The following is a 72,089-nucleotide window of genomic DNA, read 5'->3' as shown; positions in this document are numbered from 1 at the left end:
ACAGTTGATAAGCAAGCTATCATGCATACTGCTGTCACATAATGAACCAGGTATGTATGCAAGTGCAGTGATATAGGACAACAGGTACTAACAAGAGCAAAGCAGCGGGCAGCATATTTGTGATATCCTGTCGTTCTTGTCAAACCGTAATTCTTCTTCGAGCATATTTCCTGCAAAAAAGATCCGTAAGGCACATGCGGAAAAGTAGAAGTTCAAATTGTCATGTGATTTCATAGACAGTACCTCATCCTGGGAACAAGACCAGTGCATAACAAGGGTTTTCCATTCAATGTCTTCTAAATTTAGCACAGGAGACTTCACCAGGAATTCGTTTATAGACTTGCCATCAAAGTGTGATTTCCTCAGGTAACACCGATACTGCTGCAATGCTTCCTTAAAAAGCACAAGCAAGCTTTGCTCGTCATGACTATCCAGATTGACCCTCGCCTAGTTACAACAATGTAATGTAAATCATTGATGTGTTCAATTAGCAGAAAACAGGAAAATAATAACCATGAATAATAGCACTTACACGTAAGTTGGACAGGAAGATGTAATGGTGTTTGTCTTCACAATAATCTTCCCATGATGGGAATATATGCACGTAGTCCCTAACAACATTGAAAGCATTGTCTTTTAAACTGGGAATAAATGGAATGGGGTTCCAATTTGCAGGAATTGGTCGTCTTTGCAGTTGGGATAGGTCTTCGGCCGGTGGACTTGTTGTACTTTTTGCTGGAGTTGGATTTTTCTGTGGTACAGCTGGTGCTATGGCAAATGAAATCGGTATACCTTTTGCTGGAGTTCAGGTCCTGTGTGGTGGGGCTAGTGGTGTGGCTAGTGAAGTATGGGTACAGTCTGCTGGAGTCGGTCCTACGTTTTGTGTCACTGGTTGTACAACCAATATAAGTGGGATGATGTCTGATTTCTTCGGCACCACCGCATTTTCCAAGGACTTTGCTGGTGCTCCTTCAGGTTCGGCAATCACCCTCTTCCTTTTTGATGTCTGATGCACAAGAACAACATTTGAGTGGAAAAACATGGTATGATGACAGATGGAATATGTATTGATAATGGATGGGCATGGCATCTCGACATATATGATGAGTAAACTAAGCATATGGCGCTGCAACAAAGTAGAAGAAATGCGAGACAACATATAAAAGATACCCGCAATCAATAAAATATTGCCAAATTAGAACAGGCACCTTGATGGGTGAACAGGACATGCCATCTGCCTTTGACTCCTCGAGGTTAGAATAGTCATTAGGATCATATTCTGAACAAGAATCAACAGGTGGGGACCGTATGAGTTTCATTGCATCCAGAATGGCACTCAATGCCTTGGTGCCAATTTTGTAAGTCATTGCAGTGTTTAGCTTCAAGAGTGGACTACTGCTAGTGCGACACAAAGCAGCTACATAGATCATAGTGTAGATATAACGAGAAAACCTTAAGCATTAGAGTAAAATCAGCAAAGTGGAACTTGCTGGAATATATGTGCTAGTATTGCCGGTACGACTAGAAAGGCTTCGGATACCATCTCTCTTCAAGTGAAGGTGCGGTACTGTTAATATCAGTGTAACTCTCAAAGGCGACACAGCTCCCCGCATTTCCTTGCTATTCTTATAGGATTCAAGTGGACAGGCCACTACAAATCCTATTCCTATGTTTACAAGATCCTACGAATCAAAGAGGCTCAAAGTGTCCATCAGAACTGACCATATAGACCTCTACACTGCAAATGTCCCTGCTCATCTTCAGTACAAGGAACATACTGTACTACTATCATACTCCCTCCGTTCCAAAATATAAGTCTTGGTAGAGATTTCCACTATGGATCACATACAGATGTATCCAGATACATTTTAGAGTGTAGATTCACTCATTTTGCTCCATATGTAGTCCATGGAGGAATCTATACAAAGACTTGTATTTAGGAATGGAGAGAGTATATATTAAAGAAGAATGGAAGAGGAACATGGTAAAGAAGAGCAAGAAGATTCTGGATAATAAAATGTTGGTTGCGCAGTGCCCACACATGATGAACCAGAGCGCATTAAGAATGCAACTCCCAGCTGTCTCTCGACCATTTCAGGCGGTTGGATGAAGATCCTATGTCTCCTAACCCTTCTTCTTCCTCGTCTCTAATTCTTCCCATACAGAACACCGCACGGGCCGCCGGCCGGACCACCGGCCCCCACCGCCCGTGTTCCTCCGCCACCCCCACCCCAACCCCGCCCCAACCCCCACCCGCGTCGAGTTTTCTTCGTTCAGCGAGGCCCCACAACCACCCGAGCCCCTTCGGTCGCACCGGCGAACTCTGGCAAGCTCTGAAAAATTGATTGACCCAATTTTGAAATTTAGTCTACTGTGATTTAACTAGTGTGGAATATAAAAGGGGATAACCATAAGCATTGGGAGTATAGTATTGAGCGTGCCATGGCGGATCTGAAGGTGCAAACCGGACAAAGGCAACTTCGCAACCAAGACAAGAAATCAGAGTAAAGCAGTGGCGATCTATTTTCTTGCTGTGATAAATAAGTTGAGCAGATACGAAAGAGTACCGCCTCTGGTGCGGCGCCGTGCACGCATCTGCTGAGAATTTGACGGTGCTGCGGCAGCGATGGCTGTCGGCGGCGTGGAAGCAGATCTAGGAGGGTAGACGGTGGCGGCGGGGCGCGGTGGACGAGACGGTCGTAGGAGTGGCACCGGCAAGGTGGACGACGACGGGGATGAAGCGAGAGGACGGGATGCAAGGATCCCGGTCTGAAGCCGTGGATGAGAGAGGTCGATCTCTTGTAATGGACGGCGGCGTCGGGGTATCAGCTCCGGCATGGTGGAGGAGGACGGCGGTGGATGGGGCGGCGGACGGCGGCAGACGGAGGAGGGTGGGGTGGAGAGGGTGTTTTGGCGCCCACGAAGTACGAATGGGGAAAGGGAGGTAGAGAGGAAGGGTGGAACCATGTATTCGGGGCGCGCTTGTCTCAAATTCAAGGAAATTTACAAACTTAGCCCCCGTTTCAAATTTCTACTACATCACAGCAACATTAGTCGGTTGGGATAGGACGGTAATCTCGCATACACTGAATATTTGCCGACGAGAGTTTGTTTTTGGCGCCCACCGTGTATGAATATGAATCGGGGAGGGAGTCGATTTCGGCCAAGGACACACTATGTTTTGGCGTCCACCATGTATGAATCCGGGTGAGAGGCGGTTACGTCATTTTTGGGTGAAATTACAAACCTACCCCTATCGAAACCTATAGAAATCCAGCAGATAGGCTTTGCGTGGCAGGGATAGGCAGTAGTGATTTCCATCTCGCAGATTTTTGTTTCAGGCGGTTACTGCGACTTTCCCCGCTTCGTTCAAAGTTTGCAGAGTGCACGTTTACCGTTCCAACTCAATTCGAATCCCGTTTGTATTCTTTTTTTTCCGGGTGGAATCCATTTTCAATTGGAATTACATTCTATATACATCATTTCTTATATATACTTTCAAAAGCACAACAAAGAATTCTGCTCCTTTATATGTATAATATGATTTACAAATACAACGATCTCGAAATCTTAAGGTTGAATTCGAATTTTTTTAACCAAATTATGTTCTACTAAAATGTATGGATCAATAATATCTACATAGTAAATAACATAGATGTGCGTGAATTCATATGAGTATGCATGTTTGATAGATCAATTTTGGTTCGAGTATGGATTACATGTATCATCATCTCGAATTCAAATATTTGAATCCCTTTTTTTGTTCACTCCTTTCATGCCCATCTCTCTCGCATGCATGCTTCTACAGGTAGCTATCACTCTCTTTTCTCCAGCTCACCCGCACGCTCACTTCATGTTTCTCCTATCCTCGCAAACATGGTCTCTTGATGTCTCCCTTGAGAAGTGTCACACTCTCCCTATCATTATACATTACACGGTTTTCATTATATCTCACGTCTCTACTGTTCTCTGGTATCACTCGGTACCTAAGCTTTCTTTTTCACCGCCACACACACAGTCTCCACTCGTCTTTCACTCTGTCTTTCTCTCTATGGGATTCTCTCACACACCCTATATGTCTCTACATATGACTCATACCACTAAAATTACTCTCTCTCTCTCTCTCTCCTGTAGACACAACATTTGTTGCGTTCTCCTTTTCGTCTCCATCCCAGACTGACATTATTCATTTGTTTACCGATCAGACAACCCCGACTACCGTCTCCTCTCTCTCTCTCTCTCATAGACACACACACAACTCCTGCTTCCACTCCCCTTCCCAACTACCATCTCTCTCACACACACACAAAACTCTCGCTTTCGCACCCCGACTCGTATTTCTCTCACAAACATTTATCGACTAGCTAGCCTCTAGATAAGTTTATACACCCGCACATTCGTGCTTCCACCATCGCATACATGTCTCTCTCCCGCTCCTTGTATCTATGTAGATTTTTCTTCCCTTCTTGAGACACACCCTCTCGATCGTGCACACACACACTATCGCCTCATTTTAAGCTGATACTTATCGCACACACACTCCTTGTGTCTTTGTCACACATGCACTCCGTCCTCCTCCACTCTCCCTCTCTCTCACACACACATGGGCTTTTTGCAACAACTAGCAAGATGCACATGCGTTGCATGGAACATCAAGATGCATTTGTATGAGTAGTTTATCTTGTGGGGGAAAAGGATGAACGAGGGAAGGCCTTATTTGCAAATGTGGAGAGGGGTGTGGGTATCTTTTTGCAAAATTGTCATAGTTTCCTTCCTATCCGTCAGATATAGATCGGACGACCTATATTGCAGGATGGCAGGCACACGATCATCACCGACAATGCTTTTTATAAGAGTAGGGATAAAAAATAGAGTTGGTGATGATGGTGGGCCTGCCATCCTACAATGTAGGTCGTTCGATTTATATCTGGTGGATAGGAAGGAAAATATGGCAATTTACCCGCGCTCTTCACCACATTTGCAGATAAGGCCTTCCCTCGTTCATCCTTTTCTCCCACAAGATCTTGATGTTCTGTGCAACGCATGGGCATCTTGCTAGTAAGAGTAGAAATTAGACATATACCACTTCTCGAATCTTGAAACCAACAACATTCCTCCCTTATCTCATCAAAACCGCCAAAGGAATATATTTTGAGTGAAACATAACATATTTTTAGTGATATACGTATTTCAAAACTAGACTTTTTTTCTATCAAATCGGTGAATATGTATTAATCTACTTTGATCGTGTGGCAACGCATTGGCACATTGCTAGTAGTTATTATAATTTTTTGGACACCAGACAAATGGTGGAGTACATATACGAAGAGAAGAGGTGCACGCACGCAGTCGGCCTCTCGCTGTCTCGCACACATGAGTGTTATGTAAAGGCGACGTTAACAAATAAACCCTAACACCCTAGGTGCACGATTGCTGCATTCGCGGGTACCGGGTACGTGGTGGAGCACCTTTGTAGGAATAGTCATCTCGCGTGATAATTTGATCCATAGGAGTTGATGGTCGGAACCACAGGTGAACGACTTGGAGAGCGGTGGCTTGCCAGTCGCCACAGATCGAGTAGCCACGTTTAAAATATCGTTTTTTTAGCGGGGTTAAGAGTTCCAATTTTCAATGGCGCGTTATAAGTAGTAAGTAGTTTTTAGAATGATTGGTATGGAGCGAAAATGGAATTCATAGTACTATGTACCTCCTTGGCGTATGGTTGTATGGTTTTTTTTGCGATGGAGGTTGTATGGGTTTATGTTGCGAGATGTTGAACCTGGTAGTTCTAGGGCAAATACTATGGTTTAGATTTAGATGCTGGTTTTTAGTAATGAAAATCGAAAGGGGAAACCCTTCTTTGATTAAAAAAAACTACTACCTCCATTCTGGTTTACTAGTCCCCATCATACTTTGGGTCAAAGTTTGTCCATGAATTTTACTTGTAAAATGTGAATGGAAAACGAGATGCGTGCATGAACACTAGTTACTCTAACCCCCTCTCTTCTTTAATTCTTTGCCACATCAGCATGTTTGCTATTCCCGTGTGCATGATACTGATACGTCTCCAATGTATCTATAATTTTTGATTGCTTCATGCTATATTATCTACTGTTTTGGATGTTTATGGGCTTTATTATACACTTTTATATCATTTTTGGGACTAACCTATTAACCCAGAGCCCAGTGTCAGTGCCAGTTTCTGTTTTTTACCTTGTTTTAGGGTTTCGAAGAAAAGGAAAATCAAACGGAGTCCAATTGACCTGAAACTTCACGGAACCCATTTTTGGAAGGAAAGAAGCCCAGAAGACTTGAAGTGCACATAAGGGAAGCTTCGAAGAGGCCACGAGGTAGGGGGCGCGCCCTCCACCCTCGTGGGCCCCTCGTGGCCCCCCTGACGTACTTCTTCCGCCTATATATCTCCATATACCCTAAAAACATCAAAGAGCATAATAGATCGGGAGTTCCGCCGCCAGAAGCCTCCGTAGCCACCGAAAGCCAATCTAGACCCGTTCCGGCACCCTGTCGGAGGGGGAATCCCTCTCCGGTGGCCATCTTCATCATCCCGGTGCTCTCCATGACGAGGAGGGAGTAGTTCTCCCTCGGGGCTGAGGGTATGTACCAGTAGCTATGTGTTTAATCTCTCTCTCTCGTGTTCTTGAGGTGATACGATCTTGATGTATCGCGAGCTTTGCTATTATATTTGGATCCTATGATGTTTATCCTCCCCCTCTACTCTCTTGTAATGGATTGAGGTTTCCCCTTGAAGTAATCTTACCGAATTGACACTACAAGAAATATGTCAACTAGTGACCTTCTGTCAGTGATCTTGGAAGAATTGGTCATAGATCTATGACCATTTGAGACCAATTGGTCAAAAGTTGTTCAGGGGGCTCCAAACCCTAAACTATAACGACCATTTTGGTCAGAAAGGTCGTAATTTCCTTACATGAAATTGTCATAAAGCATATAGCACTGGTCTGCTGCCTTATTTCTAGCTGATCATGACCAATATAGATGGTCATAACCTTGTAAATTGTGGTGGGTTGCTATGACTAGTCGCCACCTCATCAATTTTGCCTATGTGTCATGTCCATGTGTCAGTTTTTGCCCTAGGTTGTGAAGCAAGCTATATTTCTGTCATTCCAAAAATTCCCAAAAAAATCTCATAAATTCTTTGGGTCATATCTTTGTCAAATATGTACAAAACCTTCCTTGCCTAGTTCAAAAATAATTCTATAATATTCATTTTCCTATTCTGTTCAGAAAAGCACTTTGTGAAGGAAGTGCTATTTATATATTCTTGATTGCCCTCAAAAATTTTGGGCACTCTTTCCTATCGAAATCATTGCCACATGATAAAATTCAGGTCCATTTGCCCAGTAAATCTTCCTCAGCAAATTTCCAAAGTTTTTGTCCACCTAGAAGCATTGTGAAGGAAGTACAAGATAGGAATATCATTATGAGTTTAATTTTTGCCACATATTCTATATGCCAAAGTCATAACTCTACACAAAAGTTTAGCTCTATCTAACAATACATGTGAGCTCATCATCGAATCTTTGTTCCTGGTAATATTTTTAGTTTGTGAAGCAACTACATTTTATATTGCTTTATAATTGCTGGAAATTTTCCAGGACATTACCCTGACTATAGAAACCCCCTACACCAAATTTCAGCATAATCCAATCATCTATGTAAGCCCAGCTTCAATTTCTATTTTCTGTCCAAATTGGCACATTGCAAAGGAAGTGCTATCTAGACACCTCCTATTGTCCTCAAACTTTTTGTGCCATCTTACATATAAAAATCATTGCCACATTCCAATATTCAGCTCCATTTTCCTATTAAATCTTCCTCAGCAAATTTATGAAGTTTCTATCCAAAGAGAAGCTTTGTGAAGGAAGTACAAGCTAGGATTATCCAAATGGTATAAAACTTTTACAGTGCTTTAATATGCCCAAATTACCATACTCCACAAAATTTCAGCTCAATCCACTTATCCATTTGAGTCCAGATTCAACATCCATATTTCTGCCCGATGTGGTACTTTGCAAAGCAAGTACCATCCAAACTCCTCCATTTGAGATGACAATTTGCCAAGACAGTATCCCTAGTAGATGATCATCCTCAGCCAAAACTCAGGCCCATTAGCCCTGTGAATTTCCCGTACCGTTTATCAAACGCTTGGCTGCTAATTCATGTTTGAGCACAGTTCGGTCTCCTCGTGAGATTCTTCTATTGTTATTTTCTTCCTAGCATCTACCCGAGGAGTGCCCAACCTACTAGACATGCCTAGGCTACCCAGAACGCATGGCAATGCCACGGTCAAGCGGTGACCACGCGGCGGGCATGCGAGTCTACGCGCTTTAGAGTTGGGGCCCTGGGCCACCGTCCAAACCACGACGTATCACCACCAAACCATTTATTTATGATTAAATAGATACTTATGTAACTAGAAACGATTTTTGGAAAAAATAAAGAGCAAACTATAAGGCAGTTGCAGTTCAAATTTGACACGTTTCCTACTAAATGGGCGAAAATTTGTCTTTTTTACGAGAGGTGGATAAAAACTTTTGACACCCAACCATTTTTTCAATTGTGAATTAAATATGGCCTAGTATTTTAGAAAATTGATTTGGTCCAATTTTGCAACAAATATATGGTAGGTCCTACAAAAAAACTCATTTCGGGCACTCAGAAAATGGAAAATGAATTTTTCGTGCCAAGAAAATGAAAACTTCCTTAGGAAACATTGTTTGGAATTCCAATATGCACCCTTGTGCACAATATGAGATCATTTTAACAAACTATACCATGAATGTGGCCATAAGATTGATCATTTGGCTTGAAAGCCATGAATCTTCATGCATGATAGCTCATTTTTAGAACACCTTTTTTTAAATAATTGTCGTATTACAACTTTATTATTTTTCCTCGTAACTTGGTCACATATAATGACACAATGCGAAGGTTTTCCAATTTTTTTTTGAATTTTTTATGCCCGTTTCAAAATGCGGTCAAAACGGCGGGCTTGATCGTTCCTAGCTAGTGGTTGAATCTTGGAAATTTTTTGATGTTTCTATGATTAAATAGATACGTATGTACCTATAAATGATTTTTGGAAAAAATAATGAGCAAACTATGAGGCAGCTGCAGTTCAAATTTGACCCGGTTCCTACTTAATCGGCAGAAACTTGTCTTTTTCACCAGAGGTGGATCGAAACTCTTGACACCCAACCATTTTGTCAATTGTGCATTCAATATGGCCTAGTATTTTAGAAAATTGATTTGGTCCAAATTTGCAACAAATATATGGTAGGTCCTTCAAATAAAAACTCATTTCAGGCACTTGGAAAATGGAAAATAAATTTTCCGTGCAAAGAAAATGAAAACTTCCTTAGGAACATTGTTTGAAATTCCAAGATGCACCCTTGTGCACAATATGAGATTATTTGAACAAACTATGCCATGAATGTGGCCACAAGATTGATCATTTGGCTTGAAAGCCAAGATCTTCACGCATGATAGCTCATTTCTGAGAACACTTTTTTAAATTAATTTCCGTATTACAACTTTATTATTTTTCCTGGAAACTTGGACACACATAATGACACAATGCGAAGTTTTTCCAATTTTTTGATTCTTTTTCAATTTTTTATGCCCGTTTCAAAATGCGATCAAAAGGGCGGGCTTAATCGTTCCTAGCTAGTTGTTGAATCTTGGAAAACTTTTGATGTTTCTCTGATTAAATAGATACTTATGTAGAAATGATTTTTGGAAAAAGAAAGAGCAAACTATGAGGCAGCTGTAGTTCAAATTTGACCCGGTTCCTATTAAATTGGCGAAAATTTGTCTTTTTCACCAGAGGTGGATCAAAACTTTTGACACCCAACCATTTTGTAAATTGTGCATTAAATATGGCCTAGTATTTTAGAAAATTGATTTGGTCCAATTTTGCAACAAATATATGGTAGGTCCTTCACAGAAAAACTCATTTCGGGCACTCAAAAAATGGAAAACGAATTTTCCGTGCAACGAAAATGAAAACTCCCTTAGGCAACATTGTTTGGATTCCAAGATGCACCCTTGTGCACAATATGAGATCATTTGAACAAACTATGCCATGAATGTGGCCATAAGATTGATCATTTGGCTTGAAAGCCATGAATCTTCAAGCAAGATAGCTCATTTCTGAGAACACTTTTTTAAATTTATTGTCGTATTACAACTTCATTATTTTCCCTGGAAACTTGGTCACATATAATGACACAATGCGAAGGTTTTCCAGTTTTTATTTTTTTTGAATTTTTTTATTCCCGTTTCAAAATGAGATCAAAACGGCGGGCTTAACCGTTCCTAACTAGTGGTTGAATCTTGGAAAACTTTTGATGTTTCTCTGATTAAATAGATACTTATGTACCTACAAATGATTTTTGGAAAAAATAAAGAGCAAATTATGAGGCAACTGCAGTTGAAATTTGACCCGGTTCCTATTAAATCGGCGGGAATTTGTCTTTTTCACCAGAGGTGGATCAAAACTTTTGACACCCAACCATTTTGACAATTGTGCATTAAATATGGCCTAGTATTTTAGAAAATTAATTTGGTCCAATTTTGCAACAAATATATGGAAGGTCATTCTCACAAAAAACTCATTTCGGGCACTCGGAAATGAAAAATGAATTTTCCGTGCAAAGAAAATGAAAACTCCCTTTGGCAACATTGTTTGGAATTCCAAGATGCACCCTTGTGCACAATATGAGATCATTTGAACAAACTATGCCATGAAAGTGGCCATAAGATTGATCATTTGGCATGAAAGACACGAATCTTCAAGCATGATAGCTCATTTCTGAGTACACTTTTTGAAATTAATTGTCGTATTACAACTTTATTATGTTTCCTGGAAACTTGGTCACATATAATGACACAATGCGAAGGTTTTCCAATTTTTTTGAATTTTTCATTCCTGTTTCAAAATGTGATCAAAACGGCGGGCTTGACTGTTCCTAGCTAGTGGTTGAATCTTGGAAAACTTTTGATGTTTCTCTGATTAAATATATACTTATGTACCTAGAAATCATTTTTGGAAAAAAATAAAGAGCAAATTATGAGGCAGCTGCAGTTCAAATTTGACCGGGTTCCTATTAAATCGGCGGGAATTTGTCTTTTTCACCAAAGGTGGATCGAAACTTTTGACACCCAACCATTTTGTCAATTGTGCATTAAATATGGCCTAGTATTTTAGAAAATTGATTTGGTCCAATTTGGCAACAAATATATGGTAGGTCCTTCACAAAAAAACTCATTTCGGGCACTCGAAAAATGGAAAATGAATTTTCCGTGCAAAGAAAATGAAAACTCCCTTAGGCAACATTGTTTGGAACTCCAAGATGCACCCTTGTGCACAATACGAGATCATTTGAACAAACTATGCCATGAATGTGGCCATATGATTGATCATTTGGCTTGAAAGCCATGAATTTTCAAGCATGATAGCTCGTTTCTGAGAACATTTTTTTAAATTAATTGTCGTATTACAACTTTATTATTTTCCCTAGAAACTTGGTCACATATAATGACACAATGCAAAGGTTTTCCAATTATTTATTTATTTTGAATTTTTATTCCCGTTTCAAAATGTGATCAAAACGGCGGGCTTGACCGTTCCTAGCTAGTGGTTGAATCTTGGAAAACTTTTGATGTTTCTCTGATTAAATAGATACTTATGTACCTAGAAATGATTTTTGGAAAAAATAAAGAGCAAATTATGAGGCAGCTGCAGTTCAAATTTGACCGGGTTCCTATTAAATCAGCGGGAATTTGTCTTTTTCACCAGAGGTGGATCAAAACTTTTGACACCCAACCATTTTGTCAATTGTGCATTAAATTTGGCCTAGTATTTTAGAAAATTGATTTGGTCCAATTTTGCAACAAATATATGGTAGGTCATGCAAAAAAAAACTCATTTCGGGCACTCGGAAAATGGAAAATGAATTTTTCGTGCAAAGAAAATGAAAACTTCCTTAGGAAACATTGTTTGGAATTCCAATATGCACCCTTGTGCACAATATGAGATCATTTGAACAAACTATACCATGAATGTGGCCATAAGATTGATCATTTGGCTTGAAAGCCATGAATCTTCACGCATGGTAGCTCATTTTTTAGAACACTTTTTTTAAATAATTAATGTATTACAACTTTATGATTTTTCCTTGTAACTTGGTCACATATAATGAAACAAGGCGAAGGTTTTCCAATTTTTTGATTTTTTTGAATCTTTTATGCTCGTTTCAAAATGCGGCCAAAACGGCGGGCTTGACCGTTCCTAGCTAGTGGTTGAATCTTGGAAAACTTTTGATGTTTCTATGGTTAAATAGATACTTATGTACCTAGAAATGATTTTTGGAAAAAATAATGAGCAAACTATGAGGCAGCTGCAGTTCAAATTTGACCCGGTTCCTACTTAATCGGCAGAAACTTGTCTTTTTCACCAGAGGTGGATCGAAACTTTTGACACCCAACCATTTTGTCAATTGTGCATTCAATATGTCCTAGTATTTTAGAAAATTGATTTGGTCCAAATTTGCAACAAATATATGGTAGGTCCTTCAAATAAAAACTCATTTCGGGCACTCAGAAAATGGAAAATAAATTTTCCGTGCAAAGAAAATGAAAACTTCCTTAGGAACATTGTTTGGAATTCCAAGATGCACCCTTGTGCACAATATGAGATCATTTGAACAAACTATGCCATGAATGTGGCCACAAGATTGATCATTTGGCTTGAAAGTCATGATCTTCACGCATGATAGCTCATTTCTGAGAACATTTTTTAAATTAATTGCCGTATTACAACTTTATTATTTTTCCTGGAAACTTGGTCACATATAATGACACAATGCGAAGGTTTTCCAATTTTTTGATTTTTTTTTCAATTTTTTATGCCTGTTTCAAAATGCGATCAAAACGGCGGGCTTGACCGTTCCTAGCTAGTGGTTGAATCTTGGAAAACTTTTGATGTTTCTCTGATTAAATAGATACTTTTGTACCTAGAAATATTTTTTTGGAAAAAACAAAGAGCAAATTATGAGGCAGCTATAGTTCAAATTTGACCCGGTTCCTATTAAATCGGCGGGAATTTTTCTTTTTCACCAGAGGTGGATCAAAACTTTTGACACCCAACCATTTTGTCAATTGTGCATTAAATTTGGCCTAGTATTTTAGAAAATTGATTTGGTCCAATTTTGCAACAAATATATGGTAGGTCCTTCACAAAAAACACTCATTTCGGGCACTTAGAAAATGGAAAATGAATTTTCCGTCTAAAGAAAATGAAAACTCCCCTAGGCTACATTGTTTGGAATTCCAAGATGCACCCTTGTGCACAATACGAGATCATTTGAACAAACTATGCCATGAATGTGGCCATAAGATTGATCATTTGGCTTAAAAGCCATGAATCTTCAACCATGATAGCTCATTCTGAGAACACTGTTTTAAATTAATTGTCGTATTACAACTTTGTTATTTTTCCTTAAAACTTGGTCACATATAATGACACAATGCAAAGGTTTTCCGATTATTTATTTATTTTTGAATTTTTTATTCCCGTTTCAAAATGCGATCAAAACGACGGGCGTGACCGTTCCTAGCTAGTGGTTGAATCTTGGAAAACTTTTGATGTTTCTCTAATTAAATAGATACTTATGTACCTAGAACTGATTTTTGGAAAAAATAAAGAGCAAATTATGAGGCAGCTGCAGTTCAAATTTGACCGGGTTCCTATTAAATCGGCGGGAATTTGTCTTTTTCACCAGAAGTGGATCAAAACTTTTGACACCCAACCATTTTATCAATTGTGCATTAAATATGGCCTAGTATTTTAGAAAACTGATTTGGTCCAATTTTGCAACAAATATATGGTAGGTCATTCACAAAAAAAACTCATTTTGGGCACTTAGAAAATGGAAAATGAATTTTTCGTGCCAAGAAAATGAAAACTTCCTTAGGAAACATTGTTTGGAATTCCAATATGCACCCTTGTGCACAATATGAGATCATTTGAAAAAAACTATACCATGAATGTGGCCATAAGATTGATCATTTGGCTTGAAAGCCATGAATCTTCACGCATGGTAGCTCATTTTTTGGAACACTTTTTTTAAAATAATTGCCGTATTACAACTTTATTATTTTTCCTTGTAACTTGGTCACATATAATGACACAATGCGAAGGTTTTCCTATTTTTTGATTTTTTTTGAATTTTTTATGCCCGTTTCAAAATGCGGTCAAAACGGCGGGCTTGACCATTCCTAGCTAGTGGTTGAATCTTGGAAAACTTTTGATATTTCTATGATTAAATAGATACTTATGTACCTAGAAATAATTTTTGGAAAAAATAATGAGCAAACTATGAGGCAGCTGTAGTTCAAATTTGACCCGGTTCCTACTCAATTGGCAGAAACTTGTCTTTTTCACCAGAGGTGGATCGAAACTTTTGACACCCAACCATTTTGTCAATTGTGCATTCAATATGTCCTAGTATTTTATAAAATTAATTTGGTCCAAATTTGCAACAAATATATGGTAGGTCCTTCAAATAAAAACTCATTTCGGGCACTCGGGAAATGGAAAATGAATCTTCTGTGCAAAGAAAATGAAAACTTCCTTAGGAACATTGTTTGGAATTCCAAGATGCACCCTTGTGCACAATATGAGATCATTTAAACAAACTATGCCATGAATGTGGCCACAAGATTGATCATTTGGCTTGAAAGCCATGATCTTCACGCATGAATCATGATAGCTCATTTCTGATAACACTTTTTTAAATTAATTGCCTTATTACAACTTTATTATTTTTCCTGGAAACTTGGTCACATATAATGACACAACGCGAAGGTTTTCCAAAAAAAATTCACTTTTTTATGCCCGTTTCAAAATGCGATCAAAACGGCGGGCTTGACCGTTCCTAGCTAGTGATTGAATCTTGGAAAACTTTTGATGTTTCTCTGACTGAATAGATACTTATGTACCTAGAAATGATTTTTGGAAAAAATAAAGAGCAAATTATGAGGCAGCTGCAGTTCAAATTTGACCGGGTTCCCATTAAATCGGCGGGAATTTGTCTTTTTCACCAGAGGTGGATCAAAACTTTTGACACCCAACCATTTTGTCAATTGTGCATTAAATATGGCCTAGTATTTTAGAAAATTGATTTGGTCCAATTTTGCAACAAATATATGGTAGGTCCTTCACAAAAAAAACTCATTTCGGGCACTCGGAAAATGGAAAATGAATTTTCCGTGCAAAGAAAATGAAAACCCCCTTAGGCAACATTGTTTGGAACTCCAAGATGCACCCTTGTGCACAATACGAGATCATTTGAACAAACTATGCCATGAACGTGGTCATAAGATTGATCATTTGACTTGAAATCCATGAATCTTCAAGCATGATAGCTCATTTCTGAGAACACTTTTTTAAATTAATTGTTGTATTACAACTTTATTATTTTTGCTGGAAACTTGGTCACATATAATGACACAATGCAAAGGTTTTCCAATTTTTTTTATTCTTTTAAATTTTTTATTCCCGTTTCAAAATGAGATCAAAACGGCGGGCTTGACCGTTCCTAGCTAGTGGTTGAATCTTGGAAAACTTTTGATGTTTCTCTGATTAAATAGATACTTATGTACCTAGAAATGATTTTTGGAAAAAATAAATAGCAAATTATGAGGCAACTGCAGTTCAAATTTGACCCGGTTCCTATTAAATCGGCGGGAATTTGTCTTTTCACCGGAGGTGGATCAAAACTTTTGACACTTAACCATTTTGTCAATTGTGCATTAAATATGGCCTAGTATTTTAGAAAATTGATTTGGTTCAATTTTGCAACAAATATATGGTAGGTCCTTCACAAAAAAAACTCATTTCGGGCACTCGGAAAATGGAAAATGAATTTTTCATGCAAAGAAAATGAAAACTCCCTTAGGCAACATTGTTTGGAATTCCAAGATGCACCCTTATGTACAATATGAGATCATTTGAACAAATATTTGGTAGGTCTTTTACAAAAAAACTCATTTTGAGAACTAAAAAGTGAAAAGTGGGTTTTCCTGAAAAACTTATCTTTGATTTCAACCAATTTAGATGGTCATAAGTTCTTCAAATTGTTTGCTGCGTTCTGATTGGTCCACAGACATATCACGGGGATCATGGATTATACACCGTCGGATGCTCGAGGATCCAACTGCAGTCATCAACCCTTCCACACCAACCCTAGCTCTGTTCTCGTGGTCATTTTGCATCCACCCCCCGCCTCCTTTTTTCCCAATCCATCCCAGATCGAGAGAGAGCTCGTTTCCTTCCTTCCTCCAGCTCCCTCCAGATCGAGGAAGAGTTCGCCGCCGCCACCTCCCTCCAGCGGAGCTCGCCGCCGTCCATGGCCTCCCCCACGCCCTCCTGCTCCGCCTGCTCCTCCTCCCTCGACGCCCCCCGCGCGCCATTGCTGATTTCCCAAACCAGACCGCCTCCCTGGTTCATTCCTTCCTCCCCTCCTACCCACCCACCTCGGCGCCGCCACCCAACTCGTATGATGATGGAGATTCGCTTCCGTTTCGCCCATCGGTGTCACGGGACAAGTAAAACTGGTGGTCACACACAGCACAACGACCACACGATCGATCGAGCTCGAGCCGGCGGAGAGAAAAGTGCTCACTCCCATGAGGCCGGCCAGCGATGCATGCACACAGGTGCCGACCACGACCGCACCAGCATGGCCAAGGGGGATCCCATCTACCCGCGCTCCAAGCAGCGGTCAACCCCACCCCGCCGCAGCCTCGCGCTGCGCCGCAAGCGCTCGTCCCACCGTGTCGCGTCGGGGCTCTCCGCCAGAGACTCCAGCGCGTCTGGGGCGGATCTGGAGCTTGCGGTGCCCAAGCGGCGGCGCAGCATTGGCGGGTCCACGGACTGGAGGGCCGGGCTGCTGCCGCCGACCACCACCACAGCCTCCTCCTCCTCCGCGCAGAAGGGCAACGACGGCCACGCGCGTGTGAAGCGGGGCGCGCGGCTGGACGTCTCTCTGTCACTCCATTTCTGTACCTCAATTTTGATCGCCTCGGCTAATGATGTGTTGGTTGGTTGCGCGTGCGTGCGCGCTCAGACGTGGAAGAAGATGGTGGCGGGCGCATCGAGGATGTTTGTGGAGATGCACCGGAGCAGCCACGTGCAGCTCATCAGCGACATGGTCTAGCAGATGAGATCACCCAAGCTGCCGCCCGTCCACCCGCCTCGGCGCCGCCGTTGCCGTTGGATGTTCAGTTTCTATCTATGAACAAGTATGCGTCACTTTTTCTTTTTGTTTGACCAAACTCAAGTCTCCTTTCTAAAACTGCAGCCAAGCAGTACTTGCTACTGGAATAATCCCATGAATGAATTCTTTGTTGTGGTCAACTCTTTCTTGTCTCTCTACTAGGATTCATGCACCAAGCCCAGAGTTAGAATTTTGTGTCAGGCTGCTAGTAAATCAGGCTCTACTCTGTCCAATAGCATGTTGGATGGCACCTGCAGTTAATTACACGGACATATGGATTTTGGTTCATTTTGTACGTATGTTTGTTTGTTCATGCTTACGACTTTGGCTAAAACACGTTGGATGCCCAATTCCTATGGTGAACCTTTTGGTTCAAGCAAGCAAACTCATGTTCCCTTTCTATGACTGAAGCCAAGCTGTACCTACTACTGGCATAATATGATGGATTCATTCTTTGTTTGTGGTCAACTCTTGTCTGTCTACTAGCATTTGTGCGAGAACCTGAATGTTGTGTAGGCTGCTGTGCTTTACTACCAGTAAACTAGTTTGTACTCTCTCCAACTGCAAGTTGGATAGCCTTGCAATTAATTGTACAGACATGCATATGATTTTTGGTTCAATTTGTATGTATGTATATGCTTAAGACTTTGACTAAAACTAGTTGGATGTTCAGTTCCCCATGAAGGTGACCAATCCCTAGCAGTGCCCATTGGTCCTTCCTGTTAATTTCACCTCCTGTGATTTTAATCTTTGTTTCTTGCTTTCCACAGCGACCAAGTTCTCTTAACAGCGGGACATCTGAGTTCGTCGTGGTGATGGCAGCTGACACGGAGCCGCTCGAAATCTCCTCGACCTCCCGTCATGTTTCTTGCGGACGGCAAGGTAGACATTCTGTCCATATACATCATACTAATGCTAATTAATTTATATGTTGTAGCTTGCGCGATATGGTCATAGCAGTAACTGTTAAGCTCGTAATTCTGTATGTTGTCTTCAAGTTTTCTCTAATATAGATTTCTCAAATCTCTCTCTGAACTTCTCTAATAAAAAATGGTGCTAACTGTTAAAGCTCTTCGTGGTGACATGTTTCTTTTACCAATACAATAATATATTAGCACTCAAGGACTGTTTGAGTGATAGGTTGTTCATACTATTAGAGAAGTGAACTGATTAAGCTATTGTTTTCCCCAACAACAAAAAATAAACACGGCAGTTGAACAACTAGTATCCCTTCACTTGGAAGCCTATGAAACTTTCTGTAGCAGCAGTGCAGCACACTTTATATATATGTATGAGGCTGGGTAGTTCAAATCTACTTTACTTCCTAACTCATTCATATATATGATGGAAATTGTGCAGGTTCCATGGTGCCAAGTGGCCTTTGGCCATCTTGAACTGGGACTCCAGTAACAAGTAGATGTTGCTGCCACACTCAATATTTTAATTTGTTTTACTTTTCTTTTTGGAGAGATGTTAATCACCCAGTTTCCCTGTTAATAACCTGAGAACACTTGCCTCCTCCCCAACCCTCGCCCCAGCCTGCCGCTGCTGGCTTGCTGCGTGGCTGTCGCCGCAGCAGATAATTAGATTTTTGGGACTCTGTTTCTATGCTCTGCTCAATAGCATTTTGAATATTGATTGGACACGCTTTATATAAAACGATTTATCTTGTACATTGCTCTGCCTAACTTGTAGGAGTATACATGAAACCATACTTGTCAAATATCGATACTTGTCAAATATCAAGTATCACAGCTGAATAATAACGTCTTGTTTTCTGTTCACTGAATCAAAATTCTTCTCTCTTTTTACGATCAGTCCATCTTACAACCATCAATAAGAAAAACACTTATCTTCATATTAGGATTATTATTTTCTTGTCTGCAATATTGTAATGTACATATGCTTTTCTGTTCACTGAATCACAATTCTTCACTCTTTACCATCAATCCATCTTCTTACAGTTGCATGTTTTTTTAGCTGTCCAGATGACCAAGCCCAAGGAGGAAGCAGCTGCTCATCACTGAGGACAAGTAACTCCAGCAGGTTGACGCCGTAGATTCATAGTGTACCTTCTATATGCCCATCCAGTTCTGTGATTTGTGTCTTGAAACCCAAAAACCCCATGCCCATGTGGGAGCAGAACCATAGTTTTTTGCTTGTGGAAAATAATATCCTTGGCTGAATCGACTTGAGGCGGTTTCTTCGGAATTCTTGGAAATAATTTGGTAGTTTCTTTCGGCGAGGAATTGTTTCATACTGAAGTTTACTGGTACATGTGTGGTTTGCTACTGTTGCTTCGTTTGGGTTGGGTTGGTTCCAGCGGGGAGATGTGCACGCACACTGGCAGCATGAGCTAGCAGCCATGATTGCCAGCCAACCACCACCATGTAAATGTAATAAATGTGTGGCCTATCTAGTGTGATGCTGATAGAAATATAGATGTGTGGCCTATCTAGTGTGCTGCTGATAATCTGTTTTTACCTCACTTGGCAGGCACCATAATCTGTTTTTTCCTCACTGTACTGTAGGAATAAATGTGTGGCCTATCTAGTGTGCTGCTGATAGAAATATAGATGGAAGATTTGTTGACCAGTTAAATTGAGCTTATTATCAATTCTGCTTATAAGCTATGTTTGATGCTGCCTACAGGTTCTTATTCTTCTTTTTTTGCATAGGTGAAGTATGAAGTGTGAAGCCATGAAGCCTATCAGCAAGAGTAGCATATTATGTATTGTAATATCAAGCAAAGTGTAATATTAGTCAGAGTAGCATATTATGTATTGTAATATTTAGTGTTGTTTTGGATGAATTTCATTTGCTCTATAATCTGTTTGAAATATTGACTGTGTATAATTTCCATACCTATGAAATGGAAACTGGATCAGGGGGACCCACTTATGAAAATTGGTTGACAAATTTTGAAATTTCTGATGTGTGGGTCCAATTGTGATATCAGCATGACAAGTGGGACCAGCGCAAAAATAATGTGGTTAAAAATAGAAAATTAATAGTAATGGCCTAGAAATTAAAAAGGCCGAATAGTTGGGCCTGGCCCATATAGCTGACCAAAATTAATAAGAAAAAAATATATAAAAAGGCTGAATTGTTGGGCTCGGCCCATGTAAACCATCGAACTGGACCGGGTTGAATCTTATCAATGATCTTTTCAATTGGTTGCAATTTTGCCATGTCAGATTGACATGTCGGATCCTACGTGGCCTGGTCAGAGAGCTAGCGACCAAAACAAAAGGTCATAGAATCAATGACTTTTTGTTTTGGTCATGGAATTCCATGACCTTCTCACAGAGAAGGTCGTTAATTTTAGTTTATGACTGCCAGCTTTTGACCTTCTATTTTTGGTCACAAAAAGGTCACAAATAAAAAACAATGACCTTTCAATGACCAATAGTGATGGTCGCAAGTTGACATATTTCTTGTAGTGTGAGTCTTTAAAGATTTGAAAACACTTGATGTATGTCTTGCCGTGCATATCTGTGGTGACAATGGGATATCACGTGATTCACTTGATGTATGTTTTGATGATCAACTTGCAGGTTCCGCCCATGAACCTATGCATAGGGGTTGGCACACGTTTTCATCGTGATTCTCCGGTAGAAACTTTGGGGCACTCTTTGAGGTCCTATGTGTTGGTTGAATAGATGAATCTGAGATTATGTGATGCATATCGTACAATCATACCCACGAATACTTGAGGTGACATTGGAGTATCTATGTGACATTAGGGTTTTGGTTGCTTTGTGTCTTAAGGTGTTATTCTAGTACGAACTCTAGGGCTGTTTGTGACACTTATAGGAATAGCCGAACGGATTGATTGGAAATAATAACTTTGAGGTGGTTTCGTACCCTACTATAATCTCTTTGTTTCTTCTCTGCTATTAGTGACTTTGGAGTGACTCTTTGTTGCATGTTGAGGGATAGTTATGTGATCCAATTATGTTATTATTGTTGAGAGGACTTGCACTAGTGAAAGTATGAACCCTATGCCTTGTTTCCTATAATTGTAATACCGTTTACGCTCATTTTTACCATTAGTTACCTTGCTGTTTTTATATTTTCAGATTACAAAAACCTATATTTACCATCCATATACCACTTGTATCACCATCTCTTCGCCGAACTAGTGCACCTATACAATTTACCATTGTATTTGGTGTGTTGGGGACACAAAAGACTCTTTGTTATTTGGTTGCAGGGTTGCCTGTGAGAGACCATCTTCATCCTATGCCTCCTACGGATTGATAAACCTTAGGTCATCCACTTAAGGGAAATTTGCTACTATCCTACAAACCTCTGTACTTGGAGGCCCAACAACTCTACAAGAAGAAGATTGTGTAGTAGACATCAAGCTCTTTTCTGGCGCCGTTGCCGGGGAGGTGAGTGCTGGAAGGTATATCTTTAGATCTTGCAATCGAGTCTTTTAGTGTCTTGTTTTATCACTAGTTTAGTTTATAAAAGAAAACTATAAAAAAATGGAATTGAGTTTGTCTCATACGCTTCACCTTTTTAATATCTTTCGTAAGTATGATGGAAAGGAAAATTGTGCTCAAGTGCTAGAAGAAGAAATCTATAAAATATTTGGCACTAAATCTTTGAATGATGAGTATGATTGCAATGTTGTTAGTACGAATTCTTTGAATATCCATGATACTAATGATGATTGCACTAGTTATGATGTCTCATATAAACACGTCAAAAAAATTTGTGGAGTACATTGGGTTTGTACGAACACACCAAATAGGGAAGATAGATATTGCAAGAGGCATAAGCATTTAGAAACTAAATGGTTGCAAGAAAGACTAGATGATTGTGCTGAAAATTTATATTTTCTTAGCCGTACGTGTGAGCTTTGCAGTGAGCATGATCATTTCAATACCCAATGCAAATTGTTTCATGATCATATCGTGTCCAAAAATTGTGATGACTTGATTTTACCAAAGGGCATTTTCGTTTTTTGAGGTGCTTTCTCATAGTTTGAATGTGTTATAGTTATTTTTGTCCTTTGGTAAAATGACGATTGTGGTTTTCTTTTTGTTTCCATGTTTTCTTTTTATGTTTTTCACTGCTACACAATACACATGGTGCAATTGCATGACCATAAGTTTTCAAAAGGGGGCCGCAACAACATGTTTTTAACGGGGACGCAACTATAAGTATTCAAATAGAGTCGAAACTACTTGTTTATAAATGAGGTTGCAATTGCATGTTTTTCAAATGGGGTGGGAACTACATGCTTTTAAGAAGGGTCATAACCAGTGGCTCTATGTTTTGTAGTTTCGAAAATTGTTCATGTCTTTCGAGGCTCACAATCTCGCTAAGCATGCACTTACTTTAGGGGTTTGCCACCATACTTGGTTAGGCCATCACGATAATCTTTTGTTCGTCCCAATAACGGTGGTGACACCTTAATAAAGCTTGCGTACAAATAAAAAGGAGTCACTGCAAGCATTATATAGACGCACCCGCTGTATACCGCTTTGTGCGGGAATTAACGCCCCATTACCGGCAGCCCCGTTTCATGGGCCACTATTTGTGTGGCCCGTTAGAAAATAGGTATTTTTACTTCAGAATTTTGATAAAAAAAATATAAAATAAAATATGCTTCAATCATGGAAATAATTAAATATAATCTTGTGTTATAAAATATGTTCTTCCATACTGAATAACAAATATCTGTGCTTTTGGGAAAGATTAGTGTATTTTAAACAAATGCTCATGGAATTCGAAAAAGTGTGAGTATTCTTTTAAAATGCATTTAATTTTAAAACGTTTACATTTAAAAAAAATCATGTACTCGTTTTGAGTTGAAAAAAATGTCCATGTACTTGAAAAAATAAAAGTTTTTTTGTTTTGAAAATTATTCATGTCCTCGAACAAAATGTTGATGTAATTTCCAATATTGTTCATGCATTGTAGGTGAAATGAAACTTTGATCTCCCCAAAAGAGATCTTCATATAACTGGGATATTGGATATGTTTTATCCCACTGTTGAAACAGATGGTTTCCAAAATTGTTTTCGTTCTACATATTCTATAAGAAGACCTATGAATTTGTAAAGAAACCAGGGATAAATCCCGTCCCCCAATAAAGAATAAATAATAACCATAGCGTGCAGAAACTTATCCCGTGCCGGTGGTCGCCGGCCGCTGGCTCCATCTTCCTCACCGGCCGCCACCGCCATCAAGGGGATGCCTCACCAGCGGTGAATGGAGCACTCTGCTGGCCTCTGGGAGATGCTCAATTTTGAGAGCATGACCATGCTTTTCCAGAGAGAATTAGAGTAGGCAAGGGAATTTGCTTTCGGCGCCAAGCATTTGTGATGTACTACTAATTAAGGGCAGGCCCTCAAACACTGTATCGCCTTACACTTGGTTCAAATCTCTTAAGAATCAATGAAAAACACCCCAGATCGCCGCGGCGAATCAACCAAATATTTTTGGCATTGCCGTACCGCAAGTCCAGCCTGCACAGCATAGCACCGTACCGTGCTACATTTAGTAAGATGAGGAGCTGACATGAGGAGCAAATGATGGCGCCAGGATTGGCTAACAAAATCGCATAAACGGCAGCCGGCCAGCACATGAGGATCACAGTGACGCACAAATGATTGGCTTCCATGATCACAAAGCAGCAGTAAACAAATCGGCAAACGATGGAGACGGACGCAATCAGACATGTTGGCGAGAACCAAGTGCTTATGGAGGAATCAGTTCTCCAAAATAAGAAAAAATAAAGGGGGCTTACAGGAAGAGAATCGCTTTGTCCACTGGTCCAGGCAGGCCAAAATGCACAATATAGTAAGCTTCAGGCCCGCAAACCACGCAAATACTTTATTTGCCTCCAAGGGAAACCACCCAATATTTAACTTCAGCCAAAACAATGCCAGGATAACTCCAGCCAAAAGCGCGCCCCTCGTTGTCACCGTGGCATCTCAACCTTCGAGATTCCGAGCGAAGACTTTAAGCCGTGTTCACTTGTCATAACTCATACCCGACTTGCCTATATATACAGTTAATCAGTTTCAGTTGTAAACACCGTCACACACTGAACTCCATCAGCTTCTTGGTTGACAGACACTTCCCTCGTCACACACAGTCCATCAAGTCCATGGCGATGAGGAGGAACAAGGTTCACGAGTTCGAGGCCGATGTGCCCGCCGCCGAGCTATGGGGGCTCTACGGCACGCTCCGTGCGGCCGAGCTGCTGCCAGAGCTTCTCCCACAGGTGCTCGCCAAGATACAGCTCGTGAGCGGCGACGGCGACGTCGGCACCATCTTGGAGCTCACATTTGCTCCAGGTCAGATATCCAGAAACCACCCTTCAATCCTCAACTCGTATGCTTTCAAAAAAAAAAATTCCTCAAGTCGTCCATGTGCATACTGACCGAGCAACGGTTTGCTGCTTTTGCTAGGGATCCCTGGCCTGGAGACATACAGGGAGAAATTCATCAAGGTTGACAATGAGAACTACATCAAGGAGGCGCAGACGATCGACGGAGACATCCTGAAGCTCGGGTTCCTCTATTACATGGTCAGGTTCGAGATCATCGCCAAAGGACCCAGTTCTTCAGTGATAAGATCGACCATTGTGTATGAGATAAATGAGGAAACTCACCCCGGGCTTGAAGCTATGGTCAGCACCGGACCTCTGGCTGCAACTGCTGAGAAATTTGCAGGGTACCTCAAGGAGCAGAAGATCCCTCAGAGCAGTTAATTCTTGCAACAGCTCAGAGCAAAAGTGTACCAATGCTTTGAGAGAAATAATGTCTGATTCCACGTTGTGTGTTTTCCCTGAAAAATAAATGACCAATGATCAAACATATTAGGATAGTATGTTTGATCATATGAATATCACATACTCCCACCGTAAACTAATATAAGAGCGCTTAGATTACTATTTTAGTGATCTAAACACTCTTATATTAGTTTACAGAGGGAGTAGTTGATATATAGATATTTCGCGGTCCATGTACCTTAACTTTATTAGTTTCATGAAAATGAAGTTGGGAGCCTTGATGCTCCTTTTCTCGAAGAAATGTACCTTAACTTGTTTTGGTTAATGAAGGTTTGATTAAAAAAGTACCACGGATTTCATTATGTATCATCACATACTTGGAATTTTGGAAAATATTCTCACGCATATGCATTTTGCAGTTATGACCAGTTAAGCCGAATAAACACAAGATATATATGACTCAGATTGATGGCAAGATGGACTAAATTGTATTGTGCAAATGAAGAAGCTGAATCGAGAGGGGATTATATCATCCAAACAATCACGAAGTTCTAGGTTGATGAGTAGTTCAACACCACATTCGAGAAGATCTGACCAAATGAAAATAACAGTTGACCGTAACGAATCAAATCAGCCATGAACAGAAACCAAACCTCGCCAGCCTTTGATTCATCTCTGCAGAACTACTACCCTCCTGCTTCTGCTGCAAGTAAAGGAGAACATACACACATACCAAAAGCAAGATCAACTGCTACAATAAGAATCAATCAGGACACTGAATCCACCTCCTATTAAATGATGAATGATGGAACTCATGAACAGAAGACCACAGGGCGATGGCCCTTCAAATCAGACCTTCCTCAAACCCCCTTGGACATGATCTCCACATACCCGATTCAGTCTTGCAACCAACGCATGGAGGCCAACACAAATGAATCGAACAAACCACCGAAAAGGCACTGACCTGACTCAGTTACAGAGCAAAGGTTTGCCCACGAGACCAACAACAACAAAGCCTTTAGTCCCAAACAAGTTGGAGTAGGCTAGAGGTGAAACCCACAATATCTCGCAACCAACTCATGGCTCTGGCACATGGATAGCAAGCTTCCACGCACCCCTGTCCATAGCTAGTTCTTTGGTCATACTCCAATTCTTCAGGTCTCTCTTAACGGACTCATCCCATGTCAAATTCGGTCTACCCCGACCTCTCTTGACATTCTCCGCACGCTTTAACCGACCGCTATGCACTGGAGCTTCTAGAGGCCTGCGCTGAATACGGCCAAACCATCTCAAACGATGTTGGACAAGCTTCTCTTCAATAGGTGCTACCCCAACTGTATCTCGTATATCATCATTCCAGACTCGATCCTTCCTCATGTGGCCACACATCCATCTCAACATACGCATCTCCGCCACACCTAACTGTCGAACATGTCGCCTTTTAGTCGGCCAACACTCAACGCCATACAACATTGCGGGTCGAACCGCCGTCCTGTAGAACTTGCCTTTTAGCTTTTGTGGCACTCTTGTCACAGAGAATGCCAGAAGCTTGGCGCCACTTCATCCATCCGGCTTTGATTCGATGGTTCACATCTTCATCAATACCCCGATCCTCCTGCAGCATTGACCCCAAATATCGAAAGGTGTTTTTTGAGGCACCACCTGCCCATCAAGGCTAACCTCCTCCTCCTCACACCTAGTAGTACTGAAACCGCACATTATGTACTCGGTTTTAGTTCTACTAAGCATTCCAAGGTTTGTATCCACAACTCTAACTTCCTAAATATATCGTGCAACCGACAGGCGCGGAAGACCAACATGGGGATCAAGGGTACATATAATGGACCAAACCTTGAGAGATAGGTCGCAAACCAAACAATTTAAACAGATTCCAACTCACTACCAGAGTACCAATGATGGTGCAGAAAACCGTCAGTGCCCCCGTTAGGGTGGAGACAGTAGTCGGAAGTAAAGGGGGTTCACACGGGGGTTTTACCCAGGTTTGAGACCTCATGATCGAGGTAATACCCTACTCCTTTGTTTTGGATTGATGTGGCAGCACCTCGTGCGAGGGGGTTACAAGTGGAGGATAATGAATGCTACCGAGGTCTGGGCAATGGAACAGATGCCTCGGACTACCCCTAGCCTCGCCTTATAAAGGGGATGAGAGCTAGGGTTGATAGGGATCCTAACCGACCTCACTGTGAGAGCTTCTTGGCTTGCACGCCAAGGATAAATTTTATCTCCAAGCCTGGACCCTTGGACCGATCGCTGGGTAAGGCTGCCGCTAGGCCTCTTGGGCCCTGAAGCCAGCCAAGTCTCGAGCTTCCCGGCGGACGGGCCACCCTCGGTATATTGTACCGTCGGTAGCGCCCGAGCTTGTCTGGAGTTGTGGAGTCTTGCTGCCTTGAGAACGAAATCCAGGCAGGCTCTTTCTTAGTGATGGAGACAGTCTAGCTCCCGGTAGCCCGACCTCAAAATCTACGTATCACGCGGCCTCCAGCGACGCATCTCTATGGCTTCGTAGCTCTTGATTTTGTGGTGCCGCGATCTAGCAGTTTTGCATCTTTCACCTTCATGGCTTCGCGGTATGCGCCTTTGCAATGTTGCGGCTTCACGGCTACACGGCCTCCGGCGTCGCGTCTTCACAGCTTCATGGCTGTGCGGCCTCCAGTGTCAAGTCTTCTTCAAATCATTTAATGCTAGCCGTAGGAACCTAGGCGTCGTTGCCGCTCGCTTTGTCACATCCCGTCATCACTGTCGTAAAGATAGGGAGATAGCCAGTCGGTTCCGCTTTGACCGTTGCATCATGATGATAATGCCTGGATCTCCGCGCCCACATCGTGCGTAGTGGGAAACCGCAAAGGAAATGGGGCAGTTGTCGACCTGCCAAAGCCGTTGCCTGGGTTTCCCGATGGGATATAAAGAGGGGGGAGAGAGGCATTTCCCCACTTCCTCTTTTCCTCTCGTAGATTCCGCTACTGCTTCTCCCTCCCCCGTCGGAACCGCCATCGTCGCAAGCTCTTGCTCCTCAAGCCCTCCCTTTCTTTCCTTCTCCACCCAAGCGAGCCGCTGATGGTGTGAGTCGAGGGAGACCGCGGTCGAGGTCGTGGCTGGAGCGTTTCCAAGGCCACCACCGCTGACAAGTGGAAGGACAACGCTTCGGCCAACGAGAAGGCGGGCGAGACCACGGACAAGTGGTTCTTCTCCACTGCGTTGGTTCAAGACGACTTTCTGCTGCCTTGGGAGGTACTTCAATGGATGACGGCGGGGACCGAGGCCATCCTGGCGCCGGTCGGCACAAGCAAGTGTTGCACTAGCAGTTCTTTTGTCGAGGTTTGGCTTTCCCTCTGCACAGCTTTGTGTGCGGGCTTCTGTTCTCCTACGGGTGTCAGTTGCATCATTTGACACCCAACGCCATTCTTCAATCGCCAACTTCATCACCCTTTGCGAATGCTTCCTCGGGACACCCAAACTTCGAGTTATTTTGATACTACTTCCTGGTGAAGGTCTAGAAGAATGGTGATGATATCCGCGACCTTGAAGGCGCCAAACCTCCAGCTCCAGCTTGAATCGAACTACTTCAAGATTGCTTTGGCGAAGTCAGACTGCAACTGGCATAAGGGTTCTATGCTTCGGGGCTCGCGGGAGATCTGCCGCCTTTCATCAATGAACCACCCAAGCATCTGAGAGATCTTGGAAGCCGATGAAGAAGACATCTAGCAATGCTCGGGGGCTGATCAAGGCGGTGGAGAGCCTGATCGACCACGGGCTGACCGGGGAGCAAGTCTTGGAGATGTATCTCGAGCGGCGAGTCCAGCCACTCGGGCTCACCCCATGTATCTTTACATGGGGCCTCAAAATCCAACTCAGGCAACGGCACGAGAGCTCAGCAACGACAAGCTGCGAGCCCGCATCGTCACCCTAAAAGATCTAGGGTCAAACAAAATTCCGATCACTGTTGCAATGGAGCCTTTTAGCGCTGCCAACCCTCAAGTGACGTAAGTGTTCTCGAGCCCGGGGCCGTGTGGCCTTAAGATTCATAGTGCCTTTTCTTTTCTTCATCCTACCTTGACTCCTACCAAGGGGAAGACCGCCACACCGCCTGAAGAGGAGGAAAATGACGATGGCGGCAACAAGGAGGACGATGAATTTTTAGAAGGTGAAGAATATGATGATGCCCTTGAAGAACCTGATCTCTATGCATATCGGAGAGTACCCAACCCTACATATGCAAGGGATACATACAAGGTGAAAGCTGAGAACAAATTAAATAAAGATTAGTTCATTCAAAATAGATTAACAAATAAGTTGCTCCCGCCAAGCCGTATTTAGAACCACCAATAATCCAAGTAAGAATCATAAGGGACTAAATTATACTATGCAAACAAGAAGTAATCAAAAGGGATTATTATCCAAATAATCAAACTCCAGTTCAACACCAAAACATCATCCAAGAAGATCTGACCAAATAAAAAAACTGTTGAACCATAACAAATCAAATTAGCCATTAACAAAAATAAAACCACTCCAGCCAATGATTCATCTCTACGGAACTACTACCCTCAGTTTCCCTGGCATCCAAAGATGACATACATACCAAAATGAGATCATCAAAGTCAAACTAGGCATTAACAAAAACAAAACCTCTCCAACCATTGATTCATCTCTACGTGACTACTACCCTCCGTTTTTGTGGCATCCAAAGAAAACATAACCCTTATAATTCCAATTTTCAAAGAACACCAACAAATCCAAATCAGAATTCATGACAAAGTTAAACCCCGAAGACAAAGAAATGAAATAGGATAACTATAATCCTAACTCATCATGAAGACGCTCCCGTTAAGATGTATAATCCAAATTTCTAGGCAAAAGGACACAAATGCAAACCAGAATTGTTGAAAACGTAGATGAAGAAGAAATTAAATAGAAGGAGAGATCATACAAATGAAGATTGATAAACAGATAAGTTGCTAATGCTTAAACATATGTGATAATCCTAGTTTCTGGAGAACCTCAAATAATCCAAGTGAGAATCATCAAGGACTAAAATTTGATAAAAAACGAAGAAGTATTCAAGAGGGGATTAACATCCAAACAGTTCAACTAAATAAGACGCAAACAAGAAATCTTTTTGCAAATTTTGGGTTTTGCAACACAAACACAAAGACGAAAGAAACGATAAAAAGAAAACAACAAAGAAAAGAAAAAAAGAACAACCAAAAGAAAACAAAAGAACAATGAAAGAGAAATATTTTTGGATTTTCGAAAACATAAAAGGCAAAGATGAACTCAAAGAAACACAACAGAAATATTTTTGTAACTTTCGTTTTTTTTCTCAAAGAAGGCAAACAAGAACGCAGAGAGAAGCAAATATAAAAGATATTCAAAGTTTCAACAAAGAGGCAATCAAATAAACTTTTCAAAGAAAAAGAGCGAGAATTTTGTTTTATTTTCTCAAATAAATTCAAAAGAACATAAGGACAAAGAAATCTTTGGGGGTTTCCTTTAAAAGCAAACAAAAAACAAAAAAATAGGAAAGAAAAATAATCAAAAAGAACACTTCAAACACTTAACGCTCAATAAGAAACAAACGTGAAATCTTTTTGGAATATTTGGGTTTTGCAATTTAAACACAAAGACCAAAAAAACGACAAAAAGAAAACAAAGAAAAGCCAAAAGGAACCAAAAGAAAACAAAAGAATAACGGAAGAGAAATATTTTTGGATTTTCAGAAACATAAAAAGCAAAGAAAACTTGAAAGAAACAAAATAGAAATATTTTTTGGAATTTTGGTTTTTCCTCAAAGAAGGCAAACGAACTTAAAGAGAAGCGAAGATAAAATATTTTCAAAGTTTCAACAGAGGCAATCAAATAAACTTCCAAAGAAAAGCAAAATGAATGAGGAAATATTTTTGTTGTTTTCTCGAAGAACTTCAAAAGAACAAAAGGACAAAGAAATATTTGGGGGTTTATTTTTAAAGCAAACAACAAACAAACAAAAGAAAAAATAGGAATAAAAAAATCAAAAAGAACACTTCAAACACTTGAGACTCAATAAGACGCAAACGAGATATCTTTTGGAATTTTTGGGTTTTGCAACTTAAACACATAGACGAAAGAAACGACAAAAAGAAAAGAGCAAAGAAAAGCCAAAAAGAACAACCAAAAGAACACCAGAACATAAATATTTTTTGGATTTTTGGAAACATAAAAGGCAAAAAAAGAACTTAAAGAAACATAACAGAAATATTTTTGGAATTTTTGTTTTTTCTCGAATAAGACAAACAAGAGTGTACAAAGAAGCAAAGATAAAAGATTTTCAAAGTTTCAACAAAGAGGCAATCAAATAAACTTTCAAACAAAAAGCAAAACGAACGAGGAAATATATTTTTTTGTTTTCTCAAAGAACTTCGAAAGAACAAAAGGACAAAGATATCTTTTGGGGTTACTTTTAAAAGCAAACAACAAACAAACATCCAAACGAAAAAATAGGAAGAGAAAAACAAAAAGAACACCTCAAACAGTTGACACTCAATAAGAGCAAATGAGAAATCTTTTGGATTTTTTGGGTTTTGCAACTTAAAAACAAAGACAAAAGAAACGATGAGAAGAAAACAACAAAGAAAAGCCAAAAAGAACGACCAAAAGAAAACAAGAAAAACAAACAAACAATGAAAGAGAAATGTTTTTGGATTCTGGAAACATAAAAGGCAAAGAACTTAAAGAAACACAACAAAAATATTTTTGGAACTTTTGTTTTTTCTTAAAGAAGGCAAACAAGAACGTAAAGACAAGCAAAGGTAAAACATATTCAAAGTTTCAACAAAGTGGCAATCAAATACACTTCCAGAGAAAAAGCAAAACGAACAAGGAAATATTTTTGTTGTTTTCTCAACATCAAAAGAACAAAAGCACAAAGAAATATTTTGGGGTTTCTTGAAAACAACAAACAAACATACAAAAGAAGAAATAGGAAGAAAAAAGAACAAAAAGAACACTTTAAACACTCAAGACTCAATAAGACGCAAACAAGAAATCTTTTTGCAATTTTTGGGTTTTGGAACTCAAACACAAAGACAAAAGAAAGAACAAAAAGAAACAGGACGAAAAGCCAAAAAGAACAATCAAAAGAAAACGAAGGAAAACAAAAGAAAAATGGAAGAGAAATATTTTTGGATTTCTTTAAATATAAAAGGTAAAGAACTACACAAAAATATTTTTGAAATTTTTTGTTTTCTCAAAGAAGGCAAACAATAAAACGAAGACAAGCAAAGATAAAAGATTTCCAAAGTTTCAACAAAGAGGCAATCAGATAAACTTCCAAAGAAAAAGCAAAAAGAACGAAGAAATATTTTTGTTGTTTTCTCAAAGAACTTCAAAAGAAAAAAAAGGAGAAAGAAATGTTTTGTGGTTTATTGTAAAAGCAAACAAATAAATAAAAGAAACAATAAGAAGGAAAAACACCATAAAGAACACAAAAGAAAGAGATCAAAAACCAAATGAAACCAAACAAGAAGAACGAGAAATACTTTTGGGTTTCCGATCTTTAACAGAACACCTACTTCCTACTTCTAGTTTCATTGCCCGGTACGTCTTTGTCAACTTCTTCAGTTGAGACCCTAACTACACCGGAGGTTAGGCGACTTCAGCATCTACTTGCGGCTTCTTTTGGTTCAACATCAACAGGTTTTGCTACTAATTTTTCTTGTATCGAGTGACCACTTTTTACAGAACCAGGTACATCCCCATGGATCCTTGGTACTGGACGTATTTTCATATAACTTATGATTCTTCCAGTCGACCTCCAGATTCTCATGTTCATGTTCTGATTAGAATCCTCACACGAATGCTCTACTTGCTGTTGGCCTTCAACCTTGTAATTCCCAGGTCCTTTGGGAGCTTATCTGGCTTAACCTTCCCTTTGTTGCCACCACCGCCAGTCTCTCCGCCTCGGTTACTTCGTTTACCGACTCTTTTGGCATCATCGTCTTGGTCACTTGTGTGGCTCTAGTCTCCCATCCTTAGTTCGACGTGGTCTTCTTGGATCTGTCTCTAGCGGTGTGTCTTTAGGCTGTCGGTTCGTCGGCTTAGCAAACAGGTTAAGTTACATTATCCTCATAGCGAGATTGTGTCTCATCGTCCTTTCGATCTTGTTCACTTTGATGTTTGGGGTCCAGATCCCTTTGCCTCAAAAGGAGGACATCGCTACTATATTATCTTTATAGATGATTTCTCTAGACACACATGGATATATTTTATGCTTTTCTTCTAGTGAGGTCTTATCTATCAGTAAGAAGTTTGCCGCCATGCTTCATACCCAATTTTCCACTCCTATCTATGCCTTCCATGCAGATTTTGCTTGCGAGTTTATCAATCATTTGTTGTGCGGATTCCTTGTTGAGCAGGGCACACTTTCTTAGTTCTCTTGTCGTGGTCCTGATACTTAGAATTATTTGCTAAGCATCATCACCTTCTTGAGGCAGCTTGTGCATTGAAGATCAACGCATGTCTTCCATCTCACTTTTGGGTTGAGGTTGTTTCTAAATCCACCTACCTCATCAACAGTCAGCCTTCCTTGCTTTGCAGGGCGATATTTCTCTTGAGTGTCTTTTTGGTCATTCTCGTGGCTACTTAGTTGCTTCGTTTGTTTTGTTGCGTCTAATACGTTCTTCTTGCCCCTCAAAATGACTGCTTAGTATATTGAATGTGTCTTCTTAGGTTACTGATGAGCACAAGGGCTATCAGTGTTGGGATCGTATCGATCGGCGGATAAGCATTCCTCCAGGTGCAACTTTTGATGAGCCTCGTCCTTCCTATCCACGTCAATTCTCTCCTTCAGCCTCTCTCATTGAGGATATTTCTTTCCTAGCTTTTGCCGATACACCTATCACTCATATATTGCCCTTGTCCATCCATTCCAATGTGTCTTCCTATACGACTATTGTAGACCCCACATCATCGTCACCTGCAGCTTCCCCACCTCGTTCGTCCCCTAAGCCTTCCCCGGTGATTCATCATCATCCTCTTCTTTACTACACTAGTCGTCCACATCTTGTGGATTCTTCTGATGTGTCATCTTTCAATGAGCTATCTCCCTCGACTACTATGTCTCCTTCTATTGACAACGCACCTCCTCCAGCTCAACCTACTTATGGCTTCTGCGCTCGCCCGCTTCCGCTAATTGATCGCTATGGGTATTCTAGCGTTGCTCTTCTCAATACGACTTACCATGATGCCATATTCATCCCAAACATCGACGTGTGATGGCTGAGGAGATTGCTGCTCTTGAACGCACCGACACGTGGGATCTCATTTCACTTGTATCTTGTAGGTAGGTCTACAAGATTTAGACTAATGGTTCTCTTGCGTTAGAAAGCTCGTCTTGTGACCTGTGGCTTTCAACATGAACATGGCTATGACTATGATGAGACATTTGCTCATATGGCACACATGACCACTCTTCGCACACTTCTCCTGTGATATTTGTTTGCCACTGGTCCGTCTCTCAGCTTGATGTCAAGAATGTCTTTCTTAATGGTGAGTTGCATGAGAAGGTATACATGTAGCCACCACCTAGATTTTTTTCCTGATGGCACGATTTGGCGTCTTTGTTGCTCTCTCTATGCCTTTAGCCCCTCGTGTCCGGTTTGAGTGTTTTGTCTCAGCGATAACTGCGACCAGTTTTTGCCAAATGCTTATGATCTGCACTTTATACCATCTTTCAACTCAGGGTCAAACTTTGCTTCTATATGTCGATGACATGATCATCACTGCCAACAACTCTGAGTGCATTGCCTTTTTGAAGGTTCGTCTTAGTGAATAGTTTTTATGTCTAATATTGGTCCTCTTTGTTACTTCCTTGGAATTGAGGTTTATTCTACCTCTGATGGCTTCTTTATTTCCTAAGAGAAGTACATTCAGTATCTTCTTGCTCATGCTGCTTAGTGATAAAGTCACTATTGACACTGCCATGGAGCTCAACGTCCACCTTTGTTTGATCTGACACGCTATCGTCATCTTGTTGGGAGTCTTGTATTTAGATGTCACTCGTCCAGACATTTCATATCACGTTCTCATTCTAAGTCAGCCTGTCTTTGCTCCCACTTTAATCCACTTTGAGTCACCCCCTCCCCCGGTTCTACAATATCTTTGTGGAACTACCTCACCGTCTCCTTATTCCTATGCACAAGTTTGCTCGTCCCGTTGTACTTACTGTGTTTTCTTGATGGTTTTCTCATTGCCCGAAAGACAAAGAAACAGACTGCGCTATTCCCTTTGAGTGCAAAGGCTAAGTTGCAAGCTATACCTCTGTTGACAACAGAGGTGACTTGGTTACGATGGTTGCTTGAGGATTTTGATGTTTTTGTCACTAGACCTACTCCTCCTTTGTCAAACAATACAAATGCTATCAATATTGCGTGCTATCCTGAAAAGCATGAACTCACCAACCATAATCGTGTTGATGTGTCCTATCACTCACGTATTGCCCTCTTCCATTCCCATGTGTCTTCTTGTACTACTGTTGTAGACCCCACATCATCGTCACCTGCGGCTTCCCCACCTCGTTCATTCCCTAAGACTTCCCCGCCCAATCCTCTTCTTTACTGCACTAGTCATCCGCATCTTGTGGATTCTTCTAATGTGTCATCTTTCGATGAGCCATCTCCCTCGACTATTATATCTTCTTTTGTTAGCAATGCACCACCTCTAGCTCAACCTACTTATGGCTTCTGCGCTCGCCCGCTTCCGCATATTGATCGCTATGGGTATTCTAGTGCTGCTCTTCAAAATACAACATACCGTGACGCCATGTTCATCCCGAACGGCGACATGCGATGGCAAAGGAGATTGCTGCTCTTGAACACACCGGCATGTGGGGTCTCATTTCCCTTCCTCCCTATGCTCATCCCATCACTTGTATATTCATCATGTTAACTTGCCAGACCGATTAAATGGTCGGTTAGACCGACTAATCTGTTGTCAGGCTGATTAATCATTGTTGGCATGTTAATTTGTGGGCAAACAAAGCCCAATTGTTTGGCCCATAAACCCTCCCGCTCCTAAATAGCTAGGGTTTAGCCCTCCTGTCACCCCTCTTACTCCTTTCATCCCCTCCCGACCTAGATGGCGGCCGACCAAGTCCTCGTCGGCGTGCTGCCACTTCCCCTCCTCCCATGTGTGTCGCCGCTTCCTCTTCTCCCTCTACGCACCGCTACTTCCCCTCCTTCGTGACATAACACCTACTGCAACCGACCCGTTCAGATGCCCTTCACGAAGGTCGTCACCTTCCCTCTGCCTGTCGTCATCGTGTGGCCACCATCTCTTAGAGTTGCGACACGAGCAAAATTTAGCAAAAAATGTTGTATAATTGTTTGTTGATGACTTTTGGTGCCCACATGGATGATTGTTGTTGTATACATGTTTGTGGTCTATTGAGAAAAGAAAAAGGTGCCATTTGCCTCCTATTTGCAATGTAGATTTTCACTCCATACAAAATTTGCTTCTATTGAGTTGAAAAATCCACTAATTAGTGGTTGACCGGTTAATCCGGTTAATACGCCGATTCAACGATTAATCACTACTCCCAAGTTGAGTGAGCAGTGATAGCGATTTCCTCAACATTCTTAACCCGCAAGATGTGTGCACGACGCTACCTGTCATCGAGGCCAAGGGCCACCAAAGGGAGCATGGGATGCAACTTCAAGTCCGTGGCACAGAACCTGCAACCAGCGGAAGGACGCCAAACCGGATCGACGAGGAACAGAGATTGCACAACTTCGACACCTACTTCTTTTAGTTTTTACTCATAGCCTTGTGCTTCTTCGTCAACCTCTTCAGTTGACCTCCTCACTACACTCGAGATTAGGCGACTTCAGTGTCTGCTAGCTGCTTCTTTTGGTTCTGTATCGATAGGTTTTGCAGGTTTACTACTGGACAATTTGTACAAAAGAGAAGACAAGGGAAATATTTTTGGTCTTTTCATTAGTTCAACAATAAAGCAGATAAGAGCCAATCAGAAATATTTTTGGTTCACAATACTTAAGACTCAATAAGACGCAAACAAGAAATATTTTTGGAATTTGTAAGTTTTGCAACATAAATAAACGCAAAGACGAAACAAACAACAAAAAGGAAACAACAGAGAAAAGCCAAAAACAACAGCCAAAAAAACAAAGGAAAACAAAAGAACAACGAAAGAGAAATATTTTTGGATTTTCTAAATCACAAAAGGCAAAGAACTCAGAGAAACATAACAAAAATAATTTGAAATTTCTATTTCTTCTCAAATAAGGGAAACAAGAATGCAAAGAGAAGCAAAGATAAAAGATTTCCAAAGTTTCAACAAAGAGGAAATCAAATAAACATCCAAAAGAAAAGCAAAAAGAACCAAGAAATATTTTATTATTTTCTCAAAGGACTTCAAAAGAACAAAACTACAAAAGGACAAAGAAATCTTTTTGGGTTTCTTTTAAAAGCAAAGAACAAAAAACAAAAGCAATAGGAAGCAATAAAAACACTACAGACACTTAAGACTCAAAAGAGAAATCTTTGTGGAATTTTTGGGTTTTGCAACTTTTTTTTGAACGTGTGTAACTTCAACACAAAGACGAAATAGCAAAAAGAAAACATCAAAAAAATATGCCAAGAAGAACAATCAAAAGAAAACAAAAGATCAACGAAAGAAAATATTTTAATTTTGGATTTTCTGACAAATAAAAGGGAAAGAACAACTAAGAGAAACACATAGAAATGATTTTGGAATTTTGGCTTTTCTCAAAGAAGGCAAAGAGAAGCAGAGATAAAAGATTTTCAAAGTTTTAACAAAGAGGTAATCAAATAAACATCCAAAGAAAAAAACGAGGAAATATTTTTGTGGTTTTCTCAAATAACATCAGAAGAATAAAAAGATAAAGAAATCTTTTGGGGTTTCTTTTAATAGCAAACAACAAAGAAACAAAAGAAAAAAATAGGAAGCAAAAAAACATTTCAAACAATTAAGACTCCATATGACGCAAACAAGAATCTTTCTGGAATCCCCCTGTCTCAACCCTTTATATGTTTTGAAATAAGGTCCAATTTTTTCTCCTATCATGCTGTGCATAACCATATCACACTACTTATCTGGGAATTTCTTCATTTTAAGCATTTTGTAAACAAATGGCCACTTTATTTTATCATATGCTTTCTCAAAATCCACTTTGAATATCACATCATTTTGTTTGTGGTGATGAATAGAGTTTAGTGCTTCATGTAAGATCACTATCCCTTCCATGATGTATCTCCCCTTGATAAAAGCAGTATGAGTAGGTAAGATAATAGGTTTTATGATCTTACTCAGCCTGTTCATCAAGACTTTGGTAATAATCTTGAAGCTAACATTCAATAGACATATGGGTTAATTATCCTTTTGCCCTCGGTGGTGTCCATGTACTCAGTTTTGCCTTCAGATGCGAATTGTGCTCAGTTTTGCCCCTAGTCCGTGCGCACTGACTCGTTCCATGAACTCTGCCGTCTCCGTCAGGTCAACCTTTTGACTCGGCCCTTACAGGTGGGACCAGGCGGCAGAGACGGCCAATTTTATTCAGACCGTTGCACGCGTGGCTTGTGGGACCCAGCAGAGAGCCGTTGAGCAGAGAGTCGTTGGCGGGTGTGCTATATAAGCGGGCGATAGCGGCGGTGACCACGGCGACAGAGAGCACGGCGGTGACCACGGCGAGAGAGAGAGCACGGCGGTGGGAAGCTAGCAGTGGAGGGCGCGGCGGCGTTGAGATCCCCTTCGACTCCGAGCTCCATGTCTTCCTCAAGCTCCCGCGCCACCTCGCGGATGCAGAGCCAGGCGCGTGTGGACATGCCTGTCTTCGCCTGTCCGCGATGCCGGGCGGGCGTTGATTGGAGGGTTTCTCAGACACCGAGGAACCAGAATCGTCCGGAAAGATGGATTATGATTTTTTTCTCATAGAAAGACTCCATATAGCAGAAGATGGCCATCGGAGGGCCACCAGGGGGCCCACGAGGTAGGGGGCCCGCCCAGGGGGTAGGGCGCGCCCCCCACCCTCGTGGACAGGGTATGGCCCCCCTGATGAACTTCTTGCGCTCAGTATTTTTTATATATTCTGAAAACGTCTTCCGTGATGTTTCTGGACTTTTGGAGATGTGCAGAATAGGTCTCTAATATTTGCTCCTTTTCCAGCCCAGAATCCCAGCTGCCGGCATTCTCCCTCTTTATGTAAACCTTGTAAAATAAGAGAGAATAGGCATAAGTATTGTGACATAATGTGTAATAACAGCCCATAATGCAATGAATATCGATATAAAAGCATGACGCAAAATGGACGTATCATCGACTACCTTCGGCTTCACATTAAAGGTCTTGAGCCATAAGCTGAAGTGTGGGGGAATGCGGAGAAAGGCCTCGCACATGACAATGAACATCGAGATGTGAAGAAAGGAGTCCGGAGCCAGATCATGAAAATCTAGCCCGTAATAGAACACGAGACCACGAACGAAGGGGTGGAGAGCGAACCCTATCCCCCGGAGGAAGTGGGAGATGAATACGACCCTCTCGCCAGATCTGGGTGTAGGAATAACCTGTCCCTTCGCAGGGAGCCTGTGAAGGATTTCTATGGTCAGGTACCTTGCCGCCCAAAGCTTCACGATATCCTCCTCTGTGACAGAGCCTTGAAGGCTGGGTCTGGACAAGACTGGGAGGCTTGGAATGATTAAGTTAAAACCTGGGTGCTGGAGCTCGAGGTTAGAAAAGTTGAGGAAGAGGTGGGCGTAGAGAAGGACGGGTCTGTGCCCCTTTATAAAGGCGATGAATATCGAACGCCTCCTCATGAGCCTTAAAACTTGCCTATTCCCTAGGAATCTTACCAACGGGGGTTGGATTACACACGCCCGAATTGATGAGAATCCCGTAATAAGGGGACACGATCTCTGCTTTGACAAGACATGCCAATAAAACCGTGTCTTGAAACATGGAGCGGGAGGCTAAAAAACGGTTCGAAATAAGGATCGAGCAAGGACATGATGTCACATTACAAAAGCTGTCAGTAGATTGGACTCGTGAAATATTATGCTCTCTGCGGTTGTGTGTGGTATTTGCTTTGTAGAGCCGGACACGTTTTCTGTGTTCAAAAGCTACTTTGGAGTATTCGGAGGAGGAACCCGCCTTGCAATGCCGAATACAATCTGCACACCGAACACATCGTCATTGAAGCCTAGTTCAGGGGCTACTGAGGGAGTCCTGGATTAAGGGGTCCACGGGCGTCCGGACTATGTAACATGGGCCGGGCTAATGGGCTATGAAGATACAAGACAGAAGACCTCTCTCTGTGTCCGGATGGGACTCTCCTTTGTGTGGATGACAAGCTTGGCGTTCGGATATGTAGATTCCTTCCTTTGTAAACCGACTCTTTACAACCCTAGGCCCCTCCGGTGTCTATATAAACCGGAGGGTTTAGTCCGTAGAGGCAATCATAATCACAATCATACATGATAGACATCTAGGGTTTAGCCATTACGATTTCGTGGTAGATCAACTCTTGTAATCCTCATATTCATCAATATCAATCAAGAAGGACATAGGGTATTACCTCCACCAAGAGGGCCCGAACCTGGGTAAAACATCGTGTCCCCTGCCTCCTGTCCCCATCGACCCTAGACACACAGTTCGGGACCCCCTACCCGAGATCCGCCGGTTTTGACACCGACAATGATATATAGGCAATTGGTCCTCCTTGTCATTTGATGGAAACATTCAAGTTGATCAGGTCGTGGGGTACAATGTAATCAAATTGTGTTATGTAAATCATCAGTATTACTCCCTTCAGATATAAGAGAGTACGTATTATTCTAACCAAAACTAAAATGTTGTGACGGGACTGCCCAAAATTATACTGTGATTTGTTCTATTACTGATTAAGTACGAACCCACCAAAATTACGTAGCATAGTAGATAGAGCCAGCGGAGATGATATCGATATGTTATTAACAATTTAAATGTGGCGACAGCATGGTTGAAATATATCAATCCTTCACAATTCATTGACCTCGGCTTCACTAATGCACTATCTCATAATACCCAGTTACCCTTTTATTAGTTACTAGCACATATGTCCGTGCGTTGCAATGGGAAAATTAATGTTTTGTGCAAGCATGATGTTTTGTAGCATCAGATTCACTACGAAGAACATACTGCAATGCAACATCCTGTTACAAAATGAACATAAAAAGTAGGATGCAATTTATTCGTGTCCATATTTCCTTTGCAGGCATAATCTCCCACTAATTTCATTTAAGTATAATCCTTTCTTTAATTAGCATGTTGTCCTCACCTGTTTTAGTCGGTAATCGAATCCTTCCTTTTCTAATTTAGTAGCCCCATCACAATGAGGCCTATGGATCCTTCCTTTTAATTATCCTACCTTTTTACCTCAAATCTTTCCTTTAATTAGCCCCATCTATTTGAATATTCTACTTATTAAGCCCACAATCGTTCTTTAATTATTCCAACGGTTTACCCACAATCCTTTCTTGAATTAGCCTCGTCCATTTAAACATCCTATTTAAGCCCGTAATTCTGCATGAGGCCGCTTGTTTAACGGTCTGTTGGTTGATTCCTAAGGCCGCTTGTATATTTACTGGTGGGAACCTTTGTAAAAGAGCTAGGCGGGCAAAGAGAAGCAGAGATAAAAGATTTTCAAAGTTTTAACAAAGAGGTAATCAAATAAACATCCAAAGAAAAAAAACGAGGAAATATTTTTGTGGTTTTCTCAAATAACATCAGAAGAATAAAAAGATAAAGAAATCTTTTGGGGTTTCTTTTAATAGCAAACAACAAAGAAACAAAAGAAAAAAATAGGAAGCAAAAAAACATTTCAAACAATTAAGACTCCATATGACGCAAACAAGAATCTTTCTGGAATGTTTGGGTTTTACAACTTAAACACAAAGGCGAAAGAAACGACAAAAAGAAAAAAGGAAAGAAAAGAGAAAAAGAATAACCAAAAGAAAACAATGGAAACAATTAGGACTCAATAAGACGCAAACGAGAAATCTTTTGGAATGTTTGGTTTTGCAACTTAAACACAAAGACGAAAGAAACGACAAAAAGAAAACAACAGAGAAAATCCAAAAAGAACAACCAAAAGAAAACAATGGAAAACAGAAGAACAAAGAAAAAGAAATATATTTGGATTTTCTAAAACATAAAAGGCAAAAAAGAACTCAAAAAACACTTCAAAAATATTTTTGGACTTCTTTTCTTTTCTCAAAGAAGGCAAACAAGAAAGCAAAACGAAGATTTTCGAAGTTTTAAAGACAAAATCAAATAAACTTCCAAAGAAAAAGCAAAAAGAATGCAAGGAAAAAATAAATCTTTTTGGGTTTCTTTCAAAAGCAAACAACACACAAACAATAGGAAGTAAAAAAACACAACAAACACTTGGGACTCAATAAGAGGCAAACGAAAGATCTTTTTGGAAATTTTGGGTTTTGCAACTTAAACACAAAGATGAAAGAAACAATAAAGAAAAGTCAAAAAGAACAACCAATAGAAAACAAAAGAACGACGAAAGAGAAATATTTTTGAATTTTCTGAAACATAAAATGCAAAGAACCCAGAGAAACACAACAAAAATAATTTAGAATATTTGGTTTTTATCAAAGGCAAAAAAGAACGCAAAGGTAGAAGATTTCCAAAGTTTGAACAAAGAGGCAATCAAATAAACTTCCAAAGAAAAAGCAAAGAGAACGAAGAAATATTTTTATTGTTTTCTGAAAGAACTTAAAAATACCAAAAGAACTAAAGGAGGGTTTCTTTTAAAAGCAAACAACAAACAAACAGAAAAAATAGGGAGCAAAAAAAACAAAGGAACACAAAAGAAAACAATCAAAAACCAAATTAAACTAAACAAAGAAGAAAGAGAAATACTTCTGGGTGTTTGATCTTTTAACATAACACCTACTTGCTACTTCTAGTTTCATCGCACAATACTTCTTCGGCAATCTCTTCAGTTGAGACAGTGACTACACTGGAAATTAGGCGACTTCCATGTCTACTAGCTGATTCTTTGGGTTCTCCATCAACAAGTTTTGCCATTGATTTTTCTAGTACTGGGTGACCACTTTTACACAATCAAGTACATCTCTATCAATCCTTGATATTGGACGTATTTTCAAATAGTTTATGATTCTTTGAGTTTGTCAGCTATTCGACCTTCAAATTCTCATGTTCATGTTCTTACTACTGATGGAACTTCCCTCCAAGTCGACAGTCGAGGCACTCTTACTACTTCGTCTTTTCATGTTAATTCTTTTGCTCATGTTCCTTGGCCCATGCAACTCATTTTAGGTGGTCAGATTGTCGACTTTGGTTGTACAGTCATTCTTTAGTTTAACTCTTGTTCTGATTAGTAACCTCAGATGGATGCTTTACTTGGTGTTGGCCATCGTCGTTGTAACTCCCAGGTCCTCTGGGAGCTTGACTGGTCCCTTTGCAACCAATGTCGACAGTCTCTCTGCCTTGGTTACTTCGTTTATTGTCTCTTTGTGGCACCATCGCCTGTGTCACTTGTGTGGTTCTTGTTTCTCATCCTTAGTTCAAAGTGGTCTTTTCATGTTAATTCTTTTGCTCATATTCCTTGGCCCGTTCAGCTCATTTTAGGTGGTCAGATTGTCGACTTTGGTTGTACAACCATTCTTTAGTTTAACTCTTGTTCTGATTAGGATCCTCAGATGGATGCTTTACTTGTGTTGGCCATCATCGTTGTAACTCCCACGTCCTTTGGGAGCTTGACTGGTCGCTTTGCTGCCACCATCGACAGTCTCTTCACGTTGGTTACTTCGTTTACTGTCTCTTTGTGGCATCATCGTCTTTTTCACTTGTGTGGTTCTTGTTTCTCATCCTTAGTTCAAAGTGGTTTTCTTGGACCTATCTCTAGCGATGTCTTTAGACTATTAGGTTTGTCGGCTTGGCAAACAGGTTCAATTACTTTATCTTCATAGCGAGATTGTGTCTCGTCCTTTCTGTCTTATTCATTTTGATGTTTGGGGTCCAGCTCCCTTTGCCTCACAAAGAGGCCATCACCACTATATTATCTTTATAGATGTTTTCTCTCAACACACATGGATATATTGTATGATTTTCTTGTAGTGAGGTCTTATCTATCAGTAAGAAGTTCGCCCCCATGCTTCATACCGGGTTTTCCACTCCCAATTGTGTCTTCCATGAAGATTTTGCTTGTGAGTTCATCTATCATTTGTTGTGCGGATTCCTTGCTGAGCAGGGTACACTTTCTCAGTTCTCATGTTGTGGCCCTGATGCTCAGAATGGTTTGTTGAGTGTAAGCATCGTCAACTTCTTGAGGCGGCTTATGCATCGAAGATCAACACCTCTCTATCACCTCACTTTTGGGTTGAAGTTGTTTCTACTTCCACCTACCCCGTCAAAGTCAGCCTTCCTTGCTTTGCAAGGTGACATTCCTATCGAGTGTTTGTTTGTCGTTCTCATGGCTACTGAGCGCTTCATTTGTTTTGTTGTGTTTACTACGTTCTTCTCCCCCCCCCCTGAACGCGCCAAACTGACTGCTTAGTCTATGGAATGTGTCTTCTTAGGTTACGCTGATGAGCACAAGGGCTATCAATGTTGGGATCCTATCAATCGGTGAATGCGCATTCCTCAGGGTGTGACTTTTGATGAGTCTCGTCCTTTCTATCCACGTACATCCTCTCCTTCGGCCTCTCCCATTGAGGATATTTCTTTCGTAACGCTTTCCGATACACCTATCACTCATGTTTTGCCCTCCTACATCCATTCCAATGTGTCTCCCTATACTACTATTGTAGACCCCACGTCATCGTCACCTGTGGCTTCCCCACCTCATTCGTCCCCTAAGACTTCCCCGGTGATTCCCCCGCATCCTCTTCTTTACTACACTAGTCGTCCGCATCTTGTGGATTCTTCTGATGCATCATCTTTCGATGAGCAATCTCCCCCCATTACTATGTCTCCTTCTATTGGAAACGCACTGCCTCAAGCTCAACCTAGCTTCTGCGCTTGCCCGCTTCCACCTATTGATCACTATGGGTGTTCTGGCGCTGCTCTTCTCAATACCACTTACTGTGACACGATGTTCACCCAAACGGCGACATGCGATGGCAAAGGAGATTGCTGCTCTTGAACGCACTGACACATGGGATCTCATTTCCCTTCCTCCTCATGCTCAACCCATCACTTGTATATTGTACATTGGTCTACAAGATTTAGACTATGATGGTTCCCTTGCCTTACAAAGCTCGTCTTGTGACTTATAGCTTTCAATAGGAACATGGCTATGACTACGACAAGACATTTTCTCATATGGCCCACATGACCACTCCCCGCACACTTCTCGTTGTGATATTTGCTCGCCACTGGTCTGTCTCTTAGCTTGATGTCAAGAATGTCTTTTTTAATGGTGAGTTGCATGAGAAGGTCTACATGTAGCCACCACATAGATATTTTTCCCTGATGGCATGATCTGCCATATTTGTCACTCTCTCTATACCTTTAGCCCTCATGCACGGTTTGAGGTTTTTTGTCTCAACGATGACTGCGACTAGTTTCTGCAAACGCTCATGATCCTGCACTTTATATCCATCTTTAAGCTCATGGTCGAGCTTTGCTCCTATATGTCGATGACATGATCATCACTACCAACAACTTTGAGTGCATTGCCTTTTTGAAGGCTCGTCTTATGAATAGATTTAATGTCTGATCTTGGTCCCTTTCACTACTTGGAACTGAGGTTTCTTCTACCTCTAATGGCTTCTTTATTTCCCAAGAGAAGTACATTCAGGATCTTCTTGCTCATGCTGCTCTTAGTGATAAGGTCATTGCTGAATCTTGGTCCTCTTCGCTACTTCCTTGAGATTGTTCCTTATTTCCTAAGAGAAGTATATCCAAAATCTTCTTGCTCGTGCCGCTCTTACTGATAAGCGCACTGTTGAGACTCACTCCTACGGAGTCAACGTCCACCTTTCTGCCCACCTTTGCTCCCTGCCAGTCTGGATGGGCATTCTTTGCCTTGCTGCGGGTTGCTATGAGTACTGTCTCAATCCCACATCCCATGTTCCCTTTGTGTGCGACACCATAACCGCACGCTCGAGCACCACCAATGGTGAGCAGGAGCTCGGACAGTCGACGCGTACCTGGATTATACACGAGACAAGCCGAGGACAGGTGCTACCTAAAGTCGAGGCCAAGGGCGCAGTAGGAGAACTTGGGGTGCTTAATCAAGTGCGTGACCCACAACCCGCAAACAGGAAAAAGAGCGCCAAGCCAGATCGGTGGGGTACGAAGAGTGCACAAGCACGTGGATGCTGGATCAAGTCCCTCTGCTGCCACCGCCACCAGTATCTGCCTTTGTTGCCTTGTCTACCAGTTATTTTCAGGATTGGCATCATCCCCTTAGGTCACTTGTGATCTCTCATCCTTAGTTCGACGTGGTCTTCTTGGATCTGTCTCCGATGATATCCCTAATCCCACGGTCTAGTTACCTTATACTCGTAGCGAGACAGTGCCTCAGCGTCCTTCCGACCTTGTTCAATATGATCTCAAGGGTCCATCTGCCTTTGCCTCTGGTAGTAGCTTCTCTTGACACACCTGGATATACTTTATTTCTTCTTGTAGTGAGGTCTTATAAGCTTTTTGCTGCCATGGTTCACACTCAGTTCTCTACGCCTATTCATGTGTTCTATGATGGCTCTGGTGGAATCCTTTCTGAGCAGACTTTGGTTCTCTTATCCTGGTGCTCATGCTTAGAATGGCGTGGTTGAGCGCAAGCATCGTCACCTTCTTGAGACGACTCGTCTGTTGATGGTCACCGCCTCTCTTCCGCCGCACTTTTGGGTCAAGTCTGTCTCCACTTCCATCTATCTCATCAACCTTTAGCAATCCACTGCTCTGCAGGGTGACGCTCCCTTCGAGCGTCTATTTGATCGTTTATTCGACGCTTCAATTGTTTGGTTGTGTTTTCTATGTCCTTGCCCCTCGTGAACGCACCAAACTAACTTGTCAGTCTGTTGAGTGTGTCTTCTTAGGATACAACGATGAGCATAAGGGATATTGTTGTTGGGATCATGTTGGTCATCGGATGCCTATTTCTCGGGATATGACTTTTGTTGAGTCCATCTTCTTCGGCCTTTTAAGTGGAGTATATCTCTTCCCACAGTTTTCCCGACACTCTTCTCTGATTATTGTAGAACCAACGCCATCATCTCCTATGATTTCCTCACCTCACTTATCACATGATTCTACACCTTCATCACTGCTGGCTTCCTTGTCTCCATCACCTAAGTTTATCCCGATGATTCCAGCTCGTATTCTTCCATCTTTTCCTAACTTCTACATAGGACATCTACGTGTTGTGGATGCGTCTACCGATGTGCCATCTTCCCCGTTTCAGCCTACTTATGGCTTGCGTCCTCGTCCGCTTTGGCATGTTGACCGCCAATGTCTTCCAAGCGTTGGCAATGCTGTTCTTGAGCCAACTTCTTACTGTGATGTTGTTCATACCAAATGGCACCTTGTGATGGCAGAGGAGACTGCTGCTCTTGAGCGCATCGGCACGTGGGATATTGTTTATGTTCCTCCTCGTGTTCATCCCATCACTTTGTGGGTCTACAAGGTTAGGACTCACTCTGATGGTTCTCTTGGGCGTTACAAAGCTCGTGTTGTGGGTCATGGCTTACAGCACGAGCATGGTCCTGATTACGATGAGACTTTCTTTGACCACTGTTCGCACACTTCTTATTATGGCCTCTGTTCGCCACTGATCTGTGTCTAGGCTTGATGTTAAGAATGCATTTCTTAATGGTGAGTTGCGTGAGGAGGTTTACATACAGCCACCAAAATTGTTGAAAACGTAGATGAAGAAGAAATTAAATAGAAGGAGAGATCATATAAATGAAGATTGATAAACAGATAAGTTGCTGATGCTTAAACATATGTGATAATCCTAGTTTCTAGAGAACCTCAAATAATCCAAGTGAGAATCATCAAGGACTAAAATTTGATAAAAAACGAAGAAGTATTCAAGAGGGGATTAACATCCAAACAATTCATCTAAATAAGACGCAAACAAGAAATCTTTTTGCAAATTTTGGGTTTTGCAACATAAACACAAAGACGAAAGAAACGATAAAAAGAAAACAACAAAGAAAAGAAAAAAGAACAACCAAAAGAACAACGAAAGAGAAATATTTTTGGATTTTCGAAAACATAAAAGGCAAAGATGAACTCAAAGAAACACAACAGAAATATTTTTGGAACTTTCGTTTTTTTTCTCAAAGAAGGCAAACAAGAACGCAGAGAGAAGCAAATATAAAAGATATTCAAAGTTTCAACAAAGAGGCAATCAAATAAACTTTTCAAAGAAAAAGAGCAAGAATTTTGTTTTATTTCTCAAAGAACTTCAAAAGAACATAAGGACAAAGAAATCTTTGGGGTTTCCTTTAAAAGCAAACAAAAAAATAGGAAAGAAAAATAATCAAAAAGAACACTTCAAACACTTAACGCTCAATAAGAAACAAACGAGAAATCTTTTTGGAATATTTGGGTTTTGCAATTTAAACACAAAGACCAAAAAAACGACAAAAAGAAAACAAAGAAAAGCCAAAAGGAACCAAAAGAAAACAAAAGAACAACGGAAGAGAAATATTTTCGGATTCTTGGAAACATAAAAAGCAAAGAAAACTTGAAAGAAACACAACAGAAATATTTTTTGGAATTTTGGTTTTTCCTCAAAGGCAAACGAACTTAAAGAGAAGCGAAGATAAAATATTTTCAAAGTTTCAACAAAGAGGCAATCAAATAAACTTCCAAAGAAAAAGCAAAATGAATAAGGAAATATTTTTGTTGTTTTCTTGAAGAACTTCAAAAGAACAACAGGATAAAGAAATATTTGGGGGTTTATTTTAAAAGCAAACAACAAACAAACAAAAGAAAAAATAGGAATAAAAAAATCAAAAAGAACACTTCAAACACTTGAGACTCAATAAGACGCAAACGAGAAATCTTCTGGAATTTTTGGGTTTTGCAACTTAAACACAAAGACGAAAGAAACGACAAAAAGAAAAGAGCAAAGAAAAGCCAAAAAGAACAACCAAAAGAACACCAGAACATAAATATTTTTTGGATTTTTGGAAACATTAAAGGCAAAAAAGAACTTAAAGAAACATAACAGAAATATTTTTGGAATTTTTGTTTTTTCTCAAATAAGACAAACAAGAGTGTACAAAGAAGCAAAGATAAAAGATTTTCAAAGTTTCAACAAAGAGGCAATCAAATAAACTTTCAAACAAAAAGCAAAACGAACAAGGAAATATATTCTTTTTGTTTTCTCAAAGAACTTCGAAAGAACAAAAGGACAAAGAAATCTTTTGGGGTTACTTTTAAAAGCAAACAACAAACAAACATCCAAACGAACAAATAGGAAGAGAAAAACAAAAAGAACACCTCAAACAGTTGACACTCAATAAGAGCAAATGAGAAATCTTTTGGATTTTTTGGGTTGTGCAACTTAAAAACAAAGACAAAAGAAACGATGAAAAGAAAACAACAAAGAAAAGCCAAAAAGAACGACCAAAAGAAAACAAGAAAAACAAACGAACAACGAAAAAGAAATGTTTTTGGATTCTGGAAACATAAAAGGCAAAGAACTTAAAGAAACACAACAAAAATATTTTTGGAACTTTTGTTTTTTCTTAAAGAAGGCAAACAAGAACGTAAAGACAAGCAAAAGGTAAAACATATTCAAAGTTTCAACAAAGTGGCAATCAAATACACTTCCAGAGAAAAAGCAAAACGAACGAGGAAATATTTTTGTTGTTTTCTCAACATCAAAAGAACAAAAGCACAAAGAAATATTTTGGGGTTTCTTGAAAACAACAAACAAACATACAAAAGAAGAAATAGGAAGAAAAAAGAACAAAAAGAACACTTTAAACACTCAAGACTCAATAAGACGCAAACAAGAAATCTTTTTGCAATTTTTGGGTTTTGGAACTCAAACACAAAGACAAAAGAAAGAACAAAAAGAAACAGGACGAAAAGCCAAAAAGAACAATCAAAAGAAAACGAAGGAAAACAAAAGAAAAATGGAAGAGAAATATTTTTGTATTTCTTTAAATATAAAAGGTAAAGAAGTACACAAAAAAATTGAATTTTTTTGTTTTCTCAAAGAAGGCAAACAATAAAACGAAGACAAGCAAAGATAAAAGATTTCCAAAGTTTCAACAAAGAGGCAATCAGATAAACTTCCAAAGAAAAAGCAAAAAGAACGAAGAAACATTTTTGTTGTTTTCTCAAAGAACTTCAAAAGAAAAAAAGGAGAAAGAAATGTTTTGTGGTTTCTTGTAAAAGCAAACAAATAAATAAAAGAAACAATAAGAAGGAAAAAAACCATAAAGAACACAAAAGAAAGAGATCAAAAACCAAATGAAACCAAACAGGAAGAACGAGAAATACTTTTGGGTTTCCGATCTTTAACAGAACGCCTACTTCCTACTTCTAGTTTCATTGCCCGGTACGTCTTTGTCAACTTCTTCAGTTGAGACCCTAACTACACCGGAGGTTAGGCGACTTCAGTATCTACTTGTGGCTTCTTTTGGTTCAACATCAACATGTTTTGCTACTAATTTTTCTTGTACCGAGTGACCACTTTTTACAGAACCAGGTACATCTCCATGGATCCTTGGTACTGGACGTATTTTCATATAACTTATGATTCTTCCAGTTTGTCAACCATTCGACCTCCAGATTCTCAAGTTCATGTTCTGATTAGAATCCTCACACGAATGCTCTACTTGGTGTTGGCCTTCAACCTTGTAATTCCCAGGTCCTTTGGGAGCTTATCTGGCTTAACCTTCCCTTTGTTGCCACCACCGCCAGTCTCTCCGCCTCGGTTACTTTGTTTACCGACCCTTTTGGCATCATCGTCTTGGTCACTTGTGTGGCTCTAGTCTCCCATCCTTAGTTCGACGTGGTCTTCTTGGATCTGTCTCTAGCGGTTTGTCTTTAGGTTGTCGGTTTGTTGGCTTAGCAAACAGGTTAAGTTACATTATCCTCATAGAGAGATTGTGTCTCATCGTCCTTTCGATCTTGTTCACTTCGATGTTTGGGGTCCAGATCCCTTTGCCTCAAAAGGAGGACATCGCTACTATATTATCTTTATAGATGATTTCTCTAGACACACATGGATATATTTTATGCTTTTCTTCTAGTGAGGTCTTATCTATCAGTAAGAAGTTTGCCGCCATGCTTCATACCCAATTTTCCACTCCTATCTATGCCTTCCATGCAGATTTTGCTTGCGAGTTTATCAATCATTTGTTGTGCGGATTCCTTGTTGAGCAGGGCACACTTTCTTAGTTCTCTTGTCATGGTCCTGATGCTTAGAATTATTTGCTAAGCATCGTCACCTTCTTGAGTCAGCTTGTGCATTGAAGATCAACGCTTGTCTTCCACCTCACTTTTGGGTTGAGGTTGTTTCTAAATCCACCTACCTCATCAACAGTCAGCCTTCCTTGCTTTGCAGGGCGATATTCCTCTTGAGTGTCTTTTTGGTCATTCACGTGGCTACTCAGTTGCTTCGTTTGTTTTGTTGCGTCTAATACGTTCTTCTTGCCCCTCACAATGACTGCTTAGTATATTGAATGTGTCTTCTTAGGTTACTGATGAGCACAAGTGCTATCAGTGTTGGGATCGTATCGATCGGCGGATAAGCATTCCTCCGAGTGCAACTTTTGATGAGCCTCGTCCTTCCTATCCACGTCGATTCTCTCCTTCAGCCTCTCTCATTGAGGATATTTCTTTCCTAGCTTTTGCCGATACACCTATCACTCATATATTGCCCTTGTCCATCCATTCCAATGTGTCTTCCTATACGACTATTGTAGACCCCACATCATCGTCACCTGCAGCTTCCCCACCTCGTTCGTCCCCTAAGCCTTCCCCGGTGATTCATCCTCATCCTCTTCTTTACTACACTAGTCGTCCACATCTTGTGGATTCTTCTGATGTGTCATCTTTCAATGAGCTATCTCCCCTAAGCCTTCCCCGGTGATTCATCCTCATCCTCTTCTTTACTACACTAGTCGTCCACATCTTGTGGATTCTTCTGATGTGTCATCTTTCAATGAGCTATCTCCCCTAAGCCTTCCCCGGTGATTCATCCTCATCCTCTTCTTTACTACACTAGTCGTCCACATCTTGTGGATTCTTCTGATGTGTCATCTTTCAATGAGCTATCTCCCTCGACTACTATGTCTCCTTCTATTGACAACGCACCTCCTCCGGCTCAACCTACTTATGTTCTTTCTTAATGCTGAGTTGCATGAGAAGGTATACATGTAGCCACCACCTAGATTTTTTTCCTGATGGCACGATTTGGTGTCTTTGTTGCTCTCTCTATGCCTTTAGCCCCTCGTGTCCGGTTTGAGTGTTTTGTCTCAGCGATAACTGCGACCAGTTTTTGCCAAATGCTTATGATCTGCACTTTATACCATCTTTCAACTCAGGGTCAAACTTTGCTTCTATATGTCGATGACATGATCATCACTGCCAACAACTCTAAGTGCATTGCCTTTTTGAAGGTTCGTCTTAGTGAATAGTTTTTATGTCTAATATTGGTCCTCTTTGTTACTTCCTTGGAATTGAGATTTATTCTACCTCTGATGGCTTCTTTATTTCCTAAGAGAAGTACATTCAGTATCTTCTTGCTCATGCTGCTTAGTGATAAAGTCACTATTGACACTGCCATGGAGCTCAACGTCCACCTTTGTTTGATCTGACACGCTATCGTCATCTTATCGGGAGTCTTGTATTTAGATGTCACTCGTCCAGACATTTCATATCACGTTCTCATTCTAAATCAGCTTGTCTCTGCTCCCACTTTAATCCACTTTGAGTCACCCCCCTCCCCCGGTTCTACAATATCTTTGTGGAACTACCTCACCATCTCCTTATTCCTATGCACAAGTTTGCTCGTCCCGTTGTACTTACTGTGTTTTCTTCATGGTTTTCTCATTGCCCGAAAGACAAAGAAACAGACTGCGTTATTCCCTTTGAGTGCAAAGGCTAAGTTGCAAGCTATACCTCTGTTGACAACAGAGGTGACTTGGTTACGATGGTTGCTTGAGGATTTTGATGTTTTTGTCACTAGACCTACTCCTTTGTCAAACAGTACAAATGCTATCAATATTGTGTGCTATCCTGAAAAGCATGAACTCACCAACCATAATCGTGTTGATGTGTCCTATCACTCACGTATCGCCCTCTTCCATTCCCATGTGTCTTCTTGTACTACTGTTGTAGACCCCACATCATCGTCACCTGCGGCTTCCCCACCTCGTTCATATTCCCTAAGACTTCCCAGGTGATTCCCCCCAATCCTCTTCTTTACTGCACTAGTCATCCGCATCTTGTGGATTCTTCTAATGTGTCATCTTTCGATGAGCCATCTACCTCGACTATTATATCTTCTTTTGTTAGCAATGCACCACCTCTAGCTCATCCTACTTATGGCTTCTGCGCTCGCCCGCTTCCGCATATTGATCGCTATGGGTATTCTAGTGCTGCTCTTCAATATACGACATACCGTGACGCCATGTTCATCCCAAACGGCGACATGCGATGGCAGAGGAGATTGCTGCTCTTGAACACACCGGCATGTGGGGTCTCATTTCCCTTCCTCCCTATGCTCATCCCATCACTTGTATATTCATCACGTTAACTTGCCAGACCGATTAAATGGTTGGTTAGACTGACTAATCTGTTGTCAGGCTGATTAATCATTGTTGGCATGTTAATTTGTGGGCAAACAAAGCCCAATTGTTTGGCCCATAAACCCTCCCGCTCCTAAATAGCTAGGGTTTAGCCCTCCTGTCACCCCTCTTGCTCCTTTCATCCCCTCCCGACCTAGATGGCGGCCGACCAAGTCCTCGTCGGCGTGCTGCCACTTCCCCTCCTCCCATGTGTGTCGCCGCTTCCTCTTCTCCCTCTACGCACCGCTACTTCCCCTCCTTCGTGACATAACACCTACTGCAACCGACCCGTTCAGATGCCCTTCACGAAGGCCGTCACCTTCCCTCTGTCTGTCATCATCGTGTGGCCACCATCTCTTAGAGTTGCGACACGAGCAGAATTTAGCAAAAAATGTTGTATAAATGTTTGTTGATGACTTTTGATGCCCACATGGATGATTGTTGTTGTATACATGTTTGTGGTCTATTGAGAAAAGAAAACGGTGCCATTTGCCTCCTATTTGCAATGTAGATTTTCCCTCCATACAAAATTTGCTTCTATTGAGTTGAAAAATCCACTAATTAGTGGTTGACCGGTTAATCCGGTTAATACGCCGATTCAACGATTAATCACTACTCCCAAGTTGAGTGAGCAGTTACCAGATAGCGATTTCCTCAACATTCTTACCCCGCAAGATGTGTGCACGACGCTACCTGTCACCGAGGCCAAGGGCCACCAAAGGGAACATGGGATGCAACTTCAAGTCCGTGGCACAGAACCTGCAACCAGGGGAAGGACGCCAAACCGGATCGACGAGGAACAGAGATTGCACGACTTCGACACCTACTTCTTTTAGTTCTTACTCATAGCCTTGTGCTTCTTCGTCAACCTCTTCAGTTGACCTCCTCACTACACTCGAGATTACGCGACTTCAATGTCTACTAGCTGCTTCTTTTGGTTCTCTATCGATAGGTTTTGCAGGTTTACTACTGGACAATTTGTACAAAAGAGAAGACAAGGGAAATATTTTTGGTCTTTTCATTAGTTCAACAATAAAGCAGATAAGAGCCAATCAGAAATATTTTTGGTTCACAATACTTAAGACTCAATAAGACGCAAACAAGAAATATTTTTGGAATTTGTAAGTTTTGCAACATAAATAAACGCAAAGATGAAACAAACAACAAAAAGAAAACAACAAAGAAAAGCCAAAAACAACAGCCAAAAAAACAAACGAAAACAAAAGAACAACGAAAGAGAAATATTTTTGGATTTTCTAAATCACAAAAGGCGAAGAACTCAGAGAAACATAACAAAAATAATTTGAAATTTTTGTTTCTTCTCAAATAAGGCAAACAAGAATGCAAAGAGAAGCAAAGATAAAAGATTTCCAAAGTTTCAATAAAGAGGAAATCAAATAAACATCCAAAAGAAAAGCAAAAAAGAACCAAGAAATATTTTATTATTTTCTCAAAGAACTTCAAAAGAACAAAACTACAAAAGGAGAAAGAAATCTTTTTGGGTTTCTTTTAAAAGCAAAGAACAAAAAACAAAAGAAGCAATAGGAAGCAAAAAAAACACTACAGACACTTAAGACTCAAAAGAGAAATCTTTGTGGAATTTTTGGGTTTTGCAACTTTTTTTTGAACGTGTGCAACTTCAACACAAAGACGAAATAGCAAAAAGAAAACATCAAAAAATATGCCAAGAAGAACAATCAAAAGAAAGCAAAAGATCAACGAAAGAAAATATTTTAATTATGGATTTTCTGACAAATAAAAGGGAAAGAACAACTAAGAGAAACACAGAGAAATGATTTTGGAATTTTGGCTTTTCTCAAAGAAGGCAAAGAGAAGCAGAGATAAAAGATTTTCAAAGTTTTAACAAAGAGGTAATCAAATAAACATCCAAAGAAAAAAATGAGGAAATATTTTTGTGGTTTTCTCAAATAACATCAGAAGAATAAAAAGATAAAGAAATCTTTTTGGGTTTCTTTTAATAGCAAACAACAAAGAAACAAAAGAAAAAATAGGAAGCAAAAAAACATTTCAAACAATTAAGACTCCATATGACGCAAACAAGAATCTTTCTGGAATGTTTGGGTTTTACAACTTAAACACAAAGATGAAAGAAACGACAAAAGAGAAAAAGAAAGAAAAGAGAAAAAGAATAACCAAAAGAAAACAAAGGAGACAATTAGGACTCAATAAGACGCAAACGAGAAATCTTTTGGAATGTTTGGTTTTGCAACTTAAACACAAAGACGAAAGAAACGACAAAAAGAAAACAACGGAGAAAATCCAAAAAGAACAACCAGAAGAAAACAATGGAAAACAGAAGAACAAAGAAAAAGAAATATATTTGGATTTTCTAAAACATAAAAGGCAAAAAAGAACTCAAAAAACACTTCAAAAATATTTTTGGATTTTTTTTTCTTTTCTCAAAGAAGGCAAACAAGAAAGCAAAAAGAAGATTTTCGAAGTTTTAAAGACAAAATCAAATAAACTTCCAAAGGAAAAGCAAAAAGAACGAAAGGAAAAAATAAATCTTTTGGGTTTCTTTCAAAAGCAAACAACACACAAACAATAGGGGGTAAAAAAATACAACAAACACTTGGGACTCAATAAGATGCAAACAAAAAATCTTTTTGGAAATTTTGGGTTTTGCAACTTAAACACAAAGATGAAAGAAACAATAAAGAAAAGTAAAAAAGAACAACCAATAGAAAACAAAAGAACGACGAAAGAGAAATATTTTTGAATTTTCTGAAACATAAATGCAAAGAACCCAGAGAAACACAACAAAAATAATTTAGAATATTTGGTTTTTATCAAAGGCAAAAAAGAACCCAAAGATAGAAGATTTCCAAAGTTTGAACAAAGAGGCAATCAAATAAACTTCCAAAGAAAAAGCAAAGAGAACGAAGAAATGTTTTTATTGTTTTCTAAAAGAACTTAAAAATACCAAAGAACTAAAGGAGGGTTTCTTTTAAAAGCAAACAACAAACAAACAGAAAAAATAGGGAGCAAAAGAAACAAAGTAACACAAAAGAAAACAATCAAAAACCAAATTAAACTAAACAAAGAAGAAAGAGAAATATTTTTGGGTGTTTGATCTTTAACATAACACCTACTTGCTACTTCTAGTTTCATCGCACAATACTTCTTCGGCAACCTCTTCAGTTGAGACAGTGACTACACTGGAGATTAGGCGACTTCCATGTCTACTAGCTGATTCTTTGGGTTCTCCATCAACAAGTTTTGCCATTGATTTTTCTAGTACTAAGTGACCACTTTTACACAATCAAGTACATCTCTATGAATCCTTGATACTGGACGTATTTTCAAATAGTTTACGATTCTTTGAGTTTGTCAGCTATTCGACCTTCAGATTCTCATGTTCATGTTCTTACTACTGATGGAACTTCCCTCCAAGTCGACAGTCGAGGCACTCTTACTACTTCGTCTTTTCATGTTAATTCTTTTGCTCATGTTCCTTGGCCCATGCAACTCATTTTAGGTGGTCAGATTGTCGACATTGGTTGTACAGTCATTCTTTAGTTTAACTCTTGTTCTGATTAGTAACCTCAGATGGATGCTTTACTTGGTGTTCCTCTGGGAGCTTGACTGGTCCCTTTGCTACCAATGTCAACAGTCTCTCCTCCTTGGTTACTTCGTTTATTGTCTCTTTGTGGCATCATCGCCTGTGTCACTTGTGTGGTTCTTGTTTCTCATCCTTAGTTCGAAGTGGTCTTTTCATGTTAATTCTTTTGCTCATATTCCTTGGCCCGTGCAGCTTATTTTAGGTGGTCAGATTGTCGACTTTGGTTGTACAACCATTCTTTAGTTTAACTCTTGTTCTGATTAGGATCCTCAGATGGATGCTTTACTTGTGTTGGCCATCATCGTTGTAACTCCCACGTCCTCTGGGAGCTTGACTGGTCGCTTTGCTGCCACCATCGATAGTCTCTTCGCCTTGGTTACTTCGTTTACTGTCTCTTTGTGGCATCATCGTCTTTTTCACTTGTGTGGTTCTTGTTTCTCATCCTTAGTTCAAAGTGGTCTTCTTGGACCTATCTCTAGCGGTGTCTTTAGACTATTAGGTTTGTCGGCTTGGCAAACAGGTTCAATTACTTTATCTTCATAGCGAGATTGTGTCTCGTCCTTTCTGTCTTGTTCATTTTGATGTTTGGGGTCCAGCTCCCTTTGCCTCAAAAAGAGGCCATCACCAACACACATGGATATATTGTATGATTTTCTTGTAGTGAGGTCTTATCTATCAGTAAGAAGTTCGCCCCCATGCTTCATACCGGGTTTTCCACTCCCAATTGTGTCTTCCATGAAGATTTTGCTTGTGAGTTCATCTATCATTTGTTGTGCGGATTCCTTGCTGAGCAGGGCACACTTTCTCAGTTCTCATGTTGTGGCCCTAATGCTCAGAATGGTTTGCTAAGTGTAAGCATCAACTTCTTGAGGCGGCTTATGCATCGAAGATCAACACCTCTTTTTCACCTCACTTTTGGGTTGAAGTTGTTTCTACTTCCACCAACCCCGTCAAAGTCAGCCTTCCTTGCTTTGCAAGGTGACATTCCTATCGAGTGTCTGTTTGTCGTTCTCATGGCTACTAAGCGCTTCATTTGTTTTGTTGCGGTTTACTACATTCTTCTCCCCCCCCCCTAACGCGCCAAACTGACTGCTTAGTCTATGGAATGTGTCTTCTTAGGTTACGCAGATGAGCACAAGGGCTATCAGTGTTGGGATCCTATCAATCGGTGAATGCGCATTCCTCAGGGTGTGACTTTTGACGAGTCTCGTCCTTTCTATCCACGTACATCCTCTCCTTCGGCCTCTCCCATTGAGGATATTTCTTTCGTAACGCTTTCTGATACACCTATCACTCATGTTTTGCCCTCCTAGATCCATTCCAATGTGTCTCCCTGTACTACTATTGTAGACCCCACGCCATCGTCACTTGTGGCTTCCCCACCTCATTCATCCCCTAAGACTTCCCCGGTGATTCCCCCGCATCCTCTTCTTTACTACACTAGTCGTCCGCATCTTGTGGATTCTTCTGATGCATCATCTTTCGATGTGCAATCTCCCCCCCCCCCATTACTATGTCTCCTTCTATTGGAAACGCACTGCCTCAAGCTCAACCTAGCTTCCGCGCTTGCCCGCTTCCACCTATTGATCACTATGGGTGTTCTGGCGCTGCTCTTCTCAATACTACCACTTACAGTGACACAATGTTCACCCAAACGGCGACATGCGATGGCAGAGGAGATTGCTGCTCTTGAACGCACTGACACGTGGGATCTCATTTCCCTTCCTCCTCATGCTCAACCCATCACTTGTATATTGTACATTAGTCTACAAGATTTAGACTCTGATGGTTCCCTTGCCTTACAAAGCTCGTCTTGTGACTTGTGGCTTTCAATAGGAACATGGCTATGACTACGACAAGACATTTTCTCATATGGCCCACATGACCACTCCCCGCACACTTCTCGTTGTGATATTTGCTCGCCACTGGTCTGTCTCTTAGCTTGATGTCAAGAATGTCTTTTTTAATGGTGAGTTGCATGAGAAGGTCTACATGTAGCCACCACATAGATATTTTTCCCTGATGGCATGATCTGCCATATTTGTCACTCCCTCTATGCCTTTAGCCCTCATGCACGGTTTGAGGTTTTTTGTCTCAACGATGACTGCGACTAGTTTCTGCAAACGCTCATGATCCTGCACTTTATATCCATCTTTAAGCTCATGGTCGAGCTTTGCTCCTATATGTCGATGACATGATCATCACTACCAACAACTTTGAGTGCATTGCCTTTTTGAAGGCTCGTCTTAGTGAATAGATTTAATGTCTGATCTTGGTCCCTTTCACTACTTGGAACTGAGGTTTCTTCTACCTCTAATGGCTTCTTTATTTCCCAAGAGAAGTACATTCAGGATCTTCTTGCTCATGCTGCTCTTAATGATAAGGTCATTGCTTAATCTTGGTCCTCTTCGCTACTTCCTTGAGATTGTTCTCTTATTTCCTAAGAGAAGTATATCCAGAATCTTCTTGCTCGTGTCGCTCTTACTGATGAGCGCACTGTTGAGACTCACTCCTACGGAATCAACGTCCACCTTTCTGCCCACCTTTGCTCCCTGCCAGTCTGGATGGGCATTCTTTGCCTTGCTGCGGGTTGCTATGAGTACTGTCTCAATCCCACATCCCATGTTCCCTTTGTGTGCGACACCATAACCGCACGCTCAAGCACCACCAATGGTGAGCAGGACTCGGACAGTCGACGCGTACCTGGATTATACACGAGACAAGCCGAGGACAGGCGCTACCTAAAGTCGAGGCCAAGGGCGCAGTAGGAGAACTTGGGGTGCTTAATCAAGTGCGTGACCCACAACCCGCAAACAGGAAAAGAGCGCCAAGCCAGATCGATGGGGTACGAAGAGTGCACAGGCACGTGGATGCTGGATCAAGTCCCTCTGCTGCCACCGCCACCAGTATTTGCCTTTGTTGCCTTGTCTACCAGTTATTTTCAGGATTGGCATCATCCCCTTGGGTCACTTGTGATCTCTCATCCTTAGTTCGACGTGGTCTTCTTGGATCTGTCTCCGATGATATCCCTAGTCCACGGTCTAGTTACCTTATACTCGTAGCGAGACAGTGCCTCGGCGTCCTTCCGACCTTGTTCAATATGATCTCAGGGGTCCATCTGCCTTTGCCTCTGGTAGTAGCTTCTCTTGACACACCTGGATATACTTTATTTCTTCTTGTAGTGAGGTCTTATAAGCTTTTTGCTACCATGGTTCACACTCAGTTCTCTACGCCTATTCGTGTGTTCTATGATGGCTCTGGTGGAATCCTTTCTGAGCAGACTTTGGTTCTCTTATCCTGGTGCTCATGCTCAGAATGGCGTGGCTGAGCGCAAGCATCGTCACCTTCTTGAGACGACTCGTTCGTTGATGGTCACCGCCTCTCTTCCGCCGCACTTTTGGGTCAAGTTTGTCTCCACTTCCATCTATCTCATCAACCTTTAGCAATCCACTGCTCTGCAGGGTGACGCTCCTTTCGAGCGTCTATTTGATCGTTTATTCAACGTTTCAATTGTTTGGTTGTGTTTGCTATGTCCTTCTTGCCCCTCGTGAACGCCCAAACTAACTTGTCAGTCTGTTGAGTGTGTCTTCTTAGGATACAACGATGAGCATAAGGGATATTGTTGTTGGGATCATGTTGGTCATCGGATGCCTACTTCTTGGGATGTGACTTTTGTTGAGTCCATCTTCTTCGGCCTTTTAAGTGGAGTATATCTCTTTCCACAGTTTTCCCGACACTCTTCTCTGATTATTGTAGAACCAACGCCATCATCTCCTATGATTTCCTCACCTCACTTATCACATGATTCTACACCTTCATCACTGGTGGCTTCCTTGTCTCCATCACCTAAGTTTATCCCGATGATTCCAGCTCGTATTCTTCCATCTTTTCCTAACTTCTATATAGGACATCTACGTGTTGTGGATGCGTCTACCGATGTGCCATCTTCCCCATTTCAGCCTACTTATGGCTTGCGTCCTCGTCCGCTTTGGCATGTTGACCGCCAATGTCTTCCAAGCGTTGGCGATGCTGTTCTTGAGCCAACTTCTTACTGTGATGTTGTTCATACCAAATGGCACCTTGTGATGGCAGAGGAGACTGCTGCTCTTGAGCGCATCGGCACGTGGGATATTGTGTATGTTCCTCCTCGTGTTCATCCCATCACTTTGTGGGTCTACAAGGTTAGGACTCACTCTAATGGTTCTCTTGGGCGTTACAAAGCTCGTGTTGTGGGTCATGGCTTTCAGCACGAGCATGGTCCTGATTACGATGAGACTTTCTTTGACCACTGTTCGCACACTTCTTATTATGGCCTCTGTTCGCCACTGATCTGTGTCTAGGCTTGATGTTAAGAATGCATTTCTTAATGGTGAGTTGCGTGAGGAGGTTTACATACAACCACCACTGGGTATTCTACTCCTTACGACATGATTTGTCGTCTTCATCGCTCACTATGGCTCTAAGCAAGCCCCTCACACCTGGTTTGAGCGTTTTGCCTCTATGGTGGTTGTTGTTGGTTTTCATCGAGTGCTCATGATCCAACGTTGTTTGTCCTCCTTTCTGCTCCTGGTAGGACTCTTCTTCTATATATTGATGACATGATCATCACTGACGCAGACCATGAGTATATTTGCCTTTGTTAAGGCATGTCTTAGTATGCAGTTTCTTATGTCTTATCTTGGCCCTCTCTGCTACTTTCTTGGGATTGAGGTCCCTTCCTGCTCAAAAGTAATAATTTAGGATCTTCTGACTCGCGCTGCTCTTACTAATGAGCGCATGTTGAGACTCCCATGGAGCTCAATGTTCACCTCCCTGGTAGTGATGTTGACCTACTGTCTGATCTGGCGCTTCATCGACATTTTGTTACAAGCCTTTTTATCTGCCTGGCACTTGCCCGAAAGAAACAGACTACAGTGCAGTGCCCCCCGTTCGAGTGCACCTCCTCCCGCGGCGTCATCGCTCCACTTTCCTACTATATGCTCCGCGGCATTGTCGTCATGGCTAGGATGGTGGCAAAATCGCTAGCGCCGATGCCTCTCGCACGATGTTGCTAGAGCCTTCATCCTCTCAAGTGGCATGAAACTCCCATGGAGCTCAACATCCACCTTTGTTTGATCTGACGCGCTATCATCATCTTGTTGGGAGTCTTGTCTATTTAGATGTCACTCATCTAGACATTTCATACCACGTTCTCATTCTAAGTCACTTCGTTTTTGCTCCCACTTTCTTATGTCTTATCTTGGCCCTCTCTGCTACTTTCTTGGGATTGAGGTCCCTTCTTGCTCAAAAGTAATAATTTAGGATCTTCTTACTCGTGCTGCTCTTACTAATGAGCGCATGTTGAGACTCCCATGGAGCTTAATGTTCACCTCCCTGCTAGTGATGTTGACCTACTGTCTGATATGGCGCTTTATCGACATTTTGTTGCAAGCCTTGTTTATCTGCCTGGCACTTGCCCGAAAGATGAAACAGACTGCAGTGCAGTGCCCCCCGTTCGAGTGCACCTCCTCCCGCGGCATTGTCGCTCCACTTTCCTACTATATGCTGTGCGGCATTGTCGTCGTGGCTAGGATGGTGGCAAACTCGCTAGCGCCGATGCCTCTCGCACGATGTTGCTAGAGCCTTCATCCTCTCAAGTGGCATGAAACTCCCATGGAGCTCAACATCCACCTTTGTTTGGTCTGACGCGCTATCATCATCTTGTTGGGAGTCTTGTCTATTTAGATGTGATATCAGTACTGTGCATGATTCCGTGCAACATAGCTCACCAAGCATATTGGTGTCGATGCTTCCTTCGTATGCTCCAATGTGCAGGATCAAATAATTCCTCTATCTCTTCAAACTCAGTGTTGTTGATCCACCATTAGCTAGGGAAGGATTTTATTCTCTAAGTACTCCCTCCATTAACCATTATAAGATGTTCTAACTTTTTCTGAATCAAGTGTATATAGACACGTTTTAGAGTGTTTTGTTCACTCATTCCTGTAAGTAGTTCATACTAAAATATCCAAAACATTTTGTATTAGTGAACAAAGGGAGTATATGTTTATACTTAAAAGAAGGAATTCGCCCTCGCCCTTTATGGTCATCCAGCCAGGCATAGCTCCCCCCTGTGGCCTCCGCCCCGAACATACCTCCCCCTAATCATGCTCGAGTGCACTCTTGCTCTTTTTCTAGACCATACACCATACTCTAGATTCTCTCGGCCAAGATCCTTATTTAGTAGCAACTAGTCGTCAGCCCGTGCCTTCGCACGGGCTAGCCTATTTTAGGTAGATGTATATAGGATGAACACCTGGTAACAATTTTTTTGGATGCAATGTTTTTTCGAAATTTGAATTCGGAACTAATAATAATACAATTATGAACGACCGCAACTAATAACATGCATAAAACCAATGCATGTTGGTTATTTATGATATGAATGATCTATTTTCAATAGATTCCTAATCGGATAATTTACATATATGTAGGTTTACCAATTGTCTCACACTAATAATTTTTTGTCTTTTATTATTTGGACGGCTTGATACAGGTGTACTCACATATTAATGAAAGGAAACATATTACACGCCAAAATGATAATGGTCTCTTTCTTTGTAAGTTTACTTATTGAGTTTCCCCCAGCCATGTCTTAATCACTGAAAACAAATATGTAACATACCTTGCTTTTAAATGATAAATGTATTTCTATTCTGATAAATGTATCTTTCCTTCTGTTAGTACTGCGAGTCAAATCTTGGGTGTTTCCTAACCTAAGTGCCTCCTTTCAGCTCGAATACTGATCTGAAATATAACTGCTGGGAGCTTATAATGCAAGACATGTTCTACTCAAAATCAATTAATCGTCTGAACTGATTTATTCAAGAAACCAACTAACAAACAGAAGGATCAGATGGATAATGATAACGTCTTTAAATAGGAGTTCAGCACACCAAATGTACAAAAAAACTATACATAACTATGAGGCATGCTTGTAGAACCTGATTCCCAGTTTCATCCATAAACTGTAACAAACTTAATATTATGTATTTAATCTGAGGAGCTAGCATACCTGCTGTAAGTGTCCACCAGTTCGACAGACGTGGATGATGCCATCGCCACTATTCGCCAGACAAAACAGGATTGCTGTTGCTGTTGGGGAACAAACTGTTGCTTGTCTCTGGCTGCTAGATGTGCTTGCTGCCTCTTCTACGTCCCAATAAATTTGACTTGCTCGTGCAGTACTCACCTGCCGGAAGGAAGCAGGATGGAAGTCAGAAAGGGAGGGATAAATAAAGGAGGAAGTGGTTTTATTGGCCTAGGGCGCTGGCTTGAAGTTGATGTGCGCGACAGAAACTTGCAGAGAAAATGATCTGCATAAATGATCCTCTAGAAAAATACTGCACACAACAGTGCTATTGTTACTTCATAAATATAGAATAATCATATAGACTCATTTTGCAGCCATGAAAATTTGCATATAGGCTATAGCATCTTGTAAGGGGAAAAAGCTGCACGGACAACAATAGCTACTATTAATGAGAGTGTATATCACGTCATGTACTCTATCCTAAATTCAATACTGTTAGAGTTGCTCCGAACCATTATATACTATTAACTTCTATATAGAAATTGATCCTTTTTCAACTATAAATCTCCACAGTGATATCATGAAAAGAAATAACCATTGCATAGGTATTCTTAAAAATATTATCTCAAACATGGCAATCAGGTCCAAGTTCTAGCAGTTAGATGGAGGAGGGATGATTCCCCCGCAAAAAAAAAGATGGAGGAGGGGTGATTGGAACTGGGTAGATGGTTACTCTATTGTGCTATATGGTGTAACGAATGCACCTGTATGTCTATTCGGTTTTCATCAAGTCTTTGATAAAAAAAGTCAGGTTGTTGCCGGCACATGCATGGTGAATGATGCAACATATCTTCCATTGGCATTAATACATCATAGTTAAGCTTCCTTCAATCTTGGTCTTGCAGGCCCTGCTGGCGTATCCCCTTGCAGCACAGTCCTACGCATTGATCAACCGGTATGATACATCTCCAAGACAGCGACCTTCCTCTTCCTGCCATCCTCCTTTGTGATTCAATTCAAATCAGATTTTGTCTACGGACAGGAACGGTTTGATGTGAGGCGACTGGTGGCTGATGATGCCATGTTATGCAGAAAGGACTCATCAAAGGTGAGTTCAATTAGGAGAAGAAGATGAGCAGAGACGGATGCAGCAGGCATCGGTTTTAGGAAGAACAGAAAATATGGCGGTTTCAGTGAAATTGGGATTTACAAATGGCAGCCGCGCAGGAGTAATACATTGGTTTAGGGAAGGACATCGTAGCTGCAACTTTTTTGGCAAGCAATGAAGAGCATGAATACTTGCTTAATTTTCTTTTCAGATACTTAGCTTAGCGGCGATTTGAGTTGGAGAAAATGTCGAGAAAGAAATCTGGCAAGTGGGCGGGAGAGAAGAGAGGAGGCTGATCTAACATGCGACGGTAGTGGAGCCTGCGGGAACCCATGAGATATGCAAGGTTCAGCAATCTATGGAGAGGAAGAAGGCCTGCGTCAGGGAAGATGACAGCAGATGAGATTGTAACCATCGATGGAGCCATGTTTTTAGCATTGGATTGAAACTATGTTGGACTGTAGATTGTATACCCGTGGGACTCTGTTGGATTGAAACTATGTTGGACTGCAGATTGTATACCTGTGGGACTCTGACCACAGTCTATTATTTAATCTGAATCAATGATTTAAAATCCAAAGGAAAGAGATAGAGTTTGCTTGAATTAGAGTAGCAAGAGAAACGTGGAAGAGAAGTGGAATCACGTCTCATGTGATTCTATTTTTATAACCAACGCTAACGATTGTGGGCCTCAAAGTGTTTTTTTCTTCACAATTAAGCAAAATATTCACAGGGGATTATATCGGTCGATCTACACCGTAATAACTCGGTCCCACCAGATTAACGGCTCCTAATTACTGATTAACGTGGTAATTTTTTGGGAGTCTGTAATTAGTATAGGTATAGATAGATAGATAGATAGATAGATAGATACGGGACAAAAACATTGCACATTATTGTTGCTTCCCTGGGTCAGATGAGTGGTCGGCACCTCCTTCCGCAATGCCGTCACCCACCATCCCGTTCTACCCTCCGTTGTGGCATTGTCGTTGCAACAAGGATGGTGGCGACCTCGCTTGCGCCGATGTCTCTCGCGTGACGTCGTCGAAGCCTTCATCCTCTCAAGTGGCATGAATGGCCCAAGGGGACACTGCCGCCATGGCTGCTAGGCATTCCCTTCCTTGGGAGCGAGACTAAGGGAAATATGGGAAATAAAACGATTACTAGCGTATTAGGGGAATGAGGCCCAAACAAAACCGCTGAGATGAGTTAGGCCCACTACCAAAATGGTAGCTGTATTCTTCAACGAAGTGGGGACACACTTTTGATGGAAACAAGACCGAGTGGGATATAGTCATACTCTATCAATCTCAAGACCGAGTGGTAGCTGTATTCTTCAATGAAATGGGGACACACTTTTGATGGAAACAAGACCGAGTGGGATATAGTCATACTCTATCAATCTCAAATAATAATCTGCTTTTTTCTTGGCAAACTTTAACCCCTACTTTCAAATAATAATTTGACCCAAACACTAAACTAGCATTGACCATAAACTTTTATACATCACACCATATTTTCATAATCTACCAAGTAAGGCATATGAAAAAAAAAGGGATAAATCTACACACGTAATTTACATGTAACCATTATAATTATATCGTTTTAGAAATGCTATAGGTAGGTTTGGCTAGATGTCTAGGCCCGTGTCTACACTCTATAACATCGTATGTTTGTAAAAGAAACATTACAAATATTCAAGTCTATATAGCAGATAGTCTCCTACAAAGAAACATGCTTTTCTCTTTTGGAATAAATAACCATAACCCTTTTTTTGCGGGGGAAATAACCGTAAACTTAACAGCCAACTGAACAGCAACACAACTAAGGAAAAGAAAATAGAATCACAATATATACATAGAATAAGAATGTGTGAAATAGATAACCATGTCGTAAACATCACTTGTGGACAAATTTAGGGTGGTTGATAGAACAGAATCATTACCTTTGAAGCAGAATTGGGATTTGGTCATTCCAGAGTTCCAATAATTCTGTAGAATGAATCAAAACTGTCACATAACTGAGTGTAACTGGTTGGGTGGTGAGCTGATAAGAGGCGGGGTCGCGACTGCATCGATTGGAGCCTCGGACTGTCGATTTGGACAAACCGATTTAAATGCAACAGCAGCAGCTCGCACAATGCTAGGGAAATTTTCACTATCTGCAATATCAATAGAAGCATTAATGCTAAGGAATTAGAAGCAGGTTGCACTGAACAAACCTCATCCAAATTTGTGTTTTTTACTGGAAGCAAGTTGCTGAGCTTACATAGTGCTTAAGTTTCACCTCCTAATGGACTGTTCGCACCTTTCTTTGCAACCAGCAATACAAGTGGAGCGACAACGTGCAAACTGATGCCGCCATGGTGCCGAAGGCCCAAGCCATCACTTTTATGTGCAAAATAAATCCTTCTGGAATATGCTCCATTTTGTTGCCTGACGCAATAGCAAGAAAACTTCTGTTGTCACTTTCCACCAGCGCTTGCCAATTACATAAAGAAATACTCCCTCTGTTCACAAATATAAGATGTTTTGGATATTTCAACATGGACAACATACGGACTGAAATGAATGAACAAACACACTAAAATGCATCTATATACATCTGAATCAGAAAAAAAGGCAGAACATCTTATATATGTGAACCGAGGGAGTAACATTCTACTAGCACATGCAAATTGCATACAGAAATAACATTCACCAAATTCAATTAGTTACAAGATCACAAAAGAGTGGATAGCTAGTTAATAAATCAAGCTATTCCGATTATTCAGTGCCAGTATTTTAGGTACTAATTAGCTAGCTGTGTTTTTGTTTTTTTCTCCATGATAGAATACACTATCATTTTCCAATCAAGTCGAGGACCTATGGTATAACAGAAGAAACCTCCAAAGATTAGTCAGACCAAGAAGAGCTGATCAACTTCTCAGGAGGGCAACATTCATCATAAGTGCTGGAACAACTGGTGTGTTTTCCCACTATCTTGCCACAAACCGTTCAGGAACAGATAGTTGGCCACCATATGAGAATCTACTGATAACACATGTCACTAACTATACCCACTGTATGAGAATCTACTTGAAACCTAACAATTTACCTTCTTCTGACATCACCACCTAAATAGACGAATCAAGTGACATGGTGCAAGCTGAGCCTGTCCATAATGATCTTCAGCCATTCTTTGAACTTCACATTCTACACATTGTTGTATTTCTCAACGTGCTAAGTTCATAATCTAAAGAAATAATCCATTTCTGGCATTCATCTAATGAGAAGTAGAACTCTTGCTGATTTGCTTTTTCCATTGGCTACCAACTATAAAAATATTCTAACTCGTCATTAGCAATGCTTGATGGTGGTAATCTGTCATCATCATCTTTAAAATAGCACTACAGCAAATTAGCAGCAGCAGGTTGTATCTTGAATCTCGTCAATGAACCCGCTCCGAAAAATGTAGGAAACTTTGCCATGATTTATGTAGATTGATAGTCCTTTCAAATCACAACTTCCGTATATGTTTCCCTAAAGAAAAAGAGTGTGTGCTGTGTGAACTGAGTGCACATTATGATTCTTTGCCTGATGCTAGAAAAAATCTATGTTTTGTAACAGGACAGCTGATCAAATATGCTTTAGTCACAAAATTTATATCTTCCTTGTGAGTTCCAGCGGGGCAAATTAGCAGCAGTAGCAGAGTAGTGGCAGCAGCAGAGCATCACGCGGCAAACAAAGGGAAGCAGGAGCATCACACGGCAAACAGCTGGGAAGCAACAACATAAGGCTGTAGGAGGGTGTCTACCTTGTCCGTGGCGGCGGGCGAGGCAAGCGTTCCGCGGGAGCGAGAGAGCATCCTCCGCCGCGAGCACATGCTCTGTTCGTTTACGTCGTCGCGACCGGCAGGCGGAACCAGCGGCAGGAGTCGCCATGCGCACCGGCGTGAGGAGATCTGGGTGAAGACGCCCTCGGTAGCACGACGACGGGGAATTCAGGAGGAGCATGACTGGATCCGCCGCCACCCACCGCCTCGGGCTCGCCTCCTCGTGCATCGCTGTGGCCGTCGTCCAGCTACCTCAGGCTCAGCGTGCTCGCGGCGCAACAGCCTCCGTCGGCAGCTTGGACCTGAGGTCGGATGCCGAGACTCCAGGCGCCCGCCGCGCCGCCGCCTCCCCCTCATCCTCTCCAACTCCCGAACCCGACGATGCTCAGCCGCCGTCGAGCTCGTACTCGCGAGTCGCCGCCGCCTGACTGCTCTCTCAATCTACAGACCCATGTGGGTACTCGTACTCGCGAGTCTCGAACTCCCGTAGCCGACGATGCTCAGCCGCCGTCGAGCTCGTACTCGCGAGCCGCCGCCACCTGACGAATCCCTTGCTCTGCTCGAGCGGACAAATAGGGTTTTCCTACTAGGCGAACAGACCGCATATGGGCCAGCCCAAATAGCTAGGAAACGTATTTTTTTTCACGGTTCTTTCTGGTTTCTTCCTTTTTTGTTAATCCTCCATGACTGGTTTTCCTTTCGTTTCCTTTTTCTTTTTTATTTTACTACTACCTCCGTCTAGATGAATAAGTCTTTCACATAGTTCTACGTCATTGATTTGAGGAACTAAATATGTATTATATGTCATGAAAAGTATATCACTAGATTTCTACACGGATGTAGTTTCTAAGTATATATTTTTTTCACATATAATACATATTTAGATAGTTAAATCGTTGACCTAAAACTACGCGAAAGACTTATTCACCGAGCCGGCGGTAGTAGGAAAACTGTTGTGCGTTGCAACAGGGAAAACCACATACCCATGCCTTGTGTTTTGATATTGACTACCGGGATCAATATCGTCTGGAGACAAATTATTTTATATTTACTTTACTAGATGTGATATATGTTTTCGATGTGTGTGTGTCATAATCTATGTATACTAGATCATTGATGGCGCGCGTTACCGCGCCCGTCTATTTTTGCTCTTAGTTGTTAGGGATTAATGCGTGTTGCAACTTCAAAAAGTATCGTGCTTTCTCGTAGATTGTGCTTGACTCCATTTTTTGGAATTAATGGTCTGTAATCCAAGAGAGGAATTCGGTTAATCTGCAATGGTGGCATACAACCAAAGAAAGAAATTTGGTGGATCTGCAAGAAAGTGACATGTTGAGCCCCTTTTAGGCCTAATAGACTTGTTGGTTCAAGTTGTGAAATCAAACATATGGGATTTGAATTAAGATGGTTGATCGATACAAGTTTCATGATTGATCATGACTCTTTTGGCTCTAAAAAAACTCTCTCACAAATACTCGCTTCATGACATCTAAAAATATAAATATTTAGGAAAGACATTAGGAATATTTCATAAACTAAGAATAAAATAAGCCATACAAATATTTTAGAAATTTTGAACAACTTTTATTATTTAAACAATGACAATGCATTTCAGACATTGTTGCCAGCCTGCAATAAAATTCTACTGTACGTTGCAGTATAATAGACAAAGATTCTCCAAGGGATTACACCCGGGCACTAAACATCTGGTCAATACAGGAAAATTGTTACAGAATAAGGAGTAAAAATAGAGGTGGAGTTCTCTGAATATTAGCACAACAAACGAGAATTTATATAGGATCAATAGGGGGTACATAAATATAAGTGAATCACTCATTAGTGAGTGTAAAACAAAAGGATGATTTGCAGGGTATCTCCAACAATCTTAAACAATTTCTGCCAAGGGAACTAAGGTCATGGAACACAGATACACTGTGACAACAAAGAGTGGAAAGCAAAGACTTTGTGGTTGATTGCAGGGGCACCAACCTGGATAAATCAAAGCCACCAAATCCAGTGTTCAAATGATCAATTTTAGAATCAAAATATTCTTGGGCTCAACTGTCGATAATATATTCACCTCTTCCATTACTAACAAAAATAGATACCTTGTTTCGTGTAAATTTAACTGTCACCTTGCATACCTCCATGTATTTTAGTGGACAGCTAGCAAATAGGTATTGATTAGCATATGCGAATTATCAAAGGTCAAAACTAAGAAAGGCATACAATACCCTTTTTTTAAAGATGGCGACCCTTCCCATTTCATTGCTAATTTGGATCGCTTGTCGGTTTCATAACTTTTCACTATATATATTCAAGAATCAACAAACTTTTTTGTCTCAAACAATAACTCGTCTTGCCATTCAATCAGGAAGTTATGTCAATCTAGGACGACAAAAGGGAATTCATGCAAAGTCTACTTGTTAGATTTCAAAAAGAAAGAGTGGACATGCATGAGATAAGTCAATCATATTGCCATGGTAGATAAGCCCCAAACAATATGTAGGAGTGATACCATGAAATCAGAGTGAGCTATGGCCAATGGACTGCACATCCCATAAGAGTAAATTCGCCTAAATGCATGTAACTGGAAGTATCGGATAACCTTAACTCAGTAG

General features: G+C 41.0%; 3 protein-coding genes across 11 annotated transcripts; 2 read left to right on the top strand and 1 right to left on the bottom strand.

Moving 5' to 3' along the window:
- The first annotated feature begins 16,787 nt into the window (after nt 1-16,787).
- On the top strand, nt 16,788-17,264 carry LOC123191875 (uncharacterized). The gene is made up of 2 exons (XM_044604441.1): nt 16,788-17,141; nt 17,175-17,264. Exons 1-2 carry the CDS (start codon nt 16,788-16,790, stop codon nt 17,262-17,264), a joined length of 444 nt encoding a protein of 147 aa, XP_044460376.1.
- A 6,675-nt stretch (nt 17,265-23,939) lies between these two features.
- Nucleotides 23,940-70,040, bottom strand: LOC123190351 (uncharacterized). Of its 9 annotated transcripts, none has more exons than XR_006496286.1 (6): nt 69,451-70,040; nt 67,924-68,164; nt 67,601-67,816; nt 64,530-64,706; nt 24,961-25,136; nt 23,940-24,768 (listed from the first exon to the last, which is right to left on the bottom strand). XR_006496286.1 is itself a non-coding variant. In XM_044602974.1 (5 exons), the coding sequence occupies exons 1-3, from the start codon at nt 69,695-69,697 to the stop codon at nt 67,625-67,627; spliced, it is 567 nt and encodes a 188-aa protein (XP_044458909.1). In that variant the 5' UTR covers nt 69,698-70,040; the 3' UTR covers nt 39,226-39,319; nt 64,530-64,706; nt 67,601-67,624. The 9 variants fall into 9 exon arrangements, 2 of the variants coding, with proteins under 2 accessions (XP_044458909.1, XP_044458910.1); XR_006496288.1 differs by having other exon boundaries at nt 67,963-68,164; XR_006496287.1 differs by having other exon boundaries at nt 67,924-68,090.
- On the top strand, nt 24,395-25,437 carry LOC123190352 (norbelladine synthase). Its single transcript, XM_044602977.1, has 2 exons — nt 24,395-24,643; nt 24,758-25,437. The coding sequence occupies exons 1-2, from the start codon at nt 24,454-24,456 to the stop codon at nt 25,057-25,059; spliced, it is 492 nt and encodes a 163-aa protein (XP_044458912.1). The 5' UTR covers nt 24,395-24,453; the 3' UTR covers nt 25,060-25,437.
- Nucleotides 70,041-72,089: the final 2,049 nt, after the last annotated feature.

Source organism: Triticum aestivum, chromosome 2A, assembly GCF_018294505.1.
Source record: "Triticum aestivum cultivar Chinese Spring chromosome 2A, IWGSC CS RefSeq v2.1, whole genome shotgun sequence".
In the NCBI taxonomy this organism is placed as follows: Eukaryota; Viridiplantae; Streptophyta; class Magnoliopsida; order Poales; family Poaceae; genus Triticum; species Triticum aestivum.
This window is presented reverse-complemented; position numbering and strand designations above follow the sequence as displayed.

Bases quoted from the DNA above. Each gene is read 5' to 3' on its own strand.
- LOC123190351 (XM_044602974.1), bottom strand. From the start codon at position 69,697: ATGCACGAGGAGGCGAGCCCGAGGCGGTGGGTGGCGGCGGATCCAGTC. The intron at 68,091-69,450 runs GTAGACACCCTC...CTATTGCGTCAG, and splicing joins CGCCCGCCGCCACGGACAAG to GCAACAAAATGGAGCATATT. The intron at 67,817-67,962 runs GTGCGAACAGTC...TTGATATTGCAG, and splicing joins ATTGCTGGTTGCAAAGAAAG to ATAGTGAAAATTTCCCTAGC.
- LOC123190352 (XM_044602977.1), top strand. From the start codon at position 24,454: ATGGCGATGAGGAGGAACAAGGTTCACGAGTTCGAGGCCGATGTGCCC. The intron at 24,644-24,757 runs GTCAGATATCCA...TGCTTTTGCTAG, and splicing joins GGAGCTCACATTTGCTCCAG to GGATCCCTGGCCTGGAGACA.
- LOC123191875 (XM_044604441.1), top strand. From the start codon at position 16,788: ATGGCCAAGGGGGATCCCATCTACCCGCGCTCCAAGCAGCGGTCAACC. The intron at 17,142-17,174 runs GTGTTGGTTGGT...GTGCGCGCTCAG, and splicing joins TGATCGCCTCGGCTAATGAT to ACGTGGAAGAAGATGGTGGC.